General features: G+C 48.6%; 8 protein-coding genes across 8 annotated transcripts in view; 4 read left to right on the top strand and 4 right to left on the bottom strand.

The window, feature by feature from the left end:
- Window positions 1-1,067: 1,067 nt before the first annotated feature.
- On the bottom strand, window positions 1,068-5,965 carry EI90DRAFT_3130722 (uncharacterized protein; the record flags this gene model as incomplete). Its single annotated transcript, XM_039064333.1, has 8 exons — window positions 1,068-1,489; window positions 1,585-2,080; window positions 2,179-2,865; window positions 3,256-3,642; window positions 3,710-3,809; window positions 3,884-4,780; window positions 4,839-5,120; window positions 5,187-5,965. 8 exons carry the CDS (start codon window positions 5,963-5,965, stop codon window positions 1,068-1,070), a joined length of 4,050 nt encoding a protein of 1,349 aa, XP_038911065.1.
- Window positions 5,966-20,764: 14,799 nt separating this feature from the next.
- On the top strand, window positions 20,765-21,842 carry EI90DRAFT_3130718 (uncharacterized protein; the record flags this gene model as incomplete). Its single annotated transcript, XM_039064332.1, has 3 exons — window positions 20,765-20,938; window positions 20,982-21,072; window positions 21,124-21,842. 3 exons carry the CDS (start codon window positions 20,765-20,767, stop codon window positions 21,840-21,842), a joined length of 984 nt encoding a protein of 327 aa, XP_038911064.1.
- Window positions 21,843-22,961: 1,119 nt separating this feature from the next.
- Window positions 22,962-24,439, bottom strand: EI90DRAFT_3019979 (uncharacterized protein; the record flags this gene model as incomplete). Its single annotated transcript, XM_039057442.1, has 6 exons — window positions 22,962-23,377; window positions 23,438-23,500; window positions 23,561-23,711; window positions 23,739-23,803; window positions 23,851-23,902; window positions 23,957-24,439. 6 exons carry the CDS (start codon window positions 24,437-24,439, stop codon window positions 22,962-22,964), a joined length of 1,230 nt encoding a protein of 409 aa, XP_038911063.1.
- Window positions 24,440-25,405: 966 nt separating this feature from the next.
- On the top strand, window positions 25,406-26,662 carry EI90DRAFT_3130716 (uncharacterized protein; the record flags this gene model as incomplete). The annotated part of the gene is made up of 1 exon (XM_039064331.1): window positions 25,406-26,662. The coding sequence occupies one exon, from the start codon at window positions 25,406-25,408 to the stop codon at window positions 26,660-26,662; it is 1,257 nt and encodes a 418-aa protein (XP_038911062.1).
- Window positions 26,663-47,541: 20,879 nt separating this feature from the next.
- EI90DRAFT_3019977 (kinase-like domain-containing protein) lies at window positions 47,542-49,283 on the top strand (the record flags this gene model as incomplete). Its single annotated transcript, XM_039057441.1, has 10 exons — window positions 47,542-47,831; window positions 48,017-48,042; window positions 48,185-48,259; window positions 48,299-48,363; window positions 48,527-48,600; window positions 48,658-48,691; window positions 48,723-48,879; window positions 48,929-49,002; window positions 49,048-49,096; window positions 49,180-49,283. The coding sequence occupies 10 exons, from the start codon at window positions 47,542-47,544 to the stop codon at window positions 49,281-49,283; spliced, it is 948 nt and encodes a 315-aa protein (XP_038911061.1).
- Window positions 49,284-50,748: 1,465 nt separating this feature from the next.
- EI90DRAFT_3130710 (uncharacterized protein) lies at window positions 50,749-55,322 on the top strand (the record flags this gene model as incomplete). The annotated part of the gene is made up of 13 exons (XM_039064330.1): window positions 50,749-51,230; window positions 51,313-51,509; window positions 51,567-51,901; window positions 51,999-52,289; window positions 52,357-52,581; window positions 52,850-52,987; window positions 53,039-53,881; window positions 53,932-54,111; window positions 54,171-54,242; window positions 54,307-54,525; window positions 54,587-54,856; window positions 54,922-54,956; window positions 55,019-55,322. The coding sequence occupies 13 exons, from the start codon at window positions 50,749-50,751 to the stop codon at window positions 55,320-55,322; spliced, it is 3,591 nt and encodes a 1,196-aa protein (XP_038911060.1).
- A 14,519-nt stretch (window positions 55,323-69,841) lies between these two features.
- EI90DRAFT_2890144 (uncharacterized protein) lies at window positions 69,842-70,279 on the bottom strand (the record flags this gene model as incomplete). The annotated part of the gene is made up of 1 exon (XM_039053984.1): window positions 69,842-70,279. A coding segment is annotated over one exon (438 nt), but the record flags the coding sequence as incomplete, so codon positions are not given.
- A 415-nt stretch (window positions 70,280-70,694) lies between these two features.
- The window catches only part of EI90DRAFT_3077299 (uncharacterized protein), a 473-nt gene continuing 377 nt past the window's right edge, over window positions 70,695-70,790 (bottom strand). Inside the window, 2 exon segments of the mRNA XM_039061720.1 lie at window positions 70,695-70,736; window positions 70,755-70,790. The exon segment at window positions 70,755-70,790 is cut by the window's right edge and continues 377 nt beyond it. The gene's annotated coding sequence lies outside the window, so the exon portion shown is untranslated.

The raw sequence follows: 70,790 nt of genomic DNA, 5'->3' as shown, positions 1-70,790 counted from the left end.
GGGAGAGTGGTAGGGAGTGGGGGTCTGGCAGGGGGCAAGTGGGGCTGCATCACCTGGAAATGCCACCACTGGTTGTCAAGGAGGGTGGCAGGAATTCTGCTGCTTGGACATGGAAGTATATGCCGCATTCAGCCTTGAAGCAGTCAAGGTCTTCAGCTGCTCCAGAGAAGGCAGTGGGGGGGGGGGGGGCAAGCTTAGGTGGTTTAGGTTTGGGGGCACAGGTGTTGGTGCAGGTGTCAGTGCCAGAGCAGGCATGGCTGGGGGTTGGTTTTGAGCTTGGCTCTCTATGATGGCCTGGAGCTCTTGGAATTGGGACAGCAGCTCATCATACTGCTCTTCAGTCACCATAGTGGGGGAGATGGGGGAGGTAAGGAGAATAGGGTTAAAGCCTTCTTCCACTGTCAGGGGCAGCTCTGAAAGTGGCAAAGTCCCAGCATGGGGGACTTGATGGGACAAGAAGCGGCTATGCATAGCGGCAGTCCCATTGGGGGGTGCTGTGGCTCTCCAGGTGTTTCCATGGGAGATCCCCAGAGGGTCTGCTGTAGATGCAAGGCAAGCACAGCGGCAGTGATGGTGATGTAGGGATGGTAGGTACAGGAGGGGGATGTGGTGTGCATGCCAGTGGTACATTGAACAGAGGGAAAGGTGGTCCATGTAGGAGAAAGAAAGAAAGAAAGAAGGAAAGAAGGAAAGAGCAGTGCTGCACAGAGTGGGGGGCAGCAGAGCGGGGTCAGGTGGGGCATGCCCTGACACAGACAGAGCAAATATCTGATGTGGGAAATGTCACAGAAATTGCATTATCCCCATACAATCCCCACTATGTCCTATGCAGAAATTTTTGGCTTAAACACAATGATTATGTCAATGGGGTCCCATAAAGATCATGAGATCTGTTAATTTGAAGTTGTCATCTGGTTATTGACTATACTAGCACTTCATGATTGTTAATATTATTATTTCTCCTACACTGGAGTCTGAATCAGAGGTCAGGAGTTGCACAGATATGGCACATATATATATTCAGCATCCAATTTTGAAATGGTGAAGAGGGAATGAGCCCAGAAGCCCTATGTTGCACCTTCCTCCAACCTTGTCCTTTTTCGAGGGCGTGGATGAGGGTGTGCATTAAGACCACCTCTCTCCTCGGAAGAAGATTCTGAGTCAGGTCTAAGAGATTGATCAGATGCTCTACGGCCCAAAGTGGATGGGATCTGAAGTGAAACACTTGAAGGTGGTACTTGGAATCCTTCCTTCACATGCATTTCCCTGCACTGATCACCCAGGAAGTGACTCACAGCACAGAATACTTGGCATAGTCCTGTAGGTGAAGCCAGGTGTTTCATTACGGTTCCCAAGCTGAATTCAAGCTCAGATGAGCTGTGGAGGGTCCAGTCTTTCCCAAACTGAGAGGGGTTCCTAAAGGCATTAGGTGTGCGAGCAGCCACCAGATTCAGATGACAGAGCACTGAAACATAGACCCCTTTCTGCTCTGCAGAAATGGAATAAAGTCACAACTCTGTCTTACCACAGCTATCAGGGGAAAAAACTTATGAATCCTGGAGTGAAACTTGCTCAGCATCTCACGATTTCCCAGTTGAGCAACTGTTCGATCACTCAGCTTGACTGTCTTCACTTCAATTTTCTCGTTGGTGAGCCTCCACCAAGGGCTTGTGTCAACCAAAACCCCTGAAATGAAGATCAACCAGGTATGAAAGAGTGGTGCCTTTGCTATCCATCCTGGCTCTTTATGTTCAAGGTCCCATGCTAGTGTACTTCCATATTCCACCATGTTTGCATTCTTTGCCACCTTGGATGACACTTTATCACTTTGGTGTTTGATGCGGTGGTTTGGAGCCCAGGCTGTGAGGATCAGTGAGGCGATCAGACTGAGGTGGAACCTAAGATCCGAGGTGGTGTAGGAGTCCTTGAGCCATGTACTCAACAGCTCAGACATTGGATCCTGCATGATCTCTTTATGCATCCAATCAAGGGGAAGTCGGGAATGTTTGATGATCCATGACAGATCTGATAACTTCACCTCACTCCGGTTCCATGATGACTGGGGATTGTTCTCCATGATCTGGGTACTTCAATGTGGGCAGCAAGCCGATCAGGGTCAGCTGTGGTGGGATGGGGGGGTGGGATCCATTGGCCAGTATGAGGGTAGACCAAATCTACCCATGAGTGATACTGTGCCCATGCTGTGGACCTCCTGGAAATGCGGTTGTAGGTTGAATGTGGGTATCGGAAGACACGATGTGACTCCATTTGGGCCACAATCCCTTCAACACAGAAATCACGCTGGGCACACCAGTCTGATGTTTCACAGAGCTCATGAAGAGCATCAAATACCTGAGTAAAGATGACTGCTGAAGAGCCTTGTCGAAAGAAGGGAGCCCCCAGGCGTGGTGGGGCCCTTGATGTTGTTGATGATTGGGGAAGGTTGGGTGCAGGGGGGGAAACCATGGAATAGATCCCCCTGACCCATTCATGCACATCCATTCTAGGCAGATTCTTGAGTCCAGACTGGATGGACTGAGTTGATGTGTAGAGTGAAAGAAGGAGTCGTTCTGTTGCCTCTTTTGAGTTGTCAAATGGGTGTAAGGATTGGCAGAGTAGCTTGAGTTCTGCAGCTTGCCGACGAAGCTGGCGCCGTTTCTCCCCATCCACCTCAGGTAATGCAGCACGGATGTAATCCTTGATACCCTTCTCAATTGCATACAAGGCATCCTTCTCCAGTGAATCAACGGCATAGGAGGCGAGTGAACTGATTGTCCGCATCTGGGTTGACCATGTATCAGGAACATCATCTGAAAAATGAATCCCTTTTTGGATATGCTCGATAAAGCATGTGGCCACCAGTTGCTAGTGAGTAGATAATTTGTGAGTGCCTTTATCCAATAATAATATGATGAAGTGAAGCCAGAATAGGATGGTACAGGCATTCATGAACAAAGTTGAACCACACAGGCTGCATCACAATATATTGGTGCCTGCCATAATAAGTGTGGTCCAGAGTTCTGCCATCATAATATTGTATCTGTGTTCGCGAACTCAAGTACGATATGGGCCAAAGGGCAGGTAGAGGTCCACCTGGATCATATGGTCCCTTTAATCGTATTTGTGTTCGCGAACATTAATACGATTCAGAGTTGGGATCTACCCAATCATGATGTCAAAGGATTTGGAGCCCTTCCAGGGGTGCAGGATTGCCCTGGGTTGGGGGGGAAGGGCCATTATGATGAAGGCACTTACATCATATGTTCCCTGAGAATAATTAAAGAGCACCACACGTTGTGATGCAAACCAAGGGATCCCATCAGCATCTCGTGGCCATTGGGAGGCATTGATTGTGATCTTCTCGTCAGCTTGGGCATTGAACTCGATCATCTGGCTCAGACAGGGGAACCCTGTTTCCTTGATCCCAATAGAGAGAAGGAGGGGATCCATAGTATGAGTTGATAAGACTTTTCCTGCACCACAGAATCCAAAGCTGCCAGCACGCTCTAGTGCTGCCACTAGTTCTCGTGATAGTGGGTCAGGTCGAAGGCCTCGTGAGCGCTGTGCCTTGTCACATTGATAGATATGTTGGATTGCCCAGAACAGGGGATAGGAAGTCCAGAGGTACAGACGTTGAAGGATCTAATAAATTAGGATTATTATTATGAGGCTGGTTTTCGTCATAAAATCAGTATCAAATAACACATACATGTTGCTTGAAGATGATGGTGTTATGCTTGAGTTTCTCCACCAAGGTTGGCTCCACCCAAGCATTCAGGAGGGGTGTGATAATATGGTTGAATACCCATCTGTTATATGGAAGGATTAGCAAATCCAAACTGCATATGATACTAGGGACACAAATATATATTGTCATACTCACTGTCCATTCCGTTTCTCCTTTGCGATCCCAGTGAAATTGACTGTCCAGTAATTCTCCAGTCTGAGATCTGTTGGTGGCTCATGGGCCACAGAGGTCGGTTTCTCTTTCATCCGTTCAGGGGGCATCCCGATCTCCAGGTATGACCAAAATCGTTCTGCTGTAGCACGTTCATGGGGTTGTGCATGATTCCCTGCAAGGGCTGCAGTGACAGTGCCATGCATGGTCTCAGCATCCCCTGACCGTCGAGCAATGCAATGTTGAAGCAGGTTGTAAGCTTGGAAAAAGACACCTTTGACAGGCTCAACAGCATGCTGTCGCATGAGGCCTTGCACCTCTTCCACAGCATCAATTTCAGAAGGACTGAGCATGTGATCATCACCATCATCATGGCCATCAGCTGATGATGGGAAATACTCATCATCATCCTCACTTCCTCCACTGCCATTGTCTTCTGCAAAAGTCCCACCTTGGCGTCTGCGTGACAGCAATCTTTGGTTGATGGAGTGGGCAGTCTGGTGGAATTCTGGAAAGACAGTGTTGGATTGCACATGACCAAAGGAGGTCATGAAAGCTTGGGGGTATGTTTTTGTAACAACCTTGCCAGTGCGGTGTGGGTCTGACTGCCGATGATTCCCATAGACACGATCGAACATGGTGTGGACATTTTCCAGTTTTAGAAGAATCCCCCCAGGGGCCTCAGAGTGTCTGTACAAAGATATCTTCCTGTTGATGATATTTCCACCAGCATCGTAAATATTGATGGGGTTGTTATCTTCATCTTCATATGGAAGCTCGTCCAAGTCATCAATTTCCTGTCCATATTCATCAAAGACTTGTCCATGTTCTGCCACGATGTCTGCAGGATCAATAATTTCTGTTCCCCTAACTACACAGGCACTTTAGGAAGCAGGTGGTCAAAGCATGTGAAATATATAATACATATACTGGGGCTTACCGAAGGTGGCTGGCAAGCGCAAAACTCCAGCATGAGATGTGCTCAAATGAATGATTCTGGTGGAAATGAGCCACAGTCTCCTCAAGATGCTCAGTGTCAAACTCCAAGTCTTGGCCATACTTCATGGTGATGATGAGGGGTGTTGATTGGGAAAACCAAGGGTCATCTTTCCACACTCCTGGGGCATTTCGAACAAATTCTGATTCATATCTGTCAATCAGTGTCTGGTGCATTGAGCGCACATCACGGAGTCTTAATGTGGCCCTGCCTGACTGATTGCACCTGTGGCATATGGAGTTAGTTGGAGTAGATCATAATAAGTAATATATAAGTAATATTTTTGCTCACACCCAATCTGTGACTTGCATGTATTGTTGAAGCCCACCATCCAACTCCACATAGATATTAGGTTTCCTGGTTGAGTAGTCCCTGTGTGGAATTTCGCCCATTGCCCAGAGAATGATGCATGTTGCCATTCGCACATGAGCCCTGGTCATCAGAGTGGTCCCAGTATGCGTGCCAGGTGCAACCAGGTCATCAGTGCCATCCAGGAACCCTTTGGGTGCCATGGAAAGGTACACATTGTCGTGGTCCTTGGTCCCAATGTGGAGCATTCGCCCAGTGGAGTCAAACCCAAGATCACCACGGTGATTGAGGAACTCACGCACAGAACCACAGAGGTTCAGGTGGAAGCACCATTCAGTATTTGCACCAATTGTTGGGAGGATTGCATCAAACCCAGCATGATCAGGGACTTTGAGTGAGAAGTCAATGAAATGGCCTGCCATCATGTGGGTGAAGGTTTCTGAGCCACCAGGTGCATAGAGATGGGCATCAACTTCCAAGTGCCACTTCCTCCTCAAAAGGCTGAAGGCCTTTTCACCATCTCCCTTGTTGTAGAGGGCTTGGAGCAGGCTTAGTTTTAGGGGATGAGCCATTTTGCGGTAGTAGCGATCCCTTTCAGGTTCACTTGAAGCAGACCTTGACCCTACCATTGCCCTAGCGATGACATCCTGTGAGACAGATCCATAGCCTTCCTCTGCCTGGGGGTTATCAATGTCGAAGGGTGGAATTGTGGCCTCAATGGAGACAGGGTCAATAAGTTCATCGACCATCATGTCAGACATAGTGGGGGTGCAGGAGAGTGGGTTGAGGCAACAAGAAAATATGTGATATATGACAGTTAGAGCCAAGGGGGTCCCAGTAACCAAGTTGATGGCAAGGGCAAAGGACATATGCCAGTGAAATATATACTGTGAGGATATATGGGCCTAGGATCAGATCGGATCAGCTAGATCGCCCCTCGGGAAATTCAGGGGCGATCCAACCCGAGGGTGGAGATCAGGCCAGTTTTCTGTTGTCTCTACTGGATCGTGTTGTTGTATCTAGGTTTGCGAACACAACTACGATATTTGTCACAACAAGCCAAAGAAAAATGGGTGTGTCCCATTTGGATAAATGATCTATGGAGATTGTGTGAGAATCCAAAAATGGTGTTAATTCAGAGAGTTAATCATGAGATCTAATGTCAACAGCGCTTCTAAGTAATCCATGGCCATCAGTGATGATGACCAGATATAAAATGCAATGTTCCATAGCTCTTTCCCCCCACACTGGCTCTGAAGTTCCAGGCAAATTGGGGGTGACTGGGGGGACAAGGCTCCCAGGTTGGGCTTCCTCCAAGAGCGCTGTGCTCACTTACTGCTTCATTCCTCACATTTAGAAGTGGCTAGGGTGACATCCCACTGCTTTCTCACTAAGATGAACAAATTATATATTACAGCAACAGTCAAAAAAAATCTGCACATCAAATCTTGACCGCAAAAGATGTGATTTGCCATTTAGGAAAAAAATCACCATGTCCCAATGGCAATGGCACCACCAAAAAAGGACATTATTACTCACCACTTTATTACAGCAAGGGACAGAAAAAATGGCACCACCATCTTGAAATCAAAACCCCCTCTCTCTCCCAGAGAGTAACCATATCCATGTTCACCCATGATGCAGCTGCCTTCCTCTCCAAGGACAATGACTTGACTGACCTCTTCTCCATCCTCCACAGTTGGTGCATAGCATCTGGAGCCAAGTTCAACAGTGAAAAACAGTTGTCTCGACCACAACATCGTGCGTAACGCTCAGCGCTAGTGGCCCAGACGGTGGCAGGGCAGTGAGACCATATGGTGGGTAGCCCTCACTCAGGCTGGCATCCCTGTGTGGCTTCTTAGGCTGAAGCGGGAATGTATTGTTATTAAGGTGAAAGGCTAAACTAAGTTGAACCACTTGCCTGAAGCAGGAATGAGAAGAAGGTGCTTCTTCGGTCCTGCTTTGGCTAAGTATATATACATGTGAAAATGGGTCATGTGGAGGTGCCACGTCAACCTTGGACAAAGCGAGGTTGTCGTGGGCAACTCCGCTGTCAGAGACCGGATCGAGACAAAGGAATGTCTCCATGGCAGAGGGCTTCGGTCTCAGCGACTTATGCCAGGAGCACTGTGCCAAGTTACACGTCTGTGCCCTAATTTACTTACTGGCAACGAGAACTAAAAGGGGGTCAACTCTAGTCGATTTTATTACTGAGGTGTGACCAATGTACAAGTTGAGTATATATAGTTACAACGAGGGTTGGCCTGTAAATGGCAGGGCCGAGCGGAGTGGAGCTAACAGAGTTAAACATTAGCCGATTGAATATTTACCGACAAGTCAGGTTACAGGGTTAGCGGAATGATAGGCGATAACCCAGAAATGGAAAGAAGGGATAGGCCTGAAGGTGGGCTTGCAGGGCAAGCAAGTGTATTGCCCAGTGGAGGCGGGGGTGCACTAGCAGACGTCAGAGCTGTCCGGAAGCCTTCGGGGCTCCGTACTTAGGGAGGTGTAGGTAATAAATTGAAAAGAGGGGGTGGTGACCATCGAGGGATGTGAGGTGATTGCGGAATATGGGAGCTCTGAGGTTAGTGAAGAAGGAGTGGAGATAGTCTGGAGGGATCGGAGGCAGTGGAAGTCGATGGCCATGGATGGATATGACAGTATCCCCTTCTTAGGCCTGAACCCTTGAAGGCCCAGAATTAGTAAGGTGAGGGGAGCTGTACTTACAGAAAGAAAAAAATGAAAATGGGAGTGAGGAGTGGAGAGAAAGGGAGAGATGGGAGAGGAGTCGGGGTTCCTAAGGAGCTTCAGGTCCAGGCTTGTCTGGGTACCGAGAGTGGAACACTTCGACGAGGTCGGAGGCATGATCGACTTCGCTGGCAAGGAGCCATTGTGTCTCCTTGTCGGTCCCTTCATAGCCTAGCCACTTGACCAGGTAGAGCAACTTGTTGCATCTTCGTTGGTCGATCTTGGAGTCGAGTATCTCCTCGATCTCGAACTCCATCTTGCTTTTGATTTCTATGGGAGGCGGAGGTGGCTGGTGTCAGGGCATGGCCTAACCAGCTACCCTGACTCCCTATGCTGGAAGGGAGTTGCCGTCAGACGATCCGGAGAGATCCGAAGAACGCAGGTAATCTCGCTTAGCTCTCGCTTAGCATCCCGCTTCTATCTTCCATCCACATGTCACCCCTTTCCCACACCTCGCTTACGATTATCCGAATGAATAGTTATCTTTTCATGTTGTCATTCTATCGGCTGTTCCTTATCTCATTTGTAGCCGCACACTAGTGGATAGCGGTATCCATGTATATAAGCCCGATCTCCGCTGAAGGTGGCACTTCAGTGTTAACAACGACTAGGATTCTCGGGAACACCTTTATCGTCGTGAACTGACACACAGTCCCTGACAGCTGGTGGTGGTTCAGAATGACATTCGGGACGGAGGGTTCGATCTGCGAGACATGGAATACCGGGTGAATGGCTTGCATGTTTTCCAGCAGGCGGAGAGTGAGGGAGTGGGTTCCAATGTGGGCAATGATCTCTAATGGGCTGAGGTTTTTCTCGGAGAGCTTTTTGGAAGGTTGGGTGGAGCAGAAATACTTGGCCTTTACATAGACCGAAGTTCCTACCTCGAAAGCTGGGGCAGGACTCTAATGGGAGTCTGCTGGGCCCTGATAACGGATCTGAGCGAGGTGCATTTCCTCATGAAGGAAGTGATGGAGGGAGTCGAGATCTACAGAGTACTCCTGGGCATGTACTGATGTTAGGTCTCGCTCCAGGTGAATGGTGATGTTTGGATGGTAGCCTTTGTTGGTGAAGAATGGGGAGACGCCTGTGGTGGCATTCGGAGCGTTGTTGTATGCAAACTCCGCGAGAGGCAGGAGTTCAGATCAATTGTCCTGCTGGTAGTTACTGTAGATGTGCAGGTACTGCTCGAGCGTCTGGTTCATCTGTTCAGTCTGTCCATCTCCTTCCAGGTGGTAACCAGAGGTGAAGTGGAGGCGGATATCGAGGGCCTTACCAAGTGAACAGAAAAAATGAGAAACACACTCCGGACCCCTGTCGGAGGTGACGTGGGAAGGAACTCCGTGCTTGGAGAACACATGGAGGAGGAAGAGCTTGGCCAGTTCCGGAGAGGCAACAGTATCGTGGGTAGGAATGAAAATGCACTGCTTGGACAGGCAGTCCATGACGACCAAGATGGAAGTGAATCCGGAAGAGGAGGGTAGCTGTTCAATGAAATCCATGGAGATGGAGTTCCAAGGACATTAGGGGATGGGGAGTTGTTTGAGTAAACCATAAGGCTTATGACAGGGGACTTTAGCAAGGGCACAAGAAGTACAGGAGGAGACATAGCTCTTGACGAAGTTATGGATGCCTGGCCAGGTATACTCACAACGTACTAGATCCAGAGTCCGGTTTTGACCGAAGTGTCCGGAAAGTTGGTGGTTGTGTTTGTCTCGCAAAACGTGGAGATGAAGATCGTTGGAATCGGGAATGTAGATGCGGTTGTCCAGCCTTAACAGGCCTTCGGCATCAACGGACCAGTGGGAATTGGGGAGGTTGGGGGAAGCGAGATGAGAAGAGATTGTGGTATCCAAGGAGAGGGAGGCTAGAATGTCTCCATGGAGAGCCTCTGTGTCAACGAGTATGGCTGCTCGGATTACCATGGCAGCTAGGAACATGGCTCATAAGGATGCAGTGAGCTGCTCTGAAGTGAAGACCGGTCGGAAGTTCTGCAGATTGATGCGAGCGTAGTCCATATCCCCTTCTTTGGGATAGACGTCCCAGTGTCTAGTCAACACATCTGGTTTTACTCCGAGTCTTCCGGGATGGAATCGGACAGTCATGTGGAACTGGGAGAGGAACTCTGACCAGTGGGCTTGCTGCCAGGCCAAGAGTTTGGTGGTGGAAAAATACTCGAGGTTCTTGTGGTCAGTAACGACATCGATTGGAGTTCCTGAACCTTCAATGTAGTGACGCCATGATCAGAATGCATTGTGAATGGCGAGCAGTTCCTTATCATGGGTGTTGTCATATCCATACAATCCTGACCTCCGCTCCGGGCTCCTGGAACTCCGAACTCCGACTTCTGGAGCCCTACTTCCCTTCCGTCACTTTCTCCTTGCCGACTCCCAAGAGGTTATCCCACCTCCGGCTCGGACACCACCTTCGGTCCGACTCCAGAACATTCCGGGTCCGACCCCAACCTCGACACCTTCCAGACGAGTACGCAAAACCTATGCTCCCGACTCCGGACCTCTGCTCCGGAATCCCGTTCGCATCTCCATCTCCGGAACCTCCGGTCTTAGCTCCGACCTCGGACTTTGACCCCACCTCCGCTTATACCCATTGTATTGGTTAGCTCATTCCATTTAATTATGTTTGCCAATATTCCGGAGTTTAGCCTCCGAGTTCGGACTTTCCGGACTTACTCCGGACCTTGCAACTATTGCATTGTCCATTTCAATTCCGCTATTCTCCCTCATTCCTATTTGGGCTGCTGCTTCCTTCTATTCAGTCAGCTAGCCATTCCCGACTCCCATCCTCCTTCCTTCCTTCTTGGGCCTTGGCCCTTCATTCCTCCTTTGGGAAACACCATTGAGTCAAACACTTGACCCTCGGTGTTGTTCCTCTTTCCATCTCCCTTTGTCTCCTTTTGTCCTACCCTTGTTCCTTTTGATTCCGGACCCCTCCTTATATACAATGTACCTAGTAACTTGTAACCTCAGTCCGAAATCGACTTGAATTCCCCCAAGAGACTTCCCCTCTGCTAGATCCGAAATTAGGGACCCCCAGGACAACCAGCAATGGCACAGCGCTCCGCCTGAGTCGCTGAGGCCGAGGTCCTTCCATGCTAAGTCTCCGATTCCACTCCGGAGTCGTCCGAATCCCCGCGTTCTAACAGGTGTCATAATTGAGCTCCGGCACCGAGAGTGTTCTAGAGCCAAAAGCGATGGGGCAAATCTCTCCATCATCACAATGGATGGACAGGATTCCGGAGATTGTGTAATCGGAGGTGTCGGTTTCTACAATGAGGGGGGCATCGGGTACCCAATGTGTCAGGATAGGGGTGGAAGTGAAGGCTTCTTTCAAGGTGTTGAAAGCAGAGCGACAATCATCAGAGAATAACCAGGGGGCTCCTTTACATGTAAGGCGCGTCAAGGGGACCACAATGTCGGAGTATTGGTGGATGAAATGCCAATAGAAGTTAGCGAAGCCAAGGAAGGACTGGACATCCTTGACTTTACAGGGCTTGGGCCAATCTTGGATGGCTTTAACCTTCTCGATGGACATGGTGAGTCCGGAGGGAGAAAGGCAGTATCCGAGATATTCCATAGTGTCCATATGAAATTCGCATTTCTTCGGATTGGCATATAGGCCGTGTTTGCAGAGTCTCCTAAGAACTTCTTGGACATGCTCCTGATGTGAAGCCATGTCTTCCGAGTAGGTAAGGGTGTCATCTAGGTAGACTACCACAGAAACGTCCAAGAGGTTGGCAAAGATCATGTTGATGAATCGCTGGAAGGCTGCAGGTGCATTCGTGAGACCGAATGGCATGACAAGCCACTCGTAGGAACCATAGCGCGTGCAGAAGGAAGTCTTCCATTCATCACCTGCTGCAATGCAAACCAGGTGGTAGGCATGCCAGAGGTCGAGTCTGGTATAGACTGTGGCACAGCTAGGTGCGTCAAGGAGGTCTGAGATGCAGGGAAGTGGGTAGCGATCCTTTTTGGTGATCTTGTTCAGCCCTTGGAAGTCAATGCAAAGACGGAGGGATCCATCCTTCTTGTGGATGAAGAGGACGGGTGCCGCATGAGCGGAAGTAGCGGGACAAATAAACCCAGAGGCTAGGTATTCATCTAAGAACACCGGGAGAGCCTCGAGTTCTGAAGTAGAGAGAGAGTACATAGTACCCAAGGGTGGTGAAGTGCCTTCCTCAAGGTCGATCTTCAGGTCGTGCTCATGGTGCGGTGCCAGCATTGAGGCTTTGCTCTTACTGAACACATCTGCAAACTCGTGGTACTCCTTCGGAATGGCAGAGAGGTCAACGGAGTTGGTGTGGGATGAGGCAGCCCTCAAGCGGCTGTCCTCGGAAGGGATGGTTAGGCTGAGGGATACCGATCCTTCAAGTCAACAAGCCTTCATGAATGCGGAACGGCTGATGAACTCGATAGATGGTAACAGAGGAATGGGAGCCTGGGGCTTAGGTGCTGGTGGAACATCAGATGGTTGGATGTCGGACGACGGCAGTGGTACTGGAGATGACAGGGGAAAGCTCGGAGTAACTGTCTTGGTAGGTTTGGAAGTTCGGAACGTAATACTGCTTGAGGCCCAGTCAATCAATGGATTGTAGCGGGTAAGCCAGTTGTGTCCTAGGACTAGGGAACATGATCCATCCAGCGATGTGACAAAGAAAGTCATGGGGGTGATGTTTCCCACAGCGAAGCGGAGGGGAATATCAACGGCACAGGTTATGATTGAGTTGGTGCTACAGTCGAAAAGGCGTAGTTGTAGGGGCTTAATCTGATATGTCTTCAGGGCCAACTTCTTTATGAATGTGTTGTCGATGAAGCAGTCCGAAGACCCAGAGTCTATGAGTGCGGGTACATTCTCATAGGTGCAGAAGAGTTTATTTTGTGTCCTATCATCAGATGGAGGAGAAGAAGAGACAGGAGAAGAGAAAGAAGAGAAACAGAAAGAGGTGGAACAATCTACGGAAGTAGGAGGAGGGGGAGGAGGAGAGAGTGGTACATCAGCAACACTATGTAGAACATCAACTGGAGGGTCAACATTGAGAGGAGAAAATAGACCATTTGAAAGAGAAAAAGAAACAGGAATATGGAGGAGGATAAGTCGGAGATGGGAGACACGTTTAAACGCACTTCTTTGAGTGCACGGAGGGAAGAATCGCAACCCCTGGTCCATGCGGAATCCACGGGGGTGCGGACTAATTTTTTGCTTCTGCAGAAGGGGATCCTTGCTCCTCAGTCTGGGCCGTATGGGCCTTAGATGCATGAGAAGAAGACTTGGGACAGTCCTTGACCATGTGACCAGACTGACTGCAGAACATACAAAGTTTCTCGTGGAGAAGACGCTTACGCTCTTGTGGCATGAGCTTGCTGTTGTCTCCGAGTTTTGACGAAAGGTCCGGCTTAGCGGAGCTGGCCTCGGACTTTTTATTGTCCTTTGGATTGCTACCAAAGGCGGAGTTGAAAGAGGAGGAGGAAGGAACGGGGTCGGAACGAGAAGCTGCGGTGGACTTTTCGAAAACGTTAGAGGAGGAGGGTTCCGCATGACATGTCACTTCAGATTTACGCTCCCAATAGTGCACATCGAAAGTTTGTGACAAGGTGCGAAGTTCTGAAAGAGTAGAAGGTTTACCTACTCTGGCAATATTGTCCTTGATACATTCCGGCAATCCGTTATAGAAAAAATGACGAAGCACAGCTTCTCCATAACCATGATGTTGAGAGGTGTGTCGGTTGAACTCAACGACGTATCTGCCCATCCTTCATGTCCAGGGTCATTAGTTGAACTTCGGCATTGCCCACAGGATCGTGAGGACCGAAGTTTGTTTGAAGTTCGTTGATGAACTCTTGATAGTTATTCATCCATCACGGATGAAGTGTAGAATTTTGGTCGAATAATGGATCCGGCTCGAACCAATTGAGGGCCATTCCCTTGAGGTAGGACTGTGTCATATCTGTGCATACCCGATCCCGACCCGACTCCCGGACCTCCTCCTTCACCACCTCCGGAGTCCTACCCTACTGCTGTCTGTTCCGATATTCACCTTCGGTCCTGGCACCACACCTCCTCTCGCCTCCCATGCCACCTCCACACCTCTGTCACTCTCCTGTCCTATCTCCGTCCGCTCCAATACCCACTTCGGACCGAACACCACCCCTCTCACCACCCTCCTACTACTCCTCCTCCCACTCCTCCGCTTCCTCCCCACTACACCTCCACCCTTCTGTCATCCTCCTACTCTTCTCCCATCCACTCCGATACTCACCTTTGGACCTGACACCTCTCCTCTCCTCCACACCTTCCCTCCTTCCTCCTTCCTCCTTCCTCTCTCTTCCCTCTGGCCCTCTTCTGTCGACCCCCCGCCAAGTTACGACCTTCCACCGCTGTCCCGTACTTCATACTCGGACACCGCTTGTACCTTTGCTCCGAGCCTCTGTCATAGTTCCTACCTCGGACTTTGACTCCACCTCGGTCTTAGTCCATTGCATTGGTGACCTCATACTATGTAAACACCATTGCCAATATTCCTCGGACTTTCAACCCTGCCTCCGTAACCTCCGTAAGCTCTGCAACCCCTGAGCTCCATGGATCATCTTCGGCACTTTCGCTGCTTGTAATGTATCTCTCGCGTTTTCCCCTCATCCCTATTTGGACTGCTGCTTCTTCCCATTCTAGCCAGTTAGTCATCATCCCCACTTCCCCTCATCCTCCTGCCCCTCTGGGCCTTGCCCTCCTTACCTCCTTTCGGACATACCACAGGTTCTGCCTTATGACCTTCGGTACCACTCCGCTTCTGTCATCCCTTTGTTCCCGTTCGGACGCCTTCGTTCCGATTCGGATCCCCTTTGTTTCCTCTTGCTTTCACCCTCCCCATTATATATATTGGTGCTTGTACATACTCGTTTTAGGCTTAGTCTAAAATCGACCTGAAATGCCCCCTAGAGACTTCCTGCTCGCCTACTGTGAAATTAAAGACCAAATGGACAAACAGCAATGGCACAGTGCTCCGCTTGAGTCGCTGAGGCCAAGGTCCCTCCTTGCTAAGTCTCCGGTTCCCCTCCGGAATCGTCCACCCTTGCCCAGTTCTAGCAGACTGTGTGAAGATGACTTTGGTGTGGTTGCTAGCAAAAGCAAGGGGACAGTCCTGGAAATTCAGTTCACATTGGACCAGAAATACACAGAGTTCTCGGGGATCTTTTCTGTCAAACTGTTCGGGCTCACGGACCTTGGTCCGGAGAGCAGAGGATGGTGGAGGTGGTGGGCATCTGGTGTGACAAGCCAAACTGGCGATGGCTTGGGCTAGTTGTGTAATAGCCACGTTGGGGATGGGTTCGGCATCGTTGGTGGTTGGGACAGTGGGGATGGGAGGATCAGCAGGAGGAGGGTCGACGAAATCAGGGACCTCGGAACCGAGTCCAAAGAAGTGAACAGGGTCTATGGGCTGTTCCGTGGTGTCTCCAAAGTTGGAATCTGCAACTGGTGATTGATTCCTAACAGGATGCATGATCGGAGTCGATGGGAGAGGGGTTTCTAGATTAGAAAAGCTGCGAAACTCAACTGGGTTTCTTGCCAATCGACTAGGACCAGGCTGTGAGGGTTCTGGGGATGGTGAGGCAGAGTTGGGAACTAATGTGCATAGTTGCAAACGAGTGCAAGGGGCTTTTGGTGCCATACAAGACGTGTACTAGTCAGGGAGTAATAAAATACTGTCAGAGACCGGATCGAGATGAAGGAATGTCTCCATGGTGGAGGGCTTCGGCCGCAGCGACTTATGCCAGGAGCCCTGTGCCAAGTTACACGTCCATGCCCTAATTTACTTACTGGCAACAAGAACTAAAAGGGGGTCAACTCTAGTCGATTTTATTACTGAGGTGTAACCTATGTACAAGTTGAGTATATATAGTTACAACGAGGGCGGGTGTCATATCCATCCCCGGCCATCGACTTCCGGTCCCTCCGATCCCTCCGGTCTACCTCCGCTCCTTCTTCACTAACCTCGGAGCTCCCGTATTCCGCAATCCCCTTGGTACCCCTCGATGGTCACCACTCCCTCCTTTCAATTTATTACCTACGCCTCCCTAAGTACGGAGCCCCGAAGACTTCCGGACAGCTCCAACGTCCGCTAGCGCACTCCCGCCTCCACTGGGCAATACACTCGCCTGCCCTGCAGAGCCCACCTTCGGGCCTATCCCTCCTTTCCGTTTCTGGGTTATCACCTGCCTTTCCGTTAACCCCGCGACCCGACTCGTCAGGTAATATTCAGTCGGCTAATGTTTAACCCCGTTAGCTCCGCTCCGTTTGGCTCCGCCATTTGCAGACCTGCCATTTGCGGACCCGCCTTCACTGTAACCATATATATATCCAACTTGTACATAGGTTACACTTCAGTAATAAAATCGACTAGAGTTACCCCCTTTCGGTTCTGGTTGCCAGTTAGTAAGTTAGGGCATGGACGTGTTACTTGGCACAGCGCTCTTGGCATAAGTCGCTGAGGCCGAAGCCCTCAGCCACGGAGACTTTCCCTCGTCTCAACCTGGTCTCTGACAGCGGGCCCATAAATGGTGGGGCCAAGTGGAGCGGAGCTAATGGAGTTAAACATTAGCCGATTGAATATTACCGACAAGTCGGGTTACGGGGTTAGCGGAATGATAGGCAATAACTCAGAAATGGAAAGGAGGGATAGGCCCAAAGGTGGGCTTGCAGGGCAAGCGAGTGTATTGCCCAGCGGAGGCGGGAGTGCGCTAGTGGACGTCGGAGCTGTCCAGAAGCCTTTGGGGCTCCATACTTAGGGAGGCGTAGGTAATAAATTGAAAAGAGGGGGTGGTGACCATCAAGGGATGCAGAGGTGATTGTGGAATACAGGAGCTCCGAGGTTAGTGAAGGAGCGGAGATAGTCCGGAGGGATCGGAGGCAGTGGAAGTCGATGGCTGTGGATGGATATGACATCCGCAGTCTATCCCCAGTGTAAGAGGAGAAAAACACAAGTAGGGATGCACAGCATGTTTGGCATCGCAGTACCCATACAGGGTGCTCAGTGTTGGATGCATCCATGCTACAAATGGGGAAAAGAGAGAAGTTGTCTGTATAAGGATAGAAAGGAAAAAGAGAGAGGAGAGAAAGAAGGAAAGGAGGAAGGAGGGAGAGGGAGAAAGAGAGGGCAGAGAGCGGTGCAGTGCAGCATGCCCTGACAGTAACCCAAACAAGGGTACAACCCACATCAAAACCGATAAACCAGGGGACAACAGCTCAGGTAGCACCATGGCGAGGAGTTGCAAAGACACTCGAGCCAAGGGCCACTGACAAAGAGTGTCCAGCCCCCAAAATAGGGTTGAGAGCAATGCTGGGCTCTGGATCCACCAGGTAGTTCCATAGAACTAGGTAGTTCGCTGATCTACCACACAGCCTATGTGCAGTAAGCTTGGTGTCCCCCATAAACGACTCATGGAGTCATGGAGGTAATCCTTGGTTACCATCCAGAAAAACCCCTCTGACACAGCTCAACCCCAACAGTCATTTGCCCCCAGTGAACCTCAACCCCCTGTCTGTCATATCCCAGATCTTCTGCCTCCCTCTGCCCTATCCCTATACGACTCCTATGACCTCCACCAGCCCTCCCAATCTCTCTCTGCTGCCTCTGGTCGATGCCAACGACCCTAGGATTACCTCTTCACTTCCAGTACCTCCTTACCTCCAGTACCCCCCCATATTCCTATTTTACCTCTGGTCTCGATAATCTTTTTTTCTACAACCCCAATCTTCCAGACTACAACTTCCAGGCTCTGGACCTTTCTGGACGCCTTTCTCTGTAGTTCCCTGCTTGTTCATAGACAATTCCAGACCTTGCCATTCAGTTGGCTTTTAATTCTCTCACTCCACAAACCTCAGACGTAATTTGGGCTTTTCGCCTAGTCCTTATTTGTCTTGTGGATTCTTTTCTATTTACTTCCCCTTCCCCTTGGTAACCTTTGTTTACCTTCAGATCCAATTGTTTCCACTATATGTATGCATGTACCCCTCTAGTAAATAATTCCCCCAGTTATAATATAAACAGTCTTGAGCCCTCCAAACCCTCCTCCAGGATGTCTATCACATCTGTCAGAGTCTGAATTACTGTCAGAGTCGGACATGCTGTCAGAAGATGGACTGAAGACAGATGGGTTTGTGTCTGAGTCCGGGTCGGATGTTTGGCAGAGGTCTGTTGGAGCGCACACATGCGGATATGCAGGTGGAGATATGCGGTGCATCCGGAAGTGCTGTTCAAGGTTAGTGGAGTGGGATCACAGCCTCAGCGACTCAAGTGGAGCGCTCTGCCCTGAGATTGACGTTTGGGGGAGATCCCATATTTACAGAATGACACCTACAGCAGACTTCAAACAAGACTTGCAAGCAGAGCAGACCTGTAGGAGGAGTGCAGACTCCGCAAGCACCGACTCAGAAGGGGGAAAGCCCCTTTGCAGAAGGAGGGATTCAGACCAGACAGGGGGGGTGCTCTAGTTGATTTCAGACTCAGGTCCCTGAAAGTATTTACAGGTCTGCAAATAAGCAGGGTCGGTGCGGTGCCGACACAAGTCGGTGAACAGAGGTTGATCTGTCAGCACTGTCACACAAGGACAGCATGAAGGCCAACAGAAGTACAGAGGGGAGTGGGAGTGTTGACCTGACCAGAGGTGTCAAGGGCAACCAGAAGTGGCCAGAGGGTGCAGAGATGGGCAGGGGGCACGGAGTGGGCAGAGGGTGCAGAATGCACGGAAGCAGGGCATGGCTGTGACCACATAGCGGGAAGCAATGAGTGTGGTTCAGATGGAGACAAGGCAGGCATAGGAACTGGAGGGACTGAATGCCAGGAGCACCAAGGGCTTGGGAACTGGAGGTAAGGTCGGAATACTGGCAGGGTCTAGGTTCTGATTGTTGGCCAAGTCTCATGCAATACAGCAGGGGGCCAGACAGTGGGTTGGGGGCTGGTTAGGATGGGTTTCGGGTAGGCAGATTCCCCTATCGGCATTAGTTCGTCTATTGGCATTGATTTGCTGCTGACGGAGCCCTGGGATTTGTCGGTTGTGACAGCGTCCCACTTGTCTGCTGCTCTAAAGAACTGAGTGACAGAGGCTCCTAGAGATGCCTTGGTATAAAACCCAAACAAATGGCATGATGAACGATTGACCCTCGCTAACGCCTCCTTCATTAAGTAGTGAGGGGGGGGCTTCTGGCCCCCTTCTGCTGGTGGCCTCAGTTCCTCTGTCACCAGCTCCCCTGACAAATTGGGGACAACAAGAACTTACCAGGTGCAGCACTCCATTCCAAGTCACTGAAGCTGAGTCCCTTTAACACCTCATCCCCATCACCCTCAGAGCTCCACCCCACCTCTGGTCTGTCTCCGACCCACCGTGGGACGACCTGGAACACCGAGCTCCACCCAACAGCATCACCTGGATAGCAATCCGACCTATCCAAGGAACGTTGCAAGCGGGCTAGAGATCTAACCCCCTAAATGCAAGCAAATTCGTGGGGAGGGAGTCCGGGATGTCCTAAGCTCGTCCTAGGTTCCGTCCAACTGCTAACAAAACAAAAATAATCACAAAAACTTGTTAAGAATTACGTACCCCTGGTCCATCTTGGACAATGGTCAGGGATTCCTTATAATACTCAAGGAGTCAAGCTTAGAATTTCTCTCTTTTTCTTGGATCTCTCAGTGCTACAGTCTCTTTGTAGTCAAAAGGGAGGTCACTTTTCCATTCCTACATGTACAAAGCTTTTAAACACATGGAACAGCAATAATGTGGAAAAACAAATGAAAGGAAAAATATAAAATGAAGGATTGTTGTTACGGACACCATGTGGACCGTTAAGTATGGCCGATAAGTCCAACGGCGGATGTGGAAGTTCAATAAAAAAAGACAGGAGTGATAAGCGGGCCATATCCGCTAATAATTTTCTCCACCAATTTCCACCATCACACTACACTCATCCATCTCTTCCTACCTGTAGCATCCTTTCCCCACCTCTCCATTCAATTCCCCAGGTTCCTAGCTTTCTCCCGATACTAAATTTGTCCCAAATGGTTGAGATTTGACCAAGTGGCAGGCGTGAGAATCGTAAAATTGGCCCGTGCGCAGGGTTAGACATCCTGGAAAGTGTTTGCGAGAGTCCCCATGTCAATTGGATCTTCATACGCATCCTTTGTGATTTTTCTGAATTTCTCTGAGCACTCCGGAGTGCATTTTGGTTGTTTGTTTACTTCGGTACAGCTTGTGATTTCCATTTTGGGCCAAAAACCAGTTTCACGATCTCCCGAAGTATGGATCTCGGCTCCGCCACATGGGACTTTCGACACTGCCACCCTCATGTGCCTTTCGACATTGTGCGGAACCTCGCGGTAAGGTGATAAATCATCACCACCATTCTTCCACAACGGCTGGGTCGATCTGGACGAAATTTGGGGAATCCATAGTTATGATTTTTCTCTATTTATTGAGCCCTTGATCGTTTTTTGGTGGCCAGTAGTGCCAAGAATAGTTTTTGGGCTGGACCAATTCAGTACCAGCGCGTTATGTGCAATTGTACTCCATAATAAATGAAATAAAATGTTCTTATGCACCATTGGCATTGGTAGGTGATCATTGCATATGGGAAATCCTTAAGGAACGTAAAACCGCGAAAATATTGGCAGTGTAGGGTATAGTAGGTTATCCTGCCTACAACGTCTTCTTGACACTGTCCCCCTCACCCCCAAAGATGAACCCATGCTGGAAGCCCTCTTCTCTAACAAAAAACTCAACCAAAAATTAAAACCCATCACCACCTTGACCATGGAGAATGCTGCAAACATACCATTTCAATTTGCCTCTACCAAGCCAGCAAATGTCAATGAAGACCTATATGAGCCCCAGGACTCTTCCAACAACCCCCCAAGCCCCCTAACAAACAAGGGTAAGAAAATTGAAAAGGCTGCCAGATTCCTCGAGGCTGCTCTGCAACTAGATGTGAGAAAACATGCCAGATCCCCAATGGCCACTAAAATGCAAGGCCCCTTCAGGCCCCCCCCCAGAATCCACCTCCACAACAGACTCAGCTCAAAGCCACCTGCACACTCCCCCTCCAGCCTACTGCCCAGGAGGTTCCCAATGATGTTACCCCAAATGGCACATTCCTCCTACCAAATATATAGCCCCAAAAGAGTTTCCCCCAGCCCACTGCCCTAACACCGAAACCGAGGAAACCAACAATGCCCAGGACCTTGCAATGTTTGAAACAGTGATGGCTGAGAAACCACAGGATGGAAATGAAGACTATAACTGGATGGGCCTCAGGCAGGACCTCGAAAATTTTGTAGCACATGGACTCCGCCCCACCAGTCTCCTAGACGGTGCTAACCCCACCAGAGTGAATGAATGGATGCTAACCAAAGATGCCATCCTAGTCTTACCACTGGATGCCACCTACAATGAAGAAAATGCATGCAAGTTGTCATATCCATACATACCAAATCCCGAACCGACTCCCGGACCCCCATTTCCCCCACCTCCGGAGTCCTACCCTACCACTGTCCGTTCTAAATGGAACACCACTCCTCTCGCCACCCTCCTCCTCTCACTACTCCTCTTACTACTCCTCTTACTCCTCATGACACCTCCACCCTTCCATCACTTTCCTACCCTTCTCCCATCTGCTCTGATACTCACCTTCGGACCTGACACCTTTCCTCTCCTCCACTCCTCCACCCGCTCCTCTCTTCTCTCTCCTCCCTCTGACCCTCTTCCACCAAACCTCCGGCAAGTTACGACCTTCCACTGCTGTCCCATACCCTGTACTCGGACACCGCTTGTACCTTCGCTCCGAGATTCTGTCACAGATCCGACCTCGGACTTTGACTCCACCTGGGCTTAAGTCCATTGCATTGGTGACCTCATACCACATAAACACCATTGCCAACATTCCTCAGACTTTCAACCCCGCCTCCATAAACTCCGTAAGCTCCACAACCTCCGAGCTTCACAGACCATACTCAGCACTTTCACCGTTTGTAATGTATCTTTTGCGCTTTTCCCTCATCCTTTATTTGGACTGCTGCTTCTTCCCGTTCTAGCCAGTTAGTCATCCTCCCCACGTCACCTCATCCTCCTGCCCCTCTGGGCTTCGCACCCTCCCTATCTCCTTTGGGATGTACCACAGGTTCTAAACCTATGACCTTTGGTGCCACTCCACTTTTGTTTTCCCCTTTGTCCCATTCAGATGCCTTTGTTCCGATTCGGACCCTCTTTGTTTCCTCGTGCTTTTGCCCCCCCCATTATATACCGGCGCTTGTACATACTCATTTTAGGCCCTTAGTCTAAAATCAACCTGAAATGCCCCCTAGAGACTTCCTGCTCAATGCCTCTGAAATTAAGGACCAAATGGACAAACAGCAATGGCACAGCACTCCGCATGAGTCACTGAGGCCAAGGTCCTCCTTGCTAAGTCTCTGATTCCCCTCCCAAATCATCCGCCCTCACCTTGTTTTTAACACAAGTTCCAGACTGACATGGAGATCTTCATCGATAGAGCATTCCCAGACCAAACTAAAAGAGTAAGAGTCATCCCCCCCTTCCCAGCTGAAGTGAGGAAAAAGAACCACCTGCAGTATGCCCAACCCTGGGGCTTCCTAGTTAAAGACCTCAACCCCCCCTATGCAGAACTCCTCATCAAGGAGCACCTGTGGACTAGAAAGGTTGCTTCGCAACCATGACCTTGCTTGCACATCACATGACCCTGCCATCTTCCGTCATCCTCTATCTATAGAACGCATATTAGACCATGCATGGTTGAATCAGAAGCAGAGATCTTAGCATTGCAGTCTAGTAATTGTGTCTTTCACAGCAGTGTTCACACATATAGTCAAATATAATAATCATTCTGAGTTGAATCAGTGTTTTAGGTGACATCGATAACACTAAGTGAGTTGAATCAAAGGACAAATGCTGAAAATACTACAAAATTACTTATAACGGGAGGGAATGGAAGGGATGATTAATTTGCAGTGAACACATCGACAGAGCTTTTCTCGAGCTTTCGGCGTTTTACAGGTGAAAAAGATGGACCTGAGAACTGGTGCTTCGAGGGGGATCCATTGTTAGTGCGAGAGCTGACAAGAGGGGTCGGGGGTCGGAGGACAATAATCTCCTCGATGCGTGCAGAGAAAGTTGCCTTTTTGCCCTCCGAGCTTCCAATTAAGTGGCAGGCGATGGTGAAAGAAATCTGCACAGTCGCTCCTGGGAGAGCACTTGCATAGTCTGTTGGTGGGATGACTCCATCTCCTTCATGATACACACGTAAAGGATTGGTTTGCCATCTTCGCTCCTCGAACATCTTGTCACACACTGGGACATTTTCCTGTGATACAGGCCAATGCTGTAAGCCAAATTTGGGAGCCAAGAAGCCGTCAACTACCGCAAAAAATGGTCAGCTCATCCACGGAACATATGCAAGTGATTAAAGGAACAAACCTGAATCATCATCACTGTCAGCACTGTCATCGCCATCATCATTGTTATAATCTTCCAGCAACACTGCATTTGCAATTTTTTTACTCAATGAAATGCTAGTGTGTTACCAATGAAGATACTCACCTTTGCCTTTGTTTTCTGTGGTGCATGGCTCCGTTGGCGTTGTGCTGGGCTCCCTTTCCACCTCAGGATGTTCAGTCTCTCCTGAAGTTTCCGCAGTTTTGTCCTGAAGGACCCGAGGACTGTCTGCTGTGGCTGTTGAGTTGTGGCTTGTCTGAGTATGGATTATGTACTTACTCACATTAGCCAATCTTAATGCAACTGCGTGATTGCCTGGAGTAAGCTTGTATCGCATTTTGGACTTGGCTATTATGCAGAGTCGTTGCGCGTTAGACTTGGATAGCTACACGTACTCTCATACTCCTGCTGAGGAGTAGCTGGCAAATGAATATTATCCCAGCACGACTATAAGATAGCTTTCTCAGCGACTAAAGCAGTATAACCAAATATGGAACTTACTTCAAACATTCTATGAATCACCTTGATCTGAGGTGCGTTTGCACCCTCCTCATTGACTAAGGAGTAATGGTGATGAGTACCACCCAGCATTAGCTTTTCTAAGCCCTTGAGGTTCTTGATGTACGTGGGGAAATCTTTGTATCCCAGCAAGCTTTCGTCCATGATTCTTTCAAGTCGTGCCCAGGCATTTGTTCTGGCCATCGCCTCTTGGAGTGAGACATGGCCAAAATAGATCGTCACAGTCGATTGCTGAAATCCGCCATCTGGGACTAACTTGAATGGATGTTGGGAAACAGTGAATATGCCGTGGAAGGTGGCTGGTGTTGGGTTTAGCACTGACTTATCGGCACCCTTAGCACAGAGAACATGGCAGTGGCGAGCCTTTGCATATATCCATTCAACTTTAGATGTGATGTTCGGGCCCCCAAGGTATAGACCAGCAAGACACTGATGGAGCTCGTTGTTGGTGGGAAGAGAGGTCATCAAGAAAGGTCACGATAATCGTCACTGAGAGGTGGGGGAAGTGGCAAAGTTAGTCGTTGGACCTTATTATACTCTGTTGCATGCCAAATGAGCATGTACTATGAGTATATTATTGGTGATGCAGTACTTGCTCTGTGATACACGCTATTGAAAAGGTGACTGAATGAGAATTAGAGCAAGAGTGGGATGAAATAATGTAACGAACTTCGAGTCGAGCAATACCAATACGAATTTATGGCATGGTTAGAAGCATTGGGGTGCCTCGGAAGTTCTGATGACCACACATGCGCTGGCTGGGCTACATGCGGTGAGATCATTAAACCAATAACAACAAGGGATCAGTTGAAGCATCATTGAGAGTGAATAGCACTAGTGACGAATGTGGCACAAAGTATGGTGGGAGATAGGTTTCAGCAACCAGTCGAAGGTTCATCCAGAGTGAATCACAGCAGTGATGGAACTGGTATAAAGTACGGTGGGAGGAAACTAGTAAAAATTGGGATGAAACCGAGCAGTCCTGTCAGAGAACGTCATAGAGGAGATTATATAAGTGACAGACCTGATGTTGCCACAAATGTGCCTTGAATAAACTAATAACTGTGAATGACAGGTGTTCGGAATCAGTCGAAGCATTGTCAAGACTGAATTGTACTAGTGATGGACCCGGTACAAAGTATGGTGGGAGGAAACTAGTCAAAATCAGGATGAAAGCTGTCAGAGAACATTATAGAAGAGATTTGTAAGTGACATACCTGAATGGTAGCCTTGATTGTGTTGGTGAATAAACTAATAACTATGAATGATAGGTTTCAGGAATTCGTTGAAGCATCAATTGGAAACTAGTCCAGAATGAGAGAATGGACCTGTCAGAGAACATTGTCGAAAGCGACTGATCCGATAGACATTCATTGGCATAGTTACTCACTTGGCACTTAGTCGTTGGGGCAACTCTTCAACTACACAATGATGGACTGGCTTTCGCCATTGACGCTGGCAGAAATCATTGCAATCTGCAAAGAGTATCAGATCTACGTGTCAGATGCGGCTCGAAGGAAGCGTGAGAAGATGGTGTCTTTGATACAAACCTTTCATGAGGATGCTCGAGTTATCTTTGAGCAACGTCGTGATTGCAAAAAGAATGCAGCTTTGCCAAATAAGAGAAAATCAGACTTGCCAGTTCAAGGACCAAGGAAGAAAATGAAGAACTCTGGACCAAGTGCCGGCATCAACGGTGATGATACCATGGACAAGTCAGATGAAATAACACTCCCCTCCATAGTCAACAATAATCACATCACTACCTCTCCTGAGTTCCTCCATATACCATCCCAGAATGAGCTTCGAGATTGCCAAGCAGAGTTCCTACAAGCTATCTCACCTTCGGCAGTTCGAGAGGCTGTTTGCGCTGTATGTGCACTACTCTGCTGGGAACACGAGTGCAGTGTGGTCAATGTCAGGAATATTCCAAATGCGGGCCGTTTACAACCAGCAGATCAGGACAGACATCCAGCTCAGGTCCTTATTGCTGGCATGCTACTAGAGGAGAAGGGAGTCATCGAGGTCAAAGGGAAATGTAGTGCGACATTGTGTGGAGCCTGTCTTCAAGATCTTCATCGCGATAAAATACCGCGGTATTCCCTATCAAACAAAATGTGGATAGGCAATATACCTCATCAGCTCTCTTGCCTCACAATTCCTGAACAGCTCTTACTTTCGCCCATTTATCCCCACTGTTTCATTTTCAAAATGTACCCCAAAGGTGGAGCCCAGGATGATCCCACATGCTTACAGTCAGGCTTGCATGGAAATGTGACAAGTTACCCTATGAACACCGACGAAATTTTCAGTATGCTCCAAGGACACATGTTGCCACGGCCGATGGAGATACTTCCCTCGATTATATCAGGAACGTATGTTGGAGTCAGCAATCTCCCAAAGCATTGGCTTAAATCAACATTTCGCATTTGGAGAAGGGTAGTGTTGGAGGCGCTTGAATGGTTGATTGAGCATAATAAATGCTTCTCTGAGTATACAGTAGACCAAGCAGTAATGGCGTCTTTACCCAAAGACGATGTGCCTCTTGAGATATTGGCTAGCATGCGTCAAGAGACAAGTTCCCATATTCTGCTTCGGGAGCATGACTCCATGTGCCTGGTGATTGTGAGTTTACAGCACGAATCATATATGCTTGAATCTCACCTTCTTGTTTGGTATAGTCAGTGATGACCATGGCAACGTGTCAGGGCCCGGCCTCCGTCCGGGGGCGGCCCTACCTCAAAGCTGGACACTCGCGGTGTCCCAGGCAGCCAGGTGCCGGATCCTATCCCAAGCTCCTCAAACTCACTAAGCGGGGATTGAGTTGTCATGTATTAAGGAGGGTAGCTACAACTTGCCTAAGCGGGGATTGAGTTGAGAAGAAGGGTAAGTTTCCCTATTCCCCGCTTGGCTGCTATAAAAGGAAATGTACTGTACAGTTCGTAGCATGACTATGGGTAGAAGCCGAGCATGTTCCCGTGATGCGGAAAAGGTGTCACATGGGTTAAGGCGAGTTGCTCGCCTTGACCCACGTGATTTTTCCCACGGGTTCGCATGCGGGCTGTAGTTGTGAAAGATGGGAGGATGAGGGAAGTGGGGGGAGGTTAGGGAAGGTGGTTCTGGGGTTGTATGGTCAGGTGTGGTTGCCCTGACACAACATTAGTGAGGGGGCTGAACCACCTAACAAGCAGTATGGTGTGTCCGATGTTCAATATTTCGATACAAAACTTACCAGAAGTTAGATGAAGGGGACATTGTTCCGTTACAGTATATTGGCAGTAGCCAAATTGAGTTCACAGCAGTATCCATATCTGATCTACTTGAAGAGGGACTCACCAACCTGTCCAAAGAATCCCAGACAGAGCAGCCATACACTGTTTGACATGGGTGGAAGTTGTCAGGGCACAGCCCCTGACCCCACACACCCTCAGGTACCCTTCCCCCATTTTCTCCTATTTTTCCCTTCACTGTTCCACAATCCCGCATGCATGCAGACCGTGGGAACGTTCTGGGCGAGTTACTCGCCCAGAAACCATCACAGCCACAACCGTGGGAACTTTCTGGGCGAGCTGCTCGCCCAGAATCTTCCCACGGGGGGGTGCCAATTATGGAAAGTCGGCAAAGAGCCGAAAACTGTATAGTTCCCGGCTCCCATTTGTAGCGGCTTCACAGGAGGTTGAGAAGGTTACCCTTCTTCTCAACTCATTTCCTGTGAAGGCAAGTGTAACTAAGCTACTTCCTAAATGTGCAGCAACTCATTTCCTGTGAAGGCTGGGGCTAGCCCCCTCAGTGAGTTTGAAGACCTCGGACTGGGACTAGATACCCCAGCGACTCGGAGGATCCCCTTGGGCCCGTCACGGAACGAGGGCCGGGCCCTGACAGAAGTTGGTAAACGACTTCGGAAAACAGCGAGTCAACGAAGTGCCATCAGACCCTCGTTATCACATACCCAAATTCAATTTTTGGGCATTCGCTTTCCCAGTCCTGTTCCCATATGGAGAAGGTGGGATTGAAGAGCACCGTCCAGTCAAGGTGTCATTCAGGGAACATATTGGTTGCTGCCTTCAGCATCATTCACGCCGGTTCCGTACTCACCACTCATTTCCATTCGTGGCATTCCGTATTGAGCAAAGATGTCAGGCATTGGCCTCTGCAAAAATTCAGATGGGAAGGAAGGATTTTGTCACTGACACAGCTATGCTCTCTGGGGTAACCATCGATGACTTGAAAGCTGCAAGTTGTGAAGAGGCCCAGGGTATCAAAATCTCAAACCCCAGGGTACAGTGGCTAATGAAACATGTCCGAGTGTCCGCAAGTCGCATAATGGGGACAGACTCATCCCGTGCAGCAATTCGCAGCCAAGTGTGGAGCACGACACTGAAGCATGGACCTCCTAGCATCTGGCTGACTGTCAACCCAAGTGATATTCATGATCCACTGGCACAACTATTCGTAGGGAAGGAGATTGATTTGGAGGCCCTAGACAAAGTCATGAGCAACTCAATCGAACATGAGCAGGCAATTGCAAGTGATCCCTACACTGCAGCAAAGTTTTTCCAATTCATGATTCAAACAATGTTGAGCACACTGCTGGGGATATCTGTTGCACAGCACCACATTAAACGAAAATGCGGTATACTGGGTTATATCCAGGCATATATCGGCATCGTCCAGTGTCAAAACCGAGGGACTCTGCATCTTCACATGATAATCTGGTTACAAAATGCACCAAGTGCAGACGAGCTTCGAGAAAAATTCCATTCAGAAGATTTCCGCAGCAAAATGAAAGCATACATAGAGGCAAACATCCGGGCCCACCTTCCTGGTATGGATGAGCACACGATGAAGGCAATGGAACATGAAAAGGACATCGCATTTTGTCGCCCTCCTCATCCTTACCAATCTGATTTCCACAACCTCGCCATTGCACTGGAAAGACGGTTGATGCATTCCTGTCAAATCCACACATGTAAAGCCAACCTATGCCTTCGCGAAGATTGGAACACTCACGAACTGCGATGTAAATGTGGAGCACCATTTCCCTTATCTGATAGTGCCGTAGTAGACCAAAGTGGCAACTGGAAGACCCAACGCACATATGGCTATGTGAACAATTATAATCCTCACCTCCTGGTTTTCATGCGGTGCAACCATGATATTAAGCTCCTCACCAATGGGGAAGATACAAAGAATGTTTGCTGGTACATCACCAAGTATGCAACAAAAGCCCAGACAAAGTTAGCAAACAGCTTGGCACTATTGGCACAGAGGCTCACTTACCACTTCACCGAGGATGAGCGTACCAGTAGTATCCGTGATCAAAACCGTAAACTGGTGTTCCGTTGCATAAATTCACTCAATAGGGACATGCAGCAGTCAGGACCTCAGGTGATGGCATACCTTATGGGTTGGGGCAATACATTCAAATCCCACTACTATGTTCCATTATACTGGACCTCATTTTCGTGCCTGATATTGCGTCAATGGCCTGAGCTACGATACTCATCATGGTAAGTGGAATGATAAAGGTTGAAGTAAAATCTTTGACAAACCCGTTAATTATTAGCCAACCTCCATGCGATCAAGGGTCAACAGTTGAGGCCACACAAAGCAATGGCGACGATGCGACATGCATTTACACAGAAGCCAGCAAGGAACTTCCCCCATCTGCAGAAGTAACTAAGGATTCTCCAAGCTCAGATGAAGATGTGGAGCTCTTGACATTGGGTGTTACCTCCGATGGGACCTTGGTGACAAGGTCACAGGCAGATGACTACACCTTGAGAGGTGATGAGCTGGAAGACTTGTCCCTCCTTGAATTTATCTCGGATACTTACGAGACCCCTGAAAACCGCGACAACGAGTCCATACTCCGTGGAACTCAAAGCGGATCTGCTAAGCAAGTTGGAAGACCTGCAAACCCACGTAGCGGGTACCATGCTAAGCATCCAAAGAATGGAACTCACATACGTGTTGTATGCACAAAAGGTCATCGTACCATCGCCAATATTGTTGGGAAGTGGATTCCTTCTTCAGACGATCCTGAGCAGGCAGATGGGCACAGAGCTTCTATTCTTTGCCTCCTCAAGCTGTGGCAGGATATCAGCACTCTCAAAACACCAGAGCAAACATGGGAAGATGCTTACGATTTATTCCTGCAGACAGCAGGACACCACAAAGTCGCTATGATCGCAAATGCGCAGTTCTACTGTCATATCCATACAATCCCGACCTCTGCTCCGGGCTCCCAGAACTCGGAACTCCGACTTCCAGAGCCCTACTTCCCTTCCATCACCTTCTCCTTGCCGACTCCCAAGAGGTTATCCCACCTCTGGCTCGGACACCACCTTCGGTCCGACTCCGGAACATTCCAGGTCCGACCTCAACCTCGACACCTTCCAGACGAGTACGCAAAACCTATGCTCCCGACTCCAGACCTCCGCTCCGGAATCCCGTTCGCATCTCTGTCTCCAGAACCTCCGGTCTTAGCTCCAACCTCGGACTTTGACCCCACCTCCGCTTATACCCATTGTATTGGTTAGCTCATTCCATTTAATTATGTTTGCCAATATTCCGGAGTTTAACTTCCGAGTTCGGACTTTCCGGACTTATGTCGGACCTTGCAACTATTGCATTGCTCCATTCAATTCCGCTATTCTCCCTCATTCCTATTTGGGCTGCTGCTTCCTTTCTATTCAGTCAGCTAGCCATTCCCCACTCCCAACCTCCTTCCTTCCTCCTTGGGCCTTGGCCCTTCACTCCTCCTTTGGGAAACACCATTGAGTCAAACCCTTGACCCTCGGTGTTGTTCCTCTTTCCATCTCCCTTTGTCTCCTTTTGTCCTACCCTTGTTCCTTTTGATTCCGGACCCCTCCTTATATACAATGTACCTAGTAACTTGTAACCTCAGTCCAAAATCAACCTGAATTCCCCCCAAGAGACTTTCCCTCTGCTAGATCCGAAATTAGGGACCCCCAGGACAACCAGCAATGGCACAGCGCTCCACCTGAGTCACTGAGGCCGAGGTCCTTCCATGCTAAGTCTCCGATTCCACTCCGGAGTTGTCCAAATCTGCCGGTTCTAACATCTACTATGATTGCAAGGAAGCAGCAAATCGATCACAGGCACCTAGAATGGGAACTAAAGCCTTCCATTGATGCGGACGATGATTCCGATGGTGGTGAAGAAGTGGGTGAGAGCAATAAAGGCCCAGTTGGCGAGCTCAGCAAAGAGGATCTTGAGGCTTTCGTTGGTAACCAACAACTTACGCGTGAGGTTATTCATGGTTTGCATGCTGTCGAGTGTGCAAAGGCTGCCAATGTTTTTGGGATGCAATGTGGAGGATGGGAAATCGATGTTGAGAATTGCGTTGCTGTTGGCAATGGAGAGAGACTAGCTATATGGAAATCAGCAATAACAGACCAACCTGCTACACACGCAGAGCAAGACATATGCACACCAGAATCCCTTGGCTCTGTAAACATCATATCCGGAACAAACTCAGCCAATTCCCAAGGCAGTGTACAACTCCTGACTGGTAGCACTCAGGTTGCAACCCGACATGAGGATGATTCGCTTCAGCTTCGAGCTGATCAAAAGAGAGCAGTTGACATCATATCGGCTCACAGCATAGATGTGATGAAAGGAGTTCATAAGGACCAACTTTTGATGCTGCTTTTGGGCGAAGGGGGGACTGGGAAATCTGTGGTCATTCGCACTGTCACCAGCTTGTTTGAAGCAAACAGTTGTTCTGACATGCTCGCCAAAGGTGCTTACACTGGGATTGCAGCATGCCATATCGGAGGCCGGACACTGCACAACTTGGCTCATATTCCAGTGGGCAATAGAGCACTAATGAGTCAAAAGATCGCAGAATTAGCTAAATAATGGCGAGCATGGCGATACTTGATCATTGACGAATGCTCAATGCTTTCACGGAAGTTCCTTGCGAAACTGTCATCAGTTCTTTGCATAGTTATGACAGAGGTACACGGAATTAGACAAGACGCACCATTTGGAGGATTAAACGTTATTCTGTGTGGCGATTTCCACCAATTTCCCCCAGTCAGTGAGGGAAGGACTGCTCCATTATACTGGCCACCGTGAGTTTCCGATTCTCCAGAGGCCGCATTAGGAAGTAGCATTTTCGCGAAATTCCAAATCGTCGTGATTTTGAAAGACCAAATGTGAGTGTCAGATCCAGAATGGATCGAACTACTTCGGCACTGTCACTATGGAACTTGCAATCAGCAACATCTGTCTCTATTGAAAAGGCTCATCCTATTGTCAAGGGAGGATCCTTCACCAGACTTTGTCAACTCACCCTGGGGCAATGCAAGGCTAGTGACGCCTCGACATGGGGTCCGTGAAGCATGGAATACAGTCGCTCTGGAAAATTATTGCAAACGGACACGCCAGCCTCTATTTTCCTGTGAAGCCGAGGATACCATCAAAAGACGGCCTCTAGACCTCTGCCAGAGGTGGATTCGAGCCATGCAAACGAAGCAAACAAGAGACAAGAACAAGGTGATTCTCGACAGCACGAAGCTTCCTGACATTATTCAATTTGCAATTGGCACAAAGGTCATGGTTACGTCAAACATAAACACAGACAAAAACATTGCAAACGGCACATGTGGTGAAGTCGTGGATATCATTCTTGATACTAGGGAGGATCATACAATTAGCCAGGGCCCTAGAGTGTCACTGCGTTACCCACCATCCTGCATTCTCATGAGGCTGGAAAGTCGAGATCAAATCCAGGTGGCAGACTTGCCACCAGGGGTAGTCCCCATTTTCCCTGAGGAGCGAATGTATCAGCTCAAGGTCCCAGGAGGGAAAGTGAAATCAGTGAAACGGAGACAACTACCGATCACTGGAGCGTATGCTTTCACGGACTATCGTGCCCAAGGGCAAACAATAGAGCATGCCATAATTGACCTTGCAACTCCCCCCAGCAGGGCACTGACACCATTCAGTGCATATGTTGCACTATCACAGAGCTCAGGCAGGGATACCATACAACTTTTATGGGGTTTTGATGAATCTGTATTCACACAGTGTCAAAAACCCGGATCATAGGGGTAAATGTGTGAGTCCGAATGCAGGTGGGGCTCAACTAGAGGGGGATCCAAGAGCTCTGGTGGTGGACTGAAGCTTCTCAGGAGGGCCGGGTTCTGCTGGATGGTACAAGAGGCTCTAAGAAGGACACGGCCTCAGCGACTCGGAGGGAGCTCTGTGCCTCCGTTACGTCTCAGTTAGTCCTTGTATTTCTTATGTCTGAGGTATCTTGTAGAATGGGAACGGGATTCACTCAGAGGGACTTTGGGTGGCATTTTAGTCGAGATTAGAACTGAGGAACTACAGGTTCTAATCTACGGGTAGTTATAAAGGGGAATGGAAAGGACTTAGTCAAAGTCCGAATGACAATGGGAAAACACCGAAAGGTGCCAAATGATACCGAGTGGTACCGAAAGGTCCTGAACGATATCTTTAATGGGGAACCAAGGTGTCAGACCAGGAGGGTGGAGTAAGAGGCCGGAAAATGAATGGGAACGAGAAATGGGTAAGGGGGGGTTAGCCGACTGAATGATAAGAAGAAGATAGTCGTGCTAAGAATGGAAGGTGACTAATAAGTGATGACGTGGGTGAGATCACCGAAGGATGCCGGTAACTCTGAAAGCGGAGTTGCGTATCTGAAGGATGTTGGGTGACTCAAATAAATGGAATGGGTAGAGGAATGATTTAAGGGTATGTCATGGGATGTCAGAGGTCCGTCGGGATATTGGAGCAAATCCGGAGTCTCCCAATGTTCCGACTGGGGACCTAGCTTCCGGGATGGGAGTGACCAAGGTTCGGTACGCCGCAACCAGACCAGAGCTGAGACAGTCAGGAGGGAAGGTGACTTGGGGAGTGGGGAGGCATGGTGTAGGGGATGGTGAAGTTGTTAGGAAGGTGTGGTGTGGTGGGAGTGCATGGGGTCGGGATTCTGGGATATGACACACAGCCTGTGTGTGATGCCCTAAAGCTGGCAGACTTACGGATGGAAGAGTTGAATAAACAGACAACGGAAGCGTGGAAATTGGGGCATTTTGGTGATCGTTGATGTTGACATAGATATAAGAAGAGAAGGATGTGTAGGTGTTGTTGAATCCATGGGTATACACTGCACTGGTACAACGAACAAGCCTCTAATGAAAGCAGAAAGATGGAACGATGCTCATGTGACACGAGTGACACAAGCATGTTGTTGTTATTGAATGGAAACACAGCATGTGACGCAAGCATGTGATTGGAATCAATTCACAGCTGAAAACTGCATAATTCCCATGGTAATTGTGGGGTTGGAAGTGACCTTGCAAGCAAGGTAATCTGTCAGGCCTTTGGATTCATTGCTATTGACCTTAAACTCAGACCCACAACCCTCGTAACTTCCATGATTGGCATGAGCAAAAGACTGAAAGATGAAACCCACATAGTCACAGCCATCCAAGATACGATTGCAGACCCAAAAGGATCCTTTGTCCCCTTCCTCACAGAAGTAGATATGATGACTGACCAAATGTTGGACATTGTTGACAGCGTACAAGCCATCCCAAGAGGATATGCCCTGAAATGCAAGGACATGGCAGGAAACGCCAACAAAAAAAGAAACCCTACATCTGACAGCATGGTGACCATGTGGGAGATACATGCACAACCCCCCTTTAACACTCTCAAAGACACCCAGGACTCACTTCACAATAAATAGATCCATCTTCTCATGACAGCAACCTTCATCAGCAAGTGGACCCAAGCTGGCACAGCACTGTTGAGACAAAGGATCTGCCACACATGCAAAGCCATTGACCACTCTTACCATGTATGCCCGATCCACCAACACTTGGCCTGGAAGGAGCACTACCCCAAGCACGAGAGTGTGCCCAGGAGAGGACTCAGCTATGGCAGCTTCTACCCTGGTGTCAGGGCAATAGCCCCAAACCCCGAGCCACATGTAATTAGATACATATAGTCACATGGGTAAGCGGGAACCTCTGGGTAACTGCTTACACACTACTGTAAAATACAATCACTTATGGCTCTGTGTGCTGAGCTACCCCCAGACCTCACACTTTTTTAAGCGTATGAGGTGTGTTTTACAACACAACCCACAAAAACTATCCAATCTTAACATTGACTCGGCAGCACCTATGGCGCCTAAACACGCCAGCAAGGGCAACACAAGGTGATTGACTTGTGCGATAAACACGTAAGTGCCCAACGATCAGCCCAAAAGCTGATCGGATAGAGTGGCAGGAAACTCCAGGGCCCAACTATCCCCTGGAGTCCCCCCTCATGTCCCCAAGTCAAGCCCCAAAGGCAGACAAAGGGAAACAAAGGGAAGAGCCCCCACATCGGCTATCCAAAAAACTACTGGACTTGTTCCAGGTTCCATCCAAATGGAGGATGGAAAGCGAAGACTAACTTCTTCTCAGGCTTTCATGAGAAGGCACAAAGATACGCTGGGAGAGCAGGATCTCCCAGAGCGCGGAAGCTCCAAAAGAACTTCCGCTGTTTACACTCCCCCACGCCATGCCAGACAAGGCAAGGTGGCCAACCTCAGAGGAGGTCTCCGAGATAATGAAGAGGAGGCGAACTGAAATGAGGGAGTTCGCTGAGGAAGCCTTATGGAAAAGTAAGGAAAAACCAGCGAACAGACCCCTCTATGAAAGGGAAGCACCCTTGGCAACAGCCTGGCCTAAACAAAGCGAGCATGGAGTGTTCACTCCAAGAACCCCTTCTGGAACCCCCAGAAGCGGTAATGTCAACTGGGGAGAGTCACTGCTCACCCAACCAAACTTCCTCCTGGAAAACCAGGAATTGTGCATAATAAAGGCGATAAACTCGATCCAAAAAAAGATCCAGGAAACGAGCCACAATAGCACAGCTCATCTAGATATAACTCTAGAAAGAATGGCCAATGCAATCGATGCGTTGACTGACAAAATGCTGAAGGAGATAAACTTCTCACAAAATAGTGAGGAAACAAAAAAAATACCCCTGGGCCACAGGCCAGGACAAAACCAGAACTCGTGAAAAATTCACGAAAAGAACCACCAGTGAAAGTACACTGGAGTATCATCAGCGACTTGACAGAGACGCTAAGGAGATCCTTCTCCCAAGGACAGGAGAAGACAATGCCAAAAGTCAGAAATTAGGAGGAGAATCGGCACGTACCAAAGGTTCGGCCAAACATCCACCTTCGACGAACCTCTCAAACAGAGAGGTAACACAACCACACTCTCTCAAAACAATGAGAGAATCCAAATACAACTTCAGGCAAGTTCGCCAGAAACCAAAGAAACACTGCAAGGAAAATTCCCCCCAGCCCCTGCCTTCGCAGGGTCGCTATCCAATGGAGATCTCTCCTTTGGGGGGTTTTCGAGCAAGAGGAGTACCTGGAGAAATGGTATGAAAAGGCCATAAGAATGGCCAAAGTGAGAATACTCACTCCCTACCCAGAAGGAGTGAAGCCTGAAGCCCTGAAAAATGGGCTGTCATCCCCTGTTATGGAAATAGGAATTTCCCATTTTAGACCCTTATGGGTTCTGTATCACGTGATTTGTATAGTAATAGAGTTTAACCAATCAATAATCAACAAAAACCCGCTGCCACACTACCTGTTCAACAACATGTTAAACCATCTGTGAAACAACCTGTAAACCCTTATGTCCAACCCCCTTCCCTATTCCTGCACCAGAATGGACGAAAATGGGCGCTTCCGGCCCCATTTTTGTAACATCCCCTGACAAGAAATGGTCAGGGGAGAACAACATGGAATCGTTCTGGCAGTGGTTCACAGAACTACTGGGATTCCTGGCTTCGCAAGGATGCAAAGGTCCCCAATTCGATGAAGTCCATCTGGACTGCTTGATTCGTGGATTAGGGGGACCCACATTCGACCTCGGAATAAGACTCCAAGACGAAACTCTCCTCAGAGGAGATGAGGGCATGTTCCTCGAAGTTCTCAACATATTGATGAGAACTTTCATTAAAGCCTCTGCCGTGTTGAACGCGACAAAGAAGTACCGCAACATCAAATACAAAGCGGAAAAAGGTCTAAAACAGTTCTACCTAGAACTGTCCAAAGCAGCGTCCCAGATGGTGACGCCGCCAGACCAGGCATCCTTCAATGCCAGGTTCCTAAACTACATTCCCCTTGAATGGAAGAGGGAAATGATCGCTCATGATAGAATCAGAGCAGACTTCTCCTCAAACGAGGAAATGTTAAAAGCAATATCTCGTGTAGACAAGATAATTGACGGGCTGAAGATGTCTTCAGCCTACAAATCAGGGTACTATACCCGAACAACTACCATGGCAACCATGAGCTGTGGTAGAGCCCTCCCATCAGGAAAGAAGGCTGAAGAGCTGAAACCCAGATTGAAAGAGGATACATCCTCAAAAAACTCGAGGAAAACTGACCAAAAGTCAGTTCCAATTTGTGGCAAATGCAGCAAAATAGGGCAAACGAAAGATTGCCCAAGACACAATGTAATGAGCGATGAAAAACCAAGGTGCATAGCTGCCATGGAGATCGCGATCACAATGGAAGAAGAGTGGAAAGACTCATCAGATGAGAAACCAGAGAACAACTCTGGTAACTCCGAAGCATCAAGCTTTGAAGTAGAGGACCCATATGAAGGACCTCAATACTCACCCGACTCAGAGGGTGAGGAAGTCAACGTTGGGACCATAAGGATGGGCCCAATGTCAGTCGTCGATCACGACAACATAAATTACAAAATCAAACTGGCTGTAGCACGCCAGTTAGAAAACACGGCAGATGAAAAAGTAGCCGAAGCCTTGGTGGAAGCACCAAGAAAAGATGCCTTGGGGAAATACACCAAAGTACCCAAGGAACACAAGGAGAAAGGGAAGAAGGACCAAAAGTCCATCGAAACCCAGTCCCCCTTGTTTGATGCGAAATTCCGCATCTCAAAAGATGTGGGAAAATACCCTGCAAACAGACCGCTCTCAACAAAGAGAACGCTGATGGCTCACATAAAAATAGCAGGGATAAAAGCCTATGCACTATTCGATAGTGGAGCCGAAATGGACACTTTATCGCCAGACTTTGTCCACATGGTCCACATCCCAATTCTCCAATTGGAGAACCCAGTCGTCCTTCAAATGGGGACGAAAGGAACAAGATCACAGATCCTGTTCAGAACAAACATGGACGTTGAGATTAACGGCCATGTAGAAAAACACTACTTCGATGTAATTAACATCGATAGATACGATGCCATATTCGGCGCCCCCTGGTTAAACAAAAACCAGGTAAGTGTAGACTTCCGGTCCCACAAAGTGAGAACGGTGAAAAGGGCAACATAGACACCCTTGGAGTAAGTGAAGACCGTGTGATGAGATCACACAGATGGAAAACTCAAGCAAGAGCTCGAGAACAACCAAAAAAGAAGCCCCCCTGACAGGGAGGCGGGATTGAAACACACCTCAGGGCAACCAAAAGAAAATACCCTGAAGGTTGGCCCAATCCTACGGTTTGGGACGATAGATTGCAGCACCAGTTTTTCTCAATAACACATGTGTAAACATCATCCCAAATTAAAATTTTACTATGAAATATGCCCAAAAAACAAATTTCTAGAGAGTTTCAGAAAATGGGGGGTGGCCAACGTTTTTGAAAAAAAAAAAGTTGGAATTTATGAAACAGCGACATGGGAGACAATGGCAGAGATCAGGTTGGACACATTATTTATAACTAAGAGTCATATATACTCATTTTAATGGATCTGTGTGACTTGTATTTCCGCATGGCGTATTCTGCCTGTGCCCCACTTAACCCATTCCTTGTTAGGGTTTAGTAAACAAATTTTCAGAAATATCATTCAATGTACTCGTAAGCATCCATATATTGCCAAGTTTTCCGGAAGAAATGGCATGTTGTGACAAGATCGCATGTATCCAAACAGGCAGGGACAAGCCGCTTTGCTGTTTGAAACTTGCCATCTGAAGCAGCCCGGTAACCTATGATATAAGCAACATGTTAGATTCAAGCCAGAACATAGTGTGATAAGAATGCGCATGATATTTTGCATACCCCCATACCAATTCTATCGGATTGAGTTCACAATGAAACTTTGGAAGGAAGAGGCAAAGGTGACCGCGTTCCTCCACACAGTGCTGAATGAGTGGCTTCTCATTTTGAAAATCAGACTGGCAAGAAAGCACATGGGTCATACAGCACCAGTCTGATGTCACTATGGGATCATGAAGTGCGGAGTCCAGCATTCCCGAGGACTCTTCTTCTTGGCCGGCTGCCTCAGCTGCAGCCAATCGCGCAGCTGCATCTTTGGCAGCTTGTGACATTCTGCAATGTTCACATATGCCAATGGGCTTTCCTTTTGGAGAGTTCTCGCACAGGATGTCCCACACAACCCCGCGTTCTTTTAATACAGCCCTCATTCCTTTGGGCTTGCCACGGAGCTCCTCGGGGATGCTTCCATCATCAGGGTACACCATGAGCTGTACTTGGCCACGAGGGTCTGGACATCCGGGGTGGGGGGAGGGTTGTCAAGGGGGATTACTGTTGGGTGCATCTTCGTCTGTTTCCCACCTGGATTGATATTCATGTTATTGACATTCAGTGCATTCGGAGCAAAACCCTCATGATTTGATGAACAGTCAAATATCCAAACCCCGATGCAGTTGGGGAATTTGAATTCAAAAATATCTAACGCGTCCTCAAGCTGTTCTTGATCTCAGCTCTGTCCAATGCATTGTGTGAATTATAAACATACCTGTTTGACAAGCTGAGAGCCATCCCACCATGCATCGTGTCCTTTTCCAGGATATGTGATGACCTGTGCATTTGAGTTCACTCTTGCCTCTGGTGGGTGTTCCAAGTTCCTTTTCTCCTCTTCTTCAGTCAGTGCCAATCGACCCTTTTCAGTTATAAAATCGGAAACATGTATGGCACGTCCATTCCCCTTCTTCCGGAGTGGCTGCTGACCATCTTTGATCCATACACGTCGTCGATACTCATTGACATGAAATATACTTTCATCTTGATATACTGGTATATGTTCTTTCCCTGGGCAGGCCCACACCATGGGTTCCATGTTGGGGCCATCATATTCTTGAATAAATCTGAAATATTCAACATTCAATTGTGTCGGGGATTTGAAATCGCTTTCTTCCACTCACCACCCAACACCCTTCTCATGGGACATTGCATCAATAAAAGTTTTGCGGTATGCAAGGACATCTGGACGTTCATGTCCATCAGTATATACACCCTTTTTTGACTCAGTGCTTCGGAATCCAAGCTTCCATAACCAGCGTGGCGCTGTCCGCTCTGTGATTCTGTCCACCCCAACCTGTGCCTCTGGTCTCAAACTGGGGATGAGGATTTCATTAACATGTTTGGTAAGAAGGTGCGGAGTTATCTGACAAAATACCATTATTGTTAACTCTGGTAATGGGTTTCAGTACAATGAACTCACTTCTCCAAGCTTTTGTTCTGCCAGATAACATCGAACACCCGAAACAACAGCCTCATTATCAAGAAAGCTCCCTGCCCCTATTTTCTTAAGTTTTGCCCTCTCAGGGAGTCGCCGATACTTCTGGATGTAAGGGATTGCTTCTCGAATCTTGTGTGCAAAAAATGGCCCTTTCCCCATGCGTGCCGCTATTGCCAGACTTGCAGTCTTTGCGGGCTGCTTCCTTCATCGTGCTCCAGTGTTTTTCCAAATTTGACACAGCTTCTCATATGAGATAATTGCGGTGAGCATCATGATGCTCTTTAAGGTCTTCTTTGTTGGGACCTTTGTCGTGTGTTTCAGTAACTTGGTTGCAATAGCCAAAATGTCTTCATCTGGCTCATCTTCCGTTAAAACCCCTTCAACAGACTCTATCACATTCTCTGTATTATTGACACATTGGTCTGGAATGGCTGCTTCCTCTGGCTCTGGAGCGTCTGTGACATTTGCTGTGCCGATTGGCGCATATTCCGCATCAAAGTCTTCATTGCTGCTGATCTCTGTTGTCTGACATGGAGGTTATCATACTGCTCTTATTGTTAGTTGATCCGACATACATCTGGTTCTTCAATTGCAGATAAATCCAATGTATCGATCCCCTTGATGATTTTCTCCAACTTTTCCTCAAATTTTGCTTGAAGTTTGCAAGTTTCCTCCTGGGCGTTCTTGCTGTCAGTATCTCCATGATTTCACTTTGGCCAGGGAAATTTATTATCAGTATGTGCTCATTTTTGCGCAGTTCACAGAGAAGCTTAACATACCTTAAGTGATGGCCTTTGGGCAAAGGCCTCAAATACATCACGGTTGCATGTGGCAGCAGCTTCTTCAAGCTCTCTCTTGCACTGCCTTCTGCGACACTCTGATCGCTTCTCCCAGTGGGAGGTGCACGGCCAGGGAACTTGGCCTATGGATATGTCAGTTTAATCAACAAAGTGCCCAACCCCACTTACATCCAGGATGCGTTCTTCAAGAGTTGATTGACTCTCTGGTCCCATGAAGATGTTGTAAAATCTCTCCAAGCTCTTGGCCGCATCTTCTTCCTGGAAATCATCGGTGGAATGGTCGCTGTTTGCTTCAGTTGCGGAGTCTGAGGTGTATTGATAATCAGAATCAGAGTCGGGAGTGACATCTTCAAGTCTAATGCGTTTCCCAAAGACCCTGGATCCATTTTTTAGCTGCTCCTTCACCTGTCACTGGCGCGCATTTTTGGCAGGCATTCTGACTGCGACAATATTGGTTTCACACCACGTGATTTCACTGCTGTCCATGATGCTCAATGTTCAATATCACAATATAAGATCCATTATTCCCACCACCAAAGATGCTTTATTGGCATCATTTACTCACTCCTTCACCTTAAGAACACTCCATATCATGGTATTCTAGGACTTTCCTAATTAGGCAATGCGTCGGTCAGAATTTTTTTCAAAGTTCAATTAAGAAAATATTACTCCGATAAGTCAAAGGGGTGCTAGTAAAGGACCTACTTCCCCTAGTTCAAGAGCCAGATAGTGGTGATGTGCGGGCAGTGAAGGCAAAGTTTGTCAGAAGCAAAAATAGGTGCCGGAATTTAGCATCCCACACTATAGTCCGGAAGGACTAGAACTTCCAGACATACCACACCTGGAAGGTCTCTCCATGAACAACCCCGAGTTCGAAATACTCAGGGAGTGGTGGAGAGAAAAATTCGAAACCGTAATGGTGCCAGCGCCATTAGAAATGCCTCCCTTGAGGGAGGTGAACCATCGAATCCCATTGAAGGATCCGAACAAGAAATTTCGGGAAAACACCCCAAGATGTCCTGCAGCACTGCAGGAAGCACTAGCGACCAAAATAGATCGCTATGTAAAAGCAGGATGGTGGTATCCCATGAACAGCGAGCGAGCATGCCCACTACTGTGTATCCACAAAGCAGATGGATCTTTGCGCATGGTAATAGACATGAGGAATCGTAACTCAAACACGATCCTCGATGTCACACCAATGCCAGACATGCAACTGATCCAAGAATCAGTCGCCAGAGCAACATACCAATCCAAGATCGATATGTCAGACGCATACGAACAAGTCCATGTGGATCCAGATGACATCCATAGGATGACATTCTCTATGCCCCATGGGACGTACAACTCCAACACGATGCAGCAAGGAGACTGCAACGCTCTCTGCACCTTCCAGCGCGCACTGACCTGGGAACTATGAGGAGAAGTAGGCAGACACCTACACGTCTGGTTTGACGATATATTCACCAGCACAAGCTTGGTGGAGAACCACAATAAAGCATTATTGTGGTTGTTCACTCACCTGAAGGAGGCGAAATTCTACATAAGCCAGAAAAAATTCCAGCCATTTGCCCCAATCCTAGACGTTCTAGGAAGCTGTGTGGACGAACAAGGCATCCACGCTCAAGCGGATAAAATGGAAAAAATCCGCAACTGGCGAGAGCCAGTAGACCACACAGGAGTCCTAAGATTCCTGGGAATGGTAGAATACCTATCAATATTCATGCCAAACGTCAGTGGCTACACAGGACCACTGCAAACAATCTGCTCAAACAAGCAGACATTCAGGTGGACACCACTCCACCAGAAATGCTTCGACGAGATCAAACGTCTAGCATGCAGGGCTCTGATCCTGAAGCCGGTCCAGTGGAATCCACTGGAAAGCCTCTCAGAAGAAGAGAGGACCAAACTCCATGTCTGGGTCATAACAGACACATGCCCAGCAGGCATGGGCACACTAATTGGACAAGGCTAAAAGTGGCAGACTTGCTGCCCGGCTGCATTCATGTCCAAAAAGTTCACCAACACACAACGTAGGTACTTCGCCTACGAGCTCAAGGCACTGGGTGTCCTCGAAGCACTCATGAGATGGCAAGACAATCTCATGGGAGGCCGTGAATTCACAGTAATCATGGACCACAAAGCTTTGGAATAGTTCAAAGCGAAAAACCACAACTCAGGTAGACACCTGAGATGGCAAGCCTTCTTCACAAGCTTCAATTGCGAAATAAAATATGTGGAAGGCCACAAGAACAAAGTGGCAGATGCACTCTCACAGTACTACGTGTCGGTGGACATCCATCTGGACAAAAATGCAGAAGATACTATCCCCGACAGAATTGAGGAATATGAAGAACTGCTACTAAGCAGTACCCTGAGTAAAAACTCAGAGAGAAAGAGACTCGCAGTGATACGCACGAGAAATACCCTAGAGGAAGCTCTAGGGGGGAGTGATAACCTAGAGGAAACTCTAGGGGGGAGTGCCCAAAATCTGGAAGAAATCATAATCCCAGAAGAGAACCTTCAAAAACAACTCAAAGAGAAAGACCTCGTTGAGGCAATAAAATCTGGATACTTGCAAAGCCAGATCCACAGGGAAATCCTAGAGAGCCTGGGGAACTTCAAAAATTTCTCCGTAAAAGATGGGCTGATAACAGAAGGAGGAACGACCCAAATAGTAGTCCCAAAAGGGAACTATGAAAGGAAGTCAGGAAGTCCATTCGAGGAATAATCCTCGAAAACATCCACAAAACACTTGGACACTTAGGATCCAAGAAAACAGTGGAAACCCTCCGTCAACACTTCTGGTGGAAGTCGATGAGGAAGGATACCCACAAGTTCTGCAGGTCTTGTGGAACTTGTCAAACAACAAAGAAAAGCACCAGGAGAAATCCTGGACTGCTTCACCCACTCCCTACCCCAGAGACACCATGGTCATCAATAGCTATGGACTTCACAGGTCCATTCCCAACAAGCTTGGGATATGATTACCTCTGGGTAATCATTTGTAGGTTGACATCCAACGTTCACCTAATTCCAATAAAGACAACAACGAACGCACTAGAACTAGCATTTGTATTTCTTTGTGAAGTTGTAAGACTCCACGGTCTACCACACTTGATCATATCAGATGGAGACTGGAAATTCACGTCAAAATTTTGGTGCGAACTACACTGAATACTCGGTGTGCAGTTGAAATTCACAACTGCATTCCACCCGCAAGGTGATGGCCAATGATACAAAAAGTAGTACAAATACTACTTGCAATGGTTAGACCAGATCAACGTGACTGGGCAGCGAAACTGTCGATGGCAGAATTTGCAATCAATGCAAGCTCAAACACATCAACAGGATTTGCCCTTCGAATTAATCTATGGCCATATGCCAAAGATGTGCCTAACAGCACCACTCTCGGACTACCAGGGAGTAAACGACTTCGCCCAAAAGGCAAAGGAAAACCTCATGGCAGCACATGATGCAATAATACACAATCGCGCTGCTCAAACAATCCAGGCTAATAAGAAAAGATGCCCGGACCCGCCTTTGAGAAAAGGCGAGCTTGCATACTTATCCATGGATAAGCTGAACCTACCCAAAGGAAGGGCAGGAAAACTAAAGCCCTTATACATAGGGCCTTACCAAATTCTGGAAACATTTCCAGAGACATCAAACTATGTCCTCAAGTTGCCACCACAACTTGAACAACGTGGAATCCACCCAAGATTCCACGTATCCCCGCTCGTACTGTCATATCCGTGCATACCCGATCCCGACCTGACTTCCGGACCTCCTCCTTCCCCACCTCCAGAGTCCTACCCTACCGCTGTCCGTTCCAATACTCACCTTCGGTCCTGGCAACACACCTCCTCTTACCTCCCATGCCACCTCCACTCCTCCTCCCCTCTCCTCCCCTATCTCCGTCGGCTCCGATACTCACCTGGGATGGAACACTGCCCCTCTCTCCACCCTCCTACTACTACTCCTCCTACTCCTCCGCTCCTCCCTCACAACACCTCCACCCTTCCGTCACCCTCCTACGCTTCTCCCATCCGCTCCGATACTCACCTTCAGACCTGACAACTCTCCTTCCACCACTCCCTCCCTCTTCCCTTTCTCCTCTCTCTTCCCTCTGGTACTCTTCCGCTGACCTCCCACCAAGTTATGACCTTCCACTGCTGTCCCATACTTCGTACTCTGGCACTGCTCGTACCTTGCTCCAAGCCTCCGTCATAGTCCCTACCTCGGACTTTGACTCCACCTCGGTCTTAGTCCATTGCATTGGTGACCTCATACTACGTAAACACCATTGCCAATATTCCTCGGACTTCCAACCCTGCCTCTGTAAGCTCCGCAACCTCTGAGCTTGGCAGATCATCTTGGGCACTTTCGCCACTTGTAATGTATCTCTCACGTTTTCCCCTCATCCCTATTTGGACTGCTGCTTCTTCCCATTCTAGCCAGTTAGTCATCATCCCCACTTCTCCTCATCCTCCTGCCCCTCTGGGCCTCGCCCTCCTTACCTCCTTTCAGACGTATCACAGGTTCTGCTTTATGACCTTCGGTACCGCTCCGCTTCTGTCATCCCTTTGTTCCTGTTCGGACACCCTCATTCCCATTGGGATCCCCTTTGTTTCCTTGTGCTTTTGCCCCCTCCATTATATATATTGGCGCTTGTACATACTCGTTTTGGCCTCAGTCGGAAATTGACCTGAAATGCCCCCTAGAGACTTCCTGCTTGCCTACTGTGAAATTAAGGACCAAATGGACAAACAGCAATGGCACAGCGCTCCGCTTGAGTTGCTGAGGCTCAGGTCCTTCCACGCTAAGTCTCCGATTCCACTCCGGAGTAATCTGAATCCATGCCTCATCTCTAACAGGTACCTCACAAGCCGAATGACCAAGAAATCTTCCCAAATAGGGAAGTAAACATATTCTAACATTTTTAATAACTTAATAAATGTGTCATAAATGCTTCCTACAGCATCAAAATGGTCAAAAATCTGTCTCATATAACACATAAAGTACCACCACATCTGCCCAATGTATTCTCATGTGCTGTTGGGTAGTTGTTGTAAATAAACGCCATGAAATGTTTCTCAGGCGTTTAAACGATATACGGGATTTTCCGACACTCGAAGTCATAAATCACGTGACGATTGTAAAGCCCTCTGTCTCATTCGAAAACACCCCAGTGGACTGTTATACATGAAGTTGAATTCTCCTGATTCCGACCCCTAGTCCCCCGTAATTTCCACCCACCCTTCCCTCACTCATCCCGGTGTTCCATCTCATCCAAATCCAAAGTGGGTTCCCACACGGGCAGCAGCCCAAAGAAGAAAAATAAGGAAAAGAAAAAAGGAAGGAGGGAGGGAAGGCACTTCCGGAAGTGGATGAGGGGGGAGGGGAACAAAGAAAAGAATTCAGCGCAGGGTCCTGACATCGCACTGCTAGGGAATAATGAGATTATAAGCGCGCAACTCATTTTCCCCAAGGGCCATTTGATGGACATACATACCGGGGTCATGTTACTTCGCATGAGACAACAGCCCACCATGAACTTCTCCTACCTCGTCCTCTGCTGGGTATATCCAGTATGACATTGACCTTAGTCCGTGTTCGAGCCCAGAGGATTTGAGTCTCACCATATGTCGTGCATACATGCCTGAAGCATGTCCCTAGCACAATCTTCCTGGAGGACCCCATGAGATGAATGAATGGAATACACAGGAAGTGGGATATACTCACTTTGTTGAGAAATAGCTGCTTTGCGGCCAAGATGAGCGCCTTATCCAACACACAGAGGAACGGACTGCCATGCTATTCCTGTTCATGAGAGGCATCGGTGAAGAGAGTATCAGAAAGGGGGCTCAGGTAAGCTACTCCCTCGCCTCCTTGCGACCTCCCACACCCATCTTGACCGTGAGGAAAAAAACTCTCATCGGATGTGCCCATGGCAAGTGCCGGTGTTTGGTTCTGACCCGTCACACTATTCCTGCCCCGTCCTGCCGTACCCGCCGTCAGCGCATACTGGTGCTGGTTAACTGCATAGCCAGTTGTGCCATCTGTGCTCGAGAAGCTTTGGCTCAAACCGAGGCTGTCGCTACCCCACCACACAAAAGACCCATGGTTGCGAGTCCCATTCCACACTTTCTGATTCAAGTTTGCTAACATACTAAAAGGGCGAGTTACGATCAATGCGCTCTGATTGGTTGCCTACCACCTCAGTCGACACACTTCCACAATGTCTCCTCTCTTTCCCGCTCTCTCATTAAAGTTCGATTTCTTTTTGTCCGTCCAGTTCGGTCCCTCCTCCTTGTGTCTTATTTGTTTGAGGTTCCTTTATCCCTCGATTTGTCAACAAAGAGTCCATCCCTTCCTCCTCGCTCTCTTCCTGTACTACCTCCTCAGTAACAATCCCGGAAGAGATATGCATCCTATTACTGAGACGAATGCGTTTTTCGAATTCACAGGCACATCCACAAGCGCGGTGATCACTACTTCACTCTGGCCACCGGAGCGTATCAACCCGCAGTAAGTGGCTTTAGTGGTTCAACCAGGAGTCCACACTCATCATTATGCAGTCAAAATCCGTCGTTCATTTCTTGGTCTACCTTATCATAGCGGCCGTTTCTCGATCTCTGGTTGGTTCATTGGTTCGGCTTATCCTTATCGCCGTTTCATTACATATTGGCTCATATTGACACTTTTATTTTTAGGCAGGACCCAGCCTCTATCCTAGATAGTAATCCTCAGTCCTCAAACAACCCTTTGTCCGACTCTTCACTTTCACCAATTTCTCATTGGGCTTTGACTTCCACTCCCATGTGGTGTTCAGTTACCATCTATCAACTTCAAATCATTCCAACTTCACTGACGATCTCAAGTGCCTTCGTGTATCGCGGTCTTCGTTTGTCAACTTTGCCTGTTGATGTTCGGTGATCTGATTCGCGTCCGTCAAGGTATGCTTTAGAATCGATTTGTTGGACGGGCCCATTCAGATGCTGCCAAGTTATCGACCTCCTCATTTGGCTTGGCAGAACATGCCGGTACCATTCCACTCAAGGTATGCCAGCACGGCGGAAGGAGACTCGTCTTCAATGGGCTGGGCATGAACGATGGAGAAAAACCCTTACCTTGACCCTGCTGCGCAAGCATTTCTCGAGGAGTTTAGATTCGGATCGTCCTCTGTCCGAGACGTGAGCGCTGAACTCGATCATTGTGTCAAGGTGCTCAAGGCAAACGGAGGGTTCTCTTCTGTCTACGCGACCGATGGGCCCCGCCAGGTGCCCAGACCATTCGAGTGAGTCCCAGCCCACATCGCTGTGGTTTGCGATGCATGTGATGTTGATCATTCTAGGTGTGTTACAAAGAATTACGGCCACTTTCCAGCAGTATGCCGGAGCAAATTAACCAAACTAGAAGGAACTTCGGCACCCCAATATCCTTGAGTTCATCGGATATGCCATTGCAGGCGAACGGTCGGACATGAAGGCTATCTTAGTGTCCAAATGGTGTGCAAACGGGAATGTTGTGCAGTATTTAAGAGCACATCCAAACTCGAGTAGGACTGACTTGGTGAGTGAGTGTCAGTTTGCGATTGTCATACTGTTATTTTTGATGTATATCAGGTTGTTGGTATGGCGAATGGACTACACCATCTTCACAGCCGAAACCCTCAATCGTTCACCGTGATCTGAAGCCAGTGAGTGGGACCCTCTTTGGCTCGTAGATACACTGTCCTTCCTAGGACAACGTCTTGATAAGTGGTCAAGGTGCAGTGCAGCTCTGTGACTTTGGTATGTCCCGTGTAATGAATGAATTGTCCAGAGTTACCCAGACGACATCGACTCCGCTGGGATATGATACTCTTCATATGAAGTCATTGTTGAGGAGAAGAAGACAGAGTTCAGCGATGTCTATGCATTCGGGTGCACATCAATACAGGCAAGTGTAACTTATTATCCAGAACAACAGAGTCAATGATGCCGGTTCCTCAGGTGTTGTTCGATCAACACCCTTTCCCCGACATAAAAATGATCATAGAGTGATTGCTGCAGTTGAGAACCGACAATCTTCTTGGGTGTGGGACATGGATGTACCCATTCAACGCATTCTTTCTCGATGCTGTGATCCACATCAGAATGAACGCCCGTGAATTAGCAGCACCCTCCACGATCTTGATCGCATCCTGGGAATGATGGTTGACGGTCTCTTACACCGACGTGTCTTGGTGGAAGGAAGGGCTCTGTGCCAAGAAAACCAACCAGACCAGCTCCCGAGCTCTGAAGCACCTGAGCCCCCTAGGAGTGCCATGGTCCCGTTTTCGGGCCCCGGAATGTTTCCGAGCTCGAGAGTACCCAGTACCCTGACCCAGTTCCGGCGCTTCGAGGTGTTCCGGAGGGGAATACCTTATCCCCTGGTTCTGATGATACATCTACACAAACTGACTGGCTGTCAAAGATAATCAGGAGATTGTCAAGTTTCTTCCCCCTCGTCCTAGCAATAATAATTATCAGCCCTTTCCCACCTTTGCATCCGTTGGGATCGTAATGTACAAGACTCATAACTTGGTCTCCTCAGCTCCAACAAACGGCGCTGTCGATAGTTCATTCAACAATGACGATGCCTATCACGTTGTCATTGGTGCGGGAGTTGTCGGCTTAACCACGGCCATTGAAATTCAAGAAAGGATTCCAAGCGCTGAAGTTTATATATATCGTCACAGAGGTTCTACCTGGGGATCCAAAGTCAATTACGAGTTTGTGGGCTGTAAGTGAATGTTCACGTCAACTATTCCCTGTTCGTGTCTTGACAATTGTAACTAATCCATATCGACTTGCTACTGTGAACAGAGGGCGCCCACCATGTTTCTCAAGCCGAAAATGAGGGCCAGCTTAGTTAGTGAATGGCGGTTTCTCCACTTTTTCTCAATCTCCATCCAGGGTTGGACAATAAGACATTCCGAAGGAGTCGGAGGGCGGGCATCCAGCGGTGTCCTGTTATTTTGCCTCTGTGTACTCGCATTGGATCAATAAACCGATAAGTACCAGGTCCTGAAGGATTCTGAGCTGATCGAAGGGAGTCTTTCTAGTGTGGAATTCACTGCGCTAACCATGGACACTCCAGTATAGTGAGTGATTTGTTGCCACCTTCCGCCATTGCACCACAAGTGAGAATGACACAGCCCAAGGGGTCCGTTGTGTTGTATATATTATATTGTATTACGAACAATTGAGATGATGTGCCAGTACTTGGTCATTCTGCTGGCCACAGCTCCCCCACCCCTACCCACTAGCTGTCTGCCTCATTATGTCCATTATTTGGAATCCGGCCCATCGTGTTACAGTGTTGTGACAGTGACTCATTTGTCACATTGTCTGTGATTAATTTAATCGGATCTTTCCAGATCTCGATCTCTCACGATCTGAGTACCCGCTCCATCTCGAAAATGCCAGCAGAACCAGGATCTTTGCAACAGGTTGAGAGTCTCATGGAACTCGACTCTGTCCAGAATATCAAGGGTCTCCAATTCAACCTGATGCTGCCCGAAAAGTGGATTCAGATGAGTCCCGATGAGAAGATGGTGCAGTGCTCTCAGATCCGCAAGCAAGCGCTGATCGGAGTGGGAGAACTCCAGGTTTACAATGGTGATGGATTGAGACTTCAACTTGGGGGCCGAAATGCCAGGCCGATCCAGGACACCCCAGCCAAGCAGATTGCTGAGGACGTTTACCGCTACTCAGGCCCTCGGCGCCTGACTACAGACATGGCACTGAATCTGGTTGTTAGGACATCTTGGATTGATAAGGGAGAATGGCCACTAGGGATTGACACTAGCAACTACAAATCCCTTCCCCCAATCACTTTCACTGAGCTTGGTCGCAGAGCGGTAAACGCCAACCAGGTTCATGTTATCAATGGCCAACATCGGTTAGTCTTTTGCTTCTCATACTTCAAATAAATTTCAAACTAAGACCCTTACATAATATTAATAATTAATTCACATATGTAGAATAACAGGCCTGCGATATGCATACAAGCGTGCAGTGGACGAGGTGAAACGCCTTGAGAGGCTAGTGAACATTTGTCCCAAGAAAGAGTTAAGCGATGAAGAGAAGGCAAGGTTAAGTGACCTTCAGGGTGCGTTGAATCAGGAGCATGTCAAGATGGAGACGTTAAAGACATGGCCTGCCAACATTTGGGACCTTGGTAAGCACCCCCATCCATAATTGTTAACTTTGCATTTGAGGTTTAATATTACCAAAGATATTATCGAGTCACAGGAGCGGCTGGGGAATCTTCTCATTGATTTCCTTTCACAAAATAAAGACACTGTGGAGGTAATTGCGTCTGAGGAGGATAAGCTGGCACCTCTATACCAGCAACTCCTCACCATGGAGAAAGCCTCGGGCTGGCGGCCACAATTGTGGTCCTCAACCTCATTCTCTGCCCAAACCCATACCACTGACCTTCACAACCTGTCAGGTGACTCAACATTTTCTCGTAAATTTGAGAAATTGGCCAAGGATCCCAGAACAACACGTGGTTTGATGGAAATGACAAGGCTTGGCAAATACTACCGCACCTGGAACGGCTTCACTGTCAATCACCTTTCAGGGGAGACCTTGAATTCCACTGCTTCCATAAGTTTATCACCATTTATGCTATCCATCTAGCTAATGTGATGTTTGTAATCAGTATCTATGGACATACATCCAGGGGCAGAATGAGCTCCTGGGTCTCATATTCTCTAATTCGGCATCAGATGCCAACTTCCCCTATGATCAATTCCGTGGGACATTGTCGGCACTGAAAACTGCCAAGTCCTCGTCACAACTCCAGGCACAATTGGATGCCCTCTCATCCAACTTCATCACGTCATTCATTGATCAAGACCATCAAATGTCTGATCTGGAACGATTTTATTCCTCTGAATTTTGGGATGCTGTGGAAAAGGCAGAGGCCACTTCTGGGATCTCCTCTGCTGGGGTGTCAAAACGAAAAAAAAACAATATCTTATCAAGATGATGTCTTCCAAGTCATGACTTCAATGCAGCAACAGCGGTATGACACATATATTGGTGAGGTCCGGAAGGCCATTGAAGAAATTCTTTCTCGAACGGATGAGCTCCTTCCTCCCCACATCAAAGCATCTGCTCTGAATTGTTTCGATGTCTTGTTTTCAGGGAAGATATTCAACATCAAATTGATCCTGATGACAACAGGACTTGTGGGAGAGTTGGAAGAAATGTTCAAGAATTATGGGCATTGCTTCCGTGAGGTATGTGTTTCAATCATGCTTCTTCATGGCCCATTAGCATTATCGTTTTTGTGCTCGCAAACATAACAACGATACTATCCTTCATCCTTCCATTTGTTGTTTTTGTGTTCACGAACACAAAAACAACATGTTCCTCTGTTCACAACCACAACCACAATATTTGTAATATACCAACCCCATCGTTTTTGTGTTCGCGAACATAAAAACGATTTTGGTTTTCTGGCTTCTCTCTTTTTTGTCATGACCTCCTCACTCACTATGTCCCCAGATTCATGCTTGGGTAGATCCCATCTCTGCATACCTCATTGATTGGCCAAAGGAAGATCCATATGATCGCTCCTACCTCCTCTTTGATTCCTTTCATAGGGATCCACTCATCACCAACCCTCACAATGTGGAACTGGTAGTAAGTGAACTCAATATTCACTCTATCCAGCAAACTCTCATTGGGCTTCAGTTTACATTCCATGTCCTTGGTGACATGCTTCCTCATTTCTCCAATTGGATGGTGGAAACTCATCCAGATCATTCTTCCTTTGTCCATGTACCCACTCATGATACCACAAAACTCCCAAGAGCATACTTCGAGAAAGTGGGGCTATATGATATTGCCAAGCAGCCATCACCACCAGATGGTCATCAAAATGGTTTATTCAAGTCTGGTGGTATCTTGCCATTGTCATGGGAGGAGGAATGTCAGGCTTTCGCAAATTCACAAGCCATCTTCCAATCTTGGAACTCTGCACCCAACATTCTGGCCAAACACCGTGAAAGCAGAGGATCTAACAATATCTTACACCGTGCCATGGCTGTTTATCCACACCTCACCCTCAAAGATGGCTCTGGGAGCAATCTTATTCGTATCTCTGCTAAATGGCGAATTGCCATGGTCATTCTATCCATCCACAATATTCAATGTCGGCTACCACTCATGAAGAAGAAAGGGGTCTCTGCTGCTTTATATGCAGGACTTCTTGATGCTATCAAGCATTTCACTCATGAGCCGACCTCCTTTGACTTTGTGGTGGCTCTCCATAGGAACGCCAAGGCCCACAAGTATCCATACCTTGAGGACCCAAAAGGCTTCATTCAGCAACTCCAAGGCATACCTCCATCAGATGATGAGAGTGATGACCAGGAGTCCCCTTTACATCTGTACAACTCCCTTCGTCGAGGAAATCAAAAAGACATTCATGCCCTCAGGAATATGATGAAGAAGATGGGCTGGATCCACTGTCGCCAGCAGACCTCCAAGGAGATTTCAAGTGACATTGTGGAGGCATGGAACGAATTTGAATCAGTATGCTCAGTCCTTTAGGTGCTGTTCAGTATGCTAATCCACCACAATAGTGTCTTCAACGATTTTCTGTTGTATTGTCCCTTGATGAAGTGGAGACAATTGAAGAAAAAGCACGCTCATCCTCATCCTCTAAGCCTCGCTACAGTTTGTATGATGAGGACATTTCATTCAAGGACTGGGTTCCTCAGACCAAGTGGCTCCTAATGCCAACAATATACAAGGGGTCCAAGGTGAGTTATATATGCTCTGAACAATAATCATGATCTAATTGATGTGTATGGTCTTTCAGAACCGTACTGATAAATCACATCCACTTCCTGAGTGGCTAAAAAGCCATGATGATTTTTTATATATCTGGGATGTAAGTGTATTTTCCCATGGAATCTGAAGTTGCACTCATATATATATATATTCTGTTCAAAAAGTCAACAAGTGAGGAGACAGATCCTGAAGAGGCAAAGCCACCAAGTGAGGAGGAGGAAGAAAGGGAAGAAGAGGACATCGCATCTCAGTCACAGGGGAAGGGGAAGGGGAAGATGCATGAGGGTCCACCTACAAAGGCATGCAATTCTATTATCTGCCTCTGGAGAAATAATGCCATTTCTTACCCAATTATTATTGTCACAGCCGTTGCCAATGCTGGAGTCAACATCTGAGACATCGGAGGTTGATATGGATAATCCTGAAGAGAACACTGGGGATCAGGGTAGTGAGTATGAAGGTGATAATGTGGTCCCAGAGACCCCCTCTCCATCCCAAGCAAAGCAAACAACTGGTGGTGGAAAGCGGCCCCACCAATCCTCTATCACCTCAACCTCTTCAATTTCAATGCCTGCAACACCCATGAAGCTTGGCAGAATTATGCAACCACCTGCTCCCCCAGCGATCTCAACCCGCCAGAGTTCAAGGAGAATCCAACAAGCTTCTACCTCAGAGGGAAGGGCCAGGAGTAGAAAGCCTGATGATGATGGACTTGTGGCAAACACAAAGGGGTTGAAGAAACTTGGCTGAGTTGCACTCATCCCTCACATCTCACTCAGGCCACCTTCTCACACTACCATGATATATATACATTGTATGTGTGAAAATATGATATTTATTATGGATAATGGTGTGAGAGATGTAACCCTGTGTCAGGGACATGTCATATCCATACAATCCCGACCTCCGCTCCGGGCTCCCAGAACTCCGAACTCCGACTTCCGGAGCCCTACTTCCCTTCCGTCACCTTCTCCTTGCCGACTCCCAAGAGGTTATCCCACCTCCGGCTCGGACACCACCTTCAGTCCGACTCCGGAACATTCCGGGTCCGACCCCAACCTCGACACCTTCCAGACGAGTACGCAACACCTATGCTCCCGACTCCGGACCTCCGCTCCGGAATCCCGTTTGCGTCTCTGTCTCCGGAACCTCCGGTCTTAGCTCCGACCTCAGACTTTGACCCCACCTCCGCTTATACCCATTGTATTGGTTAGCTCATTCCATTTAATTACCTTTGCCAATATTCCGGAGTTTAACCTCCGAGTTCGGACTTTCCGGACTTACTCCGGACCTTGCAACTATTGCATTGTCCATTTCAATTCCACTATTCTCCCTCATTCCTATTTGGGCTGCTGCTTCCTTTCTATTCAGTCAGCTAGCCATTCCCCACTCCCAACCTCCTTCCTTCCTCCTTGGGCCTTGGCCCTTCATTCCTCCTTTGGGAAACACCATTGAGTCAAACACTTGACCCTCGGTGTTGTTCCTCTTTCCATCTCCCTTTGTCTCCTTTCGTCCTACCCTTGTTCCTTTTGATTCCGGACCCCTCCTTATATACAATGTACCTAGTAACTTGTAACCTCAGTCCGAAATCATCTTGAATTCCCCCAAGAGACTTTCCCTCTGCTAGATCCGAAATTAGGGACCCCTAGGACAACCAGCAATGGCACAGCGCTCTGCCTGAGTCGCTGAGGCCAAGGTCCTTCCATGCTAAGTCTCTGATTCCATTCCGGAGTCGTCCGAATCCGCACGTTCTAACAGGACAGCTCCGAAAGTGGTGAAGTCCAGGTGGGGGGGACTCTGTTAGAAACGGGCGGAAACAGACGACTCCGGAGTGGAATCGGGGACTTAGCATGGAGGGACCTTGGCCTCAGCGACTCAAGCGGAGCGCTGTGCCATTGCTGTTTGTCCATTTGGTCCTTAATTTCACAGTAGGCGAGCAGGAAGTCTCTAGGGGGCATTTCAGGTTGATTTCGGACTGAGCCCCAAACGAGTATGTACAAGCACCGATATATATAATGGAGGGGGCAAAAGCACAAGGAGACAAAGGTCATAAGACAGGACCTGTGATACATCCGAAAGGAGGTAGGGAGGGCGAGGCCCAGAGGGGCAGGAGGATGAGGAGAAGTGGGGATGATGACTAACTGGCTAGAATGGGAAGAAGCAGCAGTCCAAATAGGGATGAGGGGAAAACGCGAAAGATACATTACAAGTGGCAAAAGTGCCGAAGGCGATCCGTGAAGCTCAGAGGTTGCGGAGCTTACGGAGGTTATGGAGGCGGGGTTGAAAGTCCGAGGAATATTGGCAATGGTGTTTACGTAGTATGAGGTCACCAATGCAATGGACTAAGACCGAGGTGGAGTCAAAGTCCGAGGTAGGGACTATGACAGAGGCTCGGAGCAAAGATATGAGCAGTGCCCGAGTACGAAGTACAGAACAGCGGTGGAAGGTCATAACTTGGCAGGGGGTTGGTGGAAGAGTACCAGAGAGAGGAGAGAGGAGAAAGGTAAGAGAGTGGCGAGAGGGGCGGTGTCCGGTCCGAGGTGAGTATCTGTGAGGTCTTAGGGTGGCTCAGCACACAAGGCCGTAAGTGATACAAGATAGTGTATTTTACGGTGGTGTGTAAGCAGTTACCCGGAGGTTCCCGCTTGCCCACATGACTATATGTATCTAATTTACATGTGACTCGGGGTTCGGGGCTATTGCCCTGACATTCTCCCCCCTTGCGTTGCATTTGCGACGCATACAAAGTTGATAGTGAATAAAACAGAGTTTTAATAGTTGATTTACATTGAGTTTGGAATTATCAATGAGTGTTTTGTTGTCGCCACTTTAAAGTGGGCGATTTTGTACATGTCGGTGAAGAAAAGAGAGGGGGTTTAAGGAATGAATGAGTGTGGGCCGTTACTTTGAAGTGAATGGCGATACATTGGTATCGCAGGGAGAGAAGAGAAAAAAATGGTGGAGTTTGTCGAAAATGAATTTCAACCCAAAGGTTGTATGTCTTTGGTGTTCCTCACTTGTTCTGTGAGGGTTTGTGTGTAAGTGGTGTTTACACACGAGCGGTGGTGGATGTGGGTCTTTTGACGGAGTGGAGATTTCCGCAATTGTTACTTGCGGTTCCTCGCATACAGTATTGTGTGTGGGGCCTCGAGTTGGGGGAAGTTCAAGGGCGCCTCGATGGCATATTACCGTGTCACTTTCCCTTCTCTCAAGGGTGGATTCATTGCCCCGGAGGAGGGTTTTCCTCCCGGTTGTTCATCTGGACATCCGATTGCTGCGTCGGATGCGACGACGTAGCCTGGGCTACATTGTCGGGCTGTGGGCTCAATGAAGTGGGTGCTCCCTGGGTGGGAGTGGGTTGTTGTGTTCCTGAGCTGCTTGGCTCAGGTGTAGAGTATGGTAGGTCTACTGTTCTTCCCGTGGGGAAGGGTGGTCGTTGGGCTGGTTGTCCAGCACGGAGACTTGCGTCTCTTTCCCGGTATTTGGAAGCTTTCGCTTCCCGTTCCACAGTTCTTGCGGCACGTTCCTCAGGAGTCCTGAGTGGTTTGAACTGGGACTTTAAGTAGGCAGCTTTGCCTAGACTTTCCCAGGAGTTTTTCCCTTATTCTCTGGGGAATTATATTCCTCCGTGAGTCTTGCAATACTCGGGAGTCCCAAGAAGTATTTCTCGGTTTCCTTCACTTTTTCGCGAAGGGTTCTGTGTACCTTGCCGCTTTTGAAGGCGGCTTCGGCCTGTTCGTACCAGTGTACGAATTCTTTCCCACTCACGCTTGTCCACCAAGCGTATGCGCTGTCATGCGCCGCTTCTGACCCTGTTATTCTCCTCATGGGGAAGTTGGGGTCGATTGTTATGTCGACTGGAGCTTTGACTTTGCCGAACTCGTTGAGTTCAGTGGTCTCGTATAGCATGTGGACACTTCCCTGCAGGGTAGCTTGCCCATAGGGTGCTGAGGTACTCAGCGGCCCGCCGCCTCTGGCAGTGGTCCCCGTTTTAGGGTCTGCCGTCGGTTGCCTACCGCTCTCCCTCTTCCCCTCGACATGGGTTTGCCCCTCTGAGGGCAGGCCCTTATGCAACCCGGACAGGGTCGCCTGCCCACAGGGTGGCGGGATAGTCGGTGCCCCGGCACTGTATCCCCTCCCCCTGACCTGGGAGGCCCCCGTCATGATGGGTTTGGCAGCGAGGTCTGCCAGTGCACATGCCTCTCTGAGCTCACGTTTCAGTAATTCGATCTCCCTTTTTTGGAGATCGACTTCTCTCTCTGTGTCTTTCAGAGAGTCAAAGATGCCCTCAGCATCTCTTTGTGCTCTGTTGTATTCACGCCTCCAGTGGGCGCAATGGTTGCAGGCATCTTCTGACGCCCTCGAGTTATCAGACCGTGCCCGTTTGGACGGTCTGGATGAGGAGCCGCTGTCGCTCCCTCGTCTCCCTCCTACGAGGGACTTCATCTCTTTCAGCTCCTCACGGAGCTGACCTGTCTGAGCAGCTACCGCTGACGCGATAGCTGATTCCCAGCCTGCGTTTGGCTGGGGTGTTGTTGGACCTGGGCCGAATTGGCTAATCCAGGGGTTGATCTGGCCAGGGAAGTTCCCTGGGGAGTATGCCTGGGGCTGCAGCAGCAAATGCTGCCCCTGGAATGGCGCTTGTTGTGCCATCGGTGCAGTTTGCACCGCGTATGGTTGGAAGCCCTCTGAGGAGGCTGGGGGTATGTGGTGCCTGTTAGCAATGCAGATGGTTGTTGGTTCGCAGCACTCATTTGTGCTGCATGCGTCGTGTAGTCCATGGCGCTTATCTGTGCCTGGTGTTGTTGTTGTTCCGGGGAGCCTTGCTCCCCAGGTTGTCGTATTTCGATGTCCGGTGGCTTGTTTGGATTGAACTGAGGGTTGCCTCCCCCAGAGAACAACATTTTGTCATTATGTTTCTTGTGGTGGTGGGAGGGGTTTTCATTCTTGCATGCGTGGGATTCACCGCAGTTGTGTGTTCTTTTGCACGTGAGCCTGTGGTTCATGTGGTCTAGGCGAGTTACTCGCCTGGCCCATGTGATCTCTAGTACATGGTGTGGCTGTCCGGGCAAGTTACTCGCCCAGAACTTTCCCACGCTCTTGGCTGTGGGCCATCGTCCCTCGGCTTTACTTCCTCCGCCTCCATTTTTGGGGGCGTAGTGATGCCGAGAGTTCCCTGTCTTCTTTGATAGGGAGTTTTTCTGGTTCCCTTACATTTTGTAAGGTGAGGTACTCGTCCAGGTGGACGAGGTCGTTGCAATTTCCTAGGGGTTCCCATGTGGTGTCCCCTAGTTCCCATTTAACCTTAAACCAGAGTTCGTTGTGAACCCACGTGTGGTTTAGGATTTCGCGAACTACTGCTTCGCGATCGGGGTCTTCCCCAAAATCGTAGAATATGTTTACTTCCCTATTTGGGAAGATTTCCTGGTCATTCGGCTCATGAGGTGTGAGCCGGGATACATGGAATCTTGGGTGGATTCCGTGTTGTTCAAGTTGTGGTGGCAACTTGAGGATGTAGTTTGACATCTCTGGAAATGTTTCCAGAATTTCGTAAGGCCCTATGTATAAGGGCTTTAGTTTTCCTGCCCTGCCTTTGGGTAGGTTCAGCTTATCTGTGGATAAGTATGCGAGCTCGCCTTTTCTCAAAGGCGGGTCCGGGCGTTGTTTCTTATTCACCTGGATTGTTTGAGCAGCGCGATTATGTATTATCGCATCGTGTGCTGCCATGAGGTTCTCCTTCGCTTTTTGAGCGAAGTCATTTACTCCTGGGTAGTCCGAGAGTGGTGCTGTTAGGCACATCTTTGGCATATGGCCGTAGATTAATTCAAACGGGGCAAATCCTGTCGATGTGTTCGAGCTCGCATTGATCACGAATTCCGCCATCGACAGTTTCGCTGCCCAGTCACGTTGGTCTGGTCTAACCATCGCGCGTATATTTGTACTACTTTTTGTATCATTCTTTCCGGTTGGCCGTCGCCTTGCGGGTGGAATGCAGTTGTGAATTTCAACTGTATACCGAGTATTCAGTGTAGTTTGCGCCAAAATTTTGACATGAATTTTGAGTCTCGATCTGATATGATCGAGTGTGGTAGACCGTGGAGTCTTACAACTTCACGAAGAAATACAAATGCTAGTTCTAGTGCGTTCGTTGTTGTCTTTATTGGAATTAGGTGGATGTTGGATGTCAACCTACAGATGATTACCCAGAGGTAATCATATCCCAAGCTTGTTGGGAATGGACCTGTGAAGTCCATGGCTATTGACGACCATGGTGTCTCCGGGGTCGGGAGTGGGTGAAGCATTCCGGGATTTCTCCTGGTGCTTGTCTTTGTCGTTTGACAAGTTCCGCAAGACCTGCAGAACTTGTGGGTATCCTTTCTCATCGACTTCCACCAGAAGTGTCGACGGAGGGTTTCCACTGTTTTCTTGGATCCTAGGTGTCCGAGTGTTTCGTGGATGTTCTCGAGGATTATTCCCCAAATGGACTTCCTTTCGTAGTTTCCTTTTGGGACTACTATTTGGGTCGTTCCTCCTTCTCCAAGTCGGGTTATCAGCCCATCTTTTACGGAGAAGTTTTTGAAATTCCCTGGGTTCTCTAGGATTTCCCAGTGGATCTGGCTTTTCAAGTATCCAGATTTTATTGCCTCAATGAGGTCTTTTTCTTTGAATTGTTTTCGAAGGTTCTCTTCTGGAGTTATGATTTCTTCCAGATTTTGGGTGCTCCCCCCTAGAGCTTCCTCTAGGGTGTTTCTCGTGCATATCGCTGCAAGTCTCTTTCTCTCTGAGTTTTTACTCAGGGTACTGCTTAGTAGCAGTTCTTCGTATTCCTCGATTCTGTCGGGGATAATGTCTTCTGCATTTTTGTCCAGGTGGATGTCTGCCGACACATAATCATCAAAATGCAGATCCTCGTCCGTTGACGAGTCATAGTATCATGAGAGTGCATCTGCCACTTTGTTTTTGTGGCCTTCCACGTATTTTATTTCGCAATTGAAGCTTGCAAAAAAGGCTTGCCATCTCAGGTGTCTCCCTGAGTTGTGGTTTTTCACTTTGAAATATTCCAAAGCTTTGTGGTCCGTGATTACTGTGAATTCACGGCCTCCCATGAGGTCATCTTGCCATCTCATGAGTGCTTCGAGGACACCCAGTGCCTCGAGCTCGTAGGCGAAGTACCTACGTTGTGTGTTGGTGAACTCTTTGGACATGAATGCGGCCGGGTGGCAAGTCTGCCACCTTTCGCCTTGTCCAATTAATGCACCCATGCCCACTGGGCATGCGTCTGTTATGACCCAGACATGGAGTTTGGTCCTCTCTTCTTCTGAGAGGCTTTCCGGTGGGTTCCACTGGACGGGCTTCAGGATCGGAGCCCTGCATGCTAGACATTTGATTTCGTCGAAGCATTTCTGGTGGAGTGGTGTCCACCTGAATGTCTGCTTGTTTGAGCAGATTGTTTGCAGTGGTCCTGTGTAACTGCTGACGTTTGGCATGAATATCGATAGATATTCTACCATTCCCAGGAATCTTAGGACTCCTGTGTGGTCTACTGGCTCTCGCCAGTTGCGGATTTTTTCCATTTTATCCGCTTGAGCGTGGATGCCCTGTTTGTCCACTCGGCTTCCTAGAACATCTAGGATTGGGGCAAATGGCTGGAATTTTTCCGGCTTATGTAGAATTTCGCCCCTTTTAGGCGAGTGAATAACCACAATAGTGCTTTATTGTGGTTCTCCACTGAGCTTGTGCTGGTGAATATATCGTCGAACCAGATGTGTAGGCGTCTGCCTACTTCTCCTCGTAGTTCCCAGGTCAGTGCGCGCTGGAAGGTGCAGGGAGCATTGCAGTCTCCTTGCTGCATCGTGTTCGAGTTGTACGTCCCGTGGGGCATGGAGAATGTCGTCCTATGGACGTCTTCTGGATCCACGCGTATTTGTTCGTACATGTCCGACATATCGATCTTGGATCGGTATGTTGCTCTGGTGACTGATTCTTGGATCAGTCGCATGTCTGGCATTGGTGTGACATCGAGGATCGTGTTTGAGTTACGGTTCCTCGCATCTATTACCGTGCACAAAGATCCATCTGCTTTTCGGATGCACAGTAGCGGGCATGCTCGCTCGCTGTTCGCAGGATACCACCATCCTGCTTTTACATAGCGATCTATTTTGGTCGCTAGTGCTTCCTGCAGTGCTGCAGGACATCTCGGGGTGTTTTCCCGAAATTTCTTGTTTGGGTCCTTCAACGGGATTCGATGGTTCACCTCCCTCAAGGGAGGCATTTCTAATGGCGCTGGTGCCATTACGGTTTCAAATTTTTCTCTCCACCACTCCCTGAGTATTTCGAACTCGGGGTTGTTCATGGAGAGACCTTCCAGGTGTGGTACGTCTGGAAGTTCTAGTCCTTCCGGACTAGGATTGGGCCAACCTTCAGGGTATTTTTTTGTGATTACCCTGAGGTGTGTTTCAATCCCGCCTCCCTGTCAGGGGGGCTTCTTTTTTGGTTGTTCTCAAGCTCTTGCTCGAGTTTTCCATCCGTGTGATCTCGTCACACGGTCTTCGCTTATTCCAAGGGTGTCTATGTTGCCCTTGTTCACCGTTCTCACTTTGTGGGACCGGAAGTCTAAGCTTACCTGGTTTTTGTTTAACCAGGGGGTGCCGAAGATGGCGTCGTATCTGTCGATGTTAATTACATCGAAGTAGTGTTTTTCTACATGGCCGTTGATCTCAACGTCCACGTTGGTTCCGAACAGGATCTGTGATCTTGTTCCTTTCGTCCCCATTTGAAGGACGACTGGGTTCTCCAATTGGAGAATTGGGATGTGGACCGCGTGGACAAAGTCCGGCGATAACGCGTCCGTTTCGGCTCCACTATCGAATAGCGCATAGGCTTTTATGCCTGCTATTTTTATGTGAGCCGTTAGCGTTCTCTTCATTGAGAGCGGTCTGTTTGCGGGGTATTTTCCCGCGTCTTTGAGATGCGGAATTTCGCATCAAACAAGGGGGACTGGGTTTCGATGGACTTTTGGTCCTTCTTCCCTTTGTCCTTGTTTTCCTTGGGTACTTTGGTGTATTTCCCCAAGGCGTCTCTTCTTGGTGCTTCCACCAAGGCTTCGGCAACTTTTTCGTCTGCCGTGTTTTCTAACTGGTGTGCTACAGCCAGTTTGATTTTATAATGTATGTCATCGTGGTCGATGACTGACATTGGGCCCATTCTTATGGTCCCAACGTTGACTTCCTCACCCTCTGAGTCGGGTGAGTATTGAGGTCCTTCGTATGGGTCCTCTACTTCGAAGCTTGATGCTTCAGAGTTACCAGAGTTGTTCTCTGGTTTCTCATCTGATGAGCCTTTCGACTCTTCATCCGTTGAGTTCGCGATCTCCATGGCAGCTATGTGCCTTGGTTTTTCATCGCTCGTTATATTGTGTCTTGGGCAATCTTTCGTTTGCCCTATTTTGCCGCATTTGCCGCAAATTGGAACTGACTTTTGGTCAGTTTTCCTCGGTTTTTTGAGGATGTATCCTCTTTCCATCTGGGTTTCAGCTCTTCCGCCTTCTTTCCTGATGGGAGGGCTCTGCCACGGCTCGTGGTTGCTGTGGTAGTTGTTCTGGTATAATAACCTGATTTGTAGGCTGAAGACATCTTCAGCCCGTCAATTATCTCGTCTACACGAGATATTGCTTTTAACATCTCCTCATTTGAGGAGAAGTCTGCTCTGATTCTATCATGAGCAATCATTTCCCTCTTCCATTCGAGGGGAATGTAGTTTAGGAACCTGGCGTTGAAGGATGCCTGGTCTGGCGGCGTCACCATCTGGGATGCTGCTTTTGACAGTTCTAAGTAGAACTGTTTTAGGCCTTTTTCCGCTTCGTATTTGACGTTGCGGTATTTCTTTGTCGCGTTCAACACGGTGGAGGCTTTGATGAAAGTTCTCATCAATATGTTGAGAACTTCGAGGAACATGCCCTCGTCTCCTCTGAGGAGAGTTTCGTCTCGGAGTCTAATTCCGAGGTCAAACGCGGGCCCCCCTAATCCACGAATCAAGCAGTCCAGGTGGACTTCATCAAATTGGGGACCTTTGCATCCTCGCGAGGCGAGGAATCCCAGTAGTTCTGTGAACCACTGCCAGAACGATTCCATGTCGTTCTCCCCTGACCATTTCTTGTCAGGGAATGCCGGCCCATTCTTTAGGGCTTCTGGTTTCACTCCTTCTGGGTAGGGAGTGAGTATTCTCACTTCGGCCATTCTTATGGCCTTTTCGTACCATTTCTCCAGGTACTCTTCTTGCTCCCCTGCCTTCGTGGGGTCGCTATCCAATGGAGATCTCTCCTTTGGGGGGGTTTTTGCTGGGGGAAATCTTCCTCGCAGCGTTTCTTTGGTTTCAGGCGAATTCGCCTGAAGTTGTATTTGTATTCTCTCATTGTTTTGAGAGGGTGTGAATGAGTTACCTCTCTGTTTGAGAGGTCCGTCATAAGTGGACGTTTGGCCAAACCTTTGGTACGTGCCAATTCTCCTCCTAATCTCTGAACGATGCCTTCTTTCGGCATCGTCTTCTCCTATCCTTGGGAGAAGGATCTCCTTAGCGTCTCTGTCAAGTCGCTGATGATATTCCAGTGTGCTTTCACTGGTGGTTCTTTTCGTGAATTTTTCACGAGTTCTATTTATGTCCTGGACCGTGGTCCAGGGGTGTTTATTTGTTTCCTCACTTTTTTGTGAGAAATTTATTTCCTTCAGCAAATCTGTTTGTTCGCTGATTTTTTCAGTCAACGCGTCGATTGCGTTGGCCATTCTTTCTAGAGTTATCTCTAGACGAGCTGTGCTATTATGGTTCATTTCCTCAATCTTTTTTTGGATCGAGTTTATTATGCGCGATTCCTGGTTTTCCAGGAGGAAGTTTGGTTGGGTGAGCAGAGACTCTCCCCAGTTGACATTTCCGCTTCTGGGGGTTCCAGAATGGGTTCTTGGAGTGAACACTCCACGCTCGCTTTGTTTAGGTGAGGCCGTTGTGGAGGGTGCTTCCCTTTCATAGAGGGGTTTGTTCGCTGGTTTTTCCTTACTTTTACATAAGGCTTCCTCAGTGAACTCCCTCATTTCAGTTCGCCTCCTCTTCATTATCTCAGAGACCTCCTCCGAGGTTGGCGACCTTGCCTTGTCTGGCATGGTGTGTGGGAGTGTAAACAGCGGAAGTTCTTTTGGAGCTTCCGCACTCTGGGAGATCCTGCTCTCAGGGTGTATTTTCGCACCTTCTCGGGCTTTCAGCCTGAGAAGAAGTTGATCTTCACTTTCCGTCCTCCATTCAGACGGAACCTGGAACAAGTCCAGTAGTTTTTCGGATAGCCGACGCAGGGGCTCTTCCCTTTGTTTCCCTTTGTCTGCCTTTGGGGCTTGACTTGGGGATGTGAGGGGGGGCTCCAGGGGATAGTGGGGCCCTGGAGTTTCCTGCCACTCTATCCGATCAGCTTTTTGGGCTGATCGTTCGGCGCTTACGTGTTTTTCGTGCAAGTCGATCACCTCATGAGGAGGTGAGGGATCTTCCCCAGCTTGGGTTAGATCGGTATGTTGTGGAGTTCTGGGGGTATTTTGCCCCGCACTTACTCCACGTAAGTTTCTAAAACCTTCAGGGACCAGCCCTGAGGTGGTTGCTAATGCCGGATCATGTTGATCCTCGTCGTCATCTGACGACGGCTTTTGGTTTGAATCTCCCATGATGGGAGATTGCGGCTTCTTTATAAACCGCTCGTTTCTTTTTAGTGTCACTGCAGATGCGACCTTGCCCTTGCCGGCATGTTTAGGCGCCATAGGCACTTCGGAGTCAGATGTTAAGATTGTAGAGTTGTGGGTTGTGTTGTAAAACACACCTCTTGCACTTAAAAAAGTGTGAGGTCTTAGGGTGGCTCAGCACACAAGGCCATAAGTGATACAAGATAGTGTATTTTACGGTGGTGTGTAAGCAGTTACCCGGAGGTTCCCGCTTGCCCACGTGACTATATGTATCTAATTTACATGTGACTCGGGGTTCGGGGCTATTGCCCTGACAGTATCGGAGCGGACGGAGATAGGGGAGGAGAGGGAAGGAGGAGTAGAGGTGGCATGGGGGGGTAGAAGGAGGCGTGTTGCCAGGACCGAAGGTGAGTATCGGAACGGGCAGCTGTAGGGTATGACTCCGGAGGTGGGGAAGGAGGAGGTCTGGGAGTCGGGTCGGGATCGGGTATGCACGGATATGACAGACTCGATGGGATGAGAAGCGGCTATGCTGTCAGGGCAATAGCCCCAAACCCTGAGTCTGATGTAATGTACATAGAGTCACATGGCTAGGCGGCAACTTCAGGTTACTGCTTAACACCATCGTAAATTACACACCATTGTTACACTTACGGTCTGGTGTGCTGAGTGACCCCCTAAGACCTCACAGTTTTTTAAGTGTATGAGGTATGTTTAAAAAGTAAACACAAACCACCAACTCTCAACATCTTGAACAATCTGACTTGGTAGCACTTATGGCACCAAAGCACACCTAAAAGGGCAAAGTCGCCTCTGCAGCAACAATAAAAAAGAACGAGTGGTTCATAAAGAAACTGCAATCTCCCATCATGGGAGATTACAAACCTTGCCCAATCGTTCATCCACCATGGTTCTCAACTGGGGCGGTGACCGCAAAGGATATCGGGCTCAAACCAGTCCAGTGCTGCTCCCTTCAAGTAGGAGATGGCGAACAGTACCTTGTCAGCCTTGGTCTGGAAAGCTCGGGCACAAGTCATAAAATTTACTTTGCATTGAATGAAGAATGTACAAAGTTTGTTGTGGTCAGAGCCGTCGAATGGTTCAGGTTCACGGACCTTCTTACAGGCCGGTTGGGGATGAGGCAGCGGTGGAGGAGCTGGTGGTGGTGCCGGTGGTGGGATGATCTGGTGGATGTCGCTAGTGGTTCCAGCAAGATTGGTGATCGCCTTGGTAAGCATGAAGACCATTCATCCCTTTGGCAGGGCTTGCTCAGTGTCGATTTCTTCGATTTCCTTGTTGACAATATCCAGTGGATTGGCGAGTAACTCTTCCTGTGGCACTGGCTCGGGTGCTGGGTCGGGCACTGGCTCAATTGGGGTCTGGGTGGTTACTTCAGCCTCATTGCCCAGTGAATCACTGTTGACTTTGCTCAGTGTTTGTTCCCAGTGGTATCGGTGATGTTTCACTGGCATTGAGGACTGTAAGTCTGCCCAGTCTGCCATGAAACTCTCGAACAGGGGTTCATCCAACTCTTCCCTATCAAATAATACATGGGAGGTATACTGCATATATGGTGATGCAGAAGTACCAGCCACTGGTGGGCAGGTCTGAGAACAGGTCATGGGTTTATGAGACATGGTGTTAACATCAAGAGCAAGGGGAGTTTGAAAATACTGTCAGGTGTCAGGGCACACCTGCCTGACCCGGCTCCACCCGCCCTGACCCGGTATCCCGCTCACCTCTACTCCCCACCCTTCATCACTGTTCCTCAGCTCCTGTTCTTCTTTCTATCCTTTTGTTCTTTTATTCCTTTGTTCTTTCTCCTATCTTTATCTACATGGACAACCTTTCCCCATACCTATGTATTATTGACCCGCCTGCGACGTGCGCATGACACACCCAGCCCCCGACGACCCGGACGGTCTCGCGGTGCAACCCAGCACACGCGCGTGCTGCACATGCCCTCGGGATCCCCCATGGGGACACCCGGATGACTGCAGCTGTATGTGGGGTGACGTGGCAAACCTCATGTGACCCAAGCCGCATGTACATAAAGGTACCTGGGGTGGGAACCGAAGAAGTAACCTTCTTCTCACAGTTCCCACTTCAGGTAAGTAGCATAGCCTCCCCTTTTAATAACAACTCACAGTTCCCACTTCAGTCTGAGTGGCCAGGGACCATTGTCCTGGATCGGGCCCGCCAGTATGCATGCCCGCTCCACACCCCACAATGGCCTCAGTGCCGGGCATTACCCCCAGGCCCTCTCGACCCCGGACGCGTCCCTGACATCAGGGCATGGGAAACATTACTGTGGCTCACCGTCGGCGACTGTTAAGGTCTGCTGTCTCAGCATAACAGCCTGTCAAGGGTGGGGTTGCCAATGGCAGCAAAGTGGGGTTTTGGCTTCAATGACTCATTCGTGAGCATTGCACCTTGTACTTGACATGGCCCCGATATTTCAGGATACAGAGGGTGTGACTGAGTCAGACAAGACACAAGGGGGTAACTGTTAGAGACCAGAAGCGAGACAAAGGAATTGTCTCCATGGCGGAGGGCTTCGGCCTCAGCGACTCAGGCCAGGAGTGCTGTGCCAAGTTACATGTCTGTGCCCTAATGTATTTACTGGCAACCAGAACTAAAAGAGGGATCAACTCTAGTCGATTTTATCACTGGGGTGTAACCTATGTACAAGTTAAGTATATATAGTTACAGTGAGGGCAGGCCCGTGAATGGCGGGGCCAAGAAAGTAGAACAACGGATAATAGTAATACATGCAAACTCCGGAACAGTTGAAAACCAGAAAAAGATATATATGGAAACAGAATACATGCAAGATCGGAAACGAAGTAATCGGTGGTGAAAGGGGAGGGAGTGGGAGAGGCAAAAACTAGTGTGAGACTGCAGCAGCGGATATGCGGGAGTCGAGGGGGGAAAAGCAGCAAGGGAAACAGGGAGGCAGTAGTGGCAGCAGCGGCAAAATCACGAGAGTGAGTTTGAAAGAACAGCAGCAAGTTGGCTTTATAAGCACGGCCTGAATCGTCGTGAGCACTCTCGTGATAAGTGAAGTTCAGTACGTACCTCCGCTGGTGTGGTCCGCTTCGCGCATCTGCGCCAGAAAACCCAGCATACGACTGAGGCACAGTCTCTGGGTCCATCAAATGGTCAGGTTGCGCAGCAACTTGTGAAAGCGGCAAAGGGGCAAGTGCGGTGCTGAGACAGGCGCATCAGGGTGATCGAGCCAGGGGAAGTCATAGCATTGGCTGGGCCGAGTTCAATCGTTGCCCCATGATTAGTCTGGTGAAATGAAAACATTAAACAACAATTAAAGCACGTAAGTATATTATAACAATGCCATCTTCGTTTTGACTGCGAACAAGAAACCATGGTATGGGAGGGAGGGTGTCGACAAACTTATTTTTGGCGGAAATTTTAGATTAGGTTATGGAGTGTATGTACAATGTAAATTGTTAGTCGGGTAATATCAAAAAGGGTGAATCAATATTTGCGTGGATGTGTGGGGGCTCTACCAAAATCGTGGAATCCACAATTCCACCCTGGGGGAATATTCCCTTGACAAGCTCGATGAAACTAAAGAAAATAATGAGTATTTGTTGTCAAAGTCGAAGTATTCAAGTTGACTGACCCAAACTGTCTCACATCCTGGCTTCAGACAGCATACAACATTAGACCCATTAGTAATTTCATCTGCTGTAACTTCCACATCACAGCACCGGTGGAGAGCAGTCACCAGCCACTGTACCGAGTGCATAGGACGCCCACTTTGATGCGCAGCAGGTAGGCTGGTTTGGATAGACTCATTGGCAGATAACAGCGGGCCCGGGCTTGGATGGGGGACTAAGGGATCAAGAGGCAAGGGATTGGTTTCATCATGGGCTTGTTGTAGACTATCTTCAATATTGGAATTCATCTGAGAGCTCGCTGCGCTTGGCCCTTCTAGATCGGTAGTCCGGAGAGCAAGTTGGGTGCTGTGAGCTTCGGATATCACAAAATGCGGCTTATGCCGCTTCCGACGCCTCACTTCCATGCGGTTTGCTGTATGACGATTGTCCCAGAGCACCTTGAGTCCTTCTATTTCAAAATTAGTGATTGCAAGCTCTGGAAGAGGGAGCGCAGGGGAATGCTTAGCGCGATAGTGAGCATCCAGATTGTATCTCCAAACTGCACTTGATCCTTTTGGACAGTGGGAACATTTAACTGGGACATTACCACATGGGTTGGCTTGGAATGGGGTGCTCGCAGGCCCATATGAGAATTTGGAAAGCCTAGCACATGTTGACTTGGTGAAGTCGACACCGATTGTTCCCTTTTGCACCCGGAGAACAAACTGACACATTGGGCTGGGCTTGAGACAGAGACCGCAAGGCTCACTAGAATGGTTGATGGTTTCCCTGTTTAGATAGCTAGCAAAGCAAAGAAGAGCATGAAACAAATGGTTTGCATATTCCATATTTGGTCATCGGCACTCCCCGGCACTATGGCTACTGCCGATTGAATTAAGCATGGGAGGAGGGTGTTTCACATGGTGCCAAAACTTAAAAAGGGACGTGGTGTTTATGATTCATGTGATTGGGTTTCCCTTAGTTAATCAGGGCTATCGGGCATTGGTAGCGGGAAACGGCCACAAAGGGCCAGGTGGAATTGGCAGCATGCGCGCGACGCGTGACCCGATCCGTGCTCGTACATACAAAGAGGAGAAAGAAAGCAGACGAAGGTTAATGGGAGTGACGATAAGAGACAAGTTGGAAGTAGTGAAACATAAAAAACCAAATACAACACAGAGCTAATATAGAAAGACAATGTAAAAAGATAAACATCAAAAGCAAAATACAGCACAGAACTAATGTACAAAGACGATGTAAAAAGATGTACCAAAAAGAAAGATGAACCAAAAGGAGGAGTGTCGGGGAGGAGGTGGG

This window comes from Cantharellus anzutake, assembly GCF_015039405.1.
Source record: "Cantharellus anzutake strain C23 chromosome Unknown EI90scaffold_68, whole genome shotgun sequence".
NCBI lineage: Eukaryota > Fungi > Basidiomycota > Agaricomycetes > Cantharellales > Hydnaceae > Cantharellus > Cantharellus anzutake.
This window is presented reverse-complemented; position numbering and strand designations above follow the sequence as displayed.